This window comes from Salmo trutta, chromosome 19, assembly GCF_901001165.1.
Source record: "Salmo trutta chromosome 19, fSalTru1.1, whole genome shotgun sequence".
Classification (NCBI taxonomy): domain Eukaryota; kingdom Metazoa; phylum Chordata; class Actinopteri; order Salmoniformes; family Salmonidae; genus Salmo; species Salmo trutta.
The window spans coordinates 35,102,742-35,169,880 of NC_042975.1; the positions used below are offsets into that span (position 1 = coordinate 35,102,742).

At 43.8% G+C, this 67,139-nt stretch overlaps 1 protein-coding gene across 7 annotated transcripts; it reads right to left on the reverse strand.

Annotated features, from left to right (window-relative positions):
* Positions 1-4,442: 4,442 nt before the first annotated feature.
* On the reverse strand, positions 4,443-60,280 carry LOC115154434 (connector enhancer of kinase suppressor of ras 2). Of its 7 annotated transcripts, none has more exons than XM_029700635.1 (22): positions 59,757-60,280; positions 52,776-52,939; positions 43,164-43,366; positions 40,014-40,101; positions 39,132-39,173; positions 38,862-38,981; positions 36,587-36,646; positions 36,379-36,447; positions 34,837-34,983; positions 27,645-27,778; positions 24,889-25,127; positions 24,248-24,337; positions 22,931-23,106; positions 22,737-22,785; positions 22,429-22,607; positions 22,185-22,258; positions 13,661-13,732; positions 13,380-13,447; positions 13,120-13,223; positions 12,405-12,912; positions 7,023-7,222; positions 4,443-6,480 (listed from the first exon to the last, which is right to left on the reverse strand). In XM_029700635.1, exons 1-22 carry the CDS (start codon positions 59,818-59,820, stop codon positions 6,433-6,435), a joined length of 2,898 nt encoding a protein of 965 aa, XP_029556495.1. In that variant the 5' UTR covers positions 59,821-60,280; the 3' UTR covers positions 4,443-6,432. The 7 variants fall into 7 exon arrangements, with proteins under 7 accessions (XP_029556495.1, XP_029556494.1, XP_029556497.1 ...); XM_029700634.1 differs by having other exon boundaries at positions 40,014-40,119; XM_029700637.1 differs by having other exon boundaries at positions 24,889-25,094; positions 59,757-60,278.
* Positions 60,281-67,139: the final 6,859 nt, after the last annotated feature.

The window sequence follows — 67,139 nt, forward strand, 5'->3', positions numbered from 1 at the left end:
TGGTTGAGAACCAGGCACCTTACGGTGGTCTCCAGGTCTTGGTTGGCTAGCTCCGACTGACTGTTAGTTGGGCATGGAATCTGGATGACAGGCTGGCTGATGACCCAATAAGGGTGCAGAATGCCTTCCAGAACTGAGACGAGAACCCCGATCGGAGACCATGTTGTCACGTCCTGACCAGTAATAGGGGTTATTTGTATTGTAGTTTGGTCAGGACGTGGCAGGGGGTATTTGTTTTATGTGGTTTGGGGTGGTTGGTTGTTTAGAAGGGTGTTTGATTTATTTATTCCGGGTTTTGGGCAATGTTCTTGTTTATGTATTTCTAGGTTTAGTCTAGTCATTTGTGTTTCTATGTTTAGTTAATTGGGGGGTTGAACCCTCAATTGGAGGCAGGTGTTTTCTCGTTGCCTCTGATTGAGGGTTCTATATAATAGGTATGTGTTTGTTTTGGTAATTTGTGGGAGATTGTGCTAGGTATAGCCTTAATGCCTTACCGGCATGTTAGTTCGTCATTGTGTTTTGTGTACGTGTTTATTTTGGTTTCCCTTCTTTTCCTAAATAAAGAAGATGAGTGCACATGATCCCGCTGCGTTTTGGTCCGACAATGATTTTTCCTTATCCTCTGACGAAGAAGAATGTGAGCCCCCTTCAGGTCCAGGCTGAGAGCTTTGTGCCTTGCGGACCAGGTTCTCAATACCCCAATCCACAGCGGCAGCAAGGCATGAGGTAGGGAGAATGGTTTCAGAGGTCGAGGGTGTGGCAGAGGAACTGTATAGGTGGGAGAGGGCGTCAGGCTTCACATTCTTTGACCCTGGGCGGTAGGAGATGGTGAAGTTAAATCTGGTGAACATGAGGGCCCACCAGGCCTGCCTGGAGTTGAGGCGCTTGGCTGTACGGAGATATTCCAGGTTTTTATGGTCGGTCCAGACCAGGAATGGCTTTTCTGCTCCTTCCAGCCAGTGACTCCACTCTTCCAACGCCTTCTTCACAGCCAGGAGATCTCGGGTTCCAACATCATAGTTTGTTTCAGCAGGATTGAGATGATGGGACTGGAAGGCACAGGGATGAGGCTTCTGGTCCTGGGCAGGTCGCTGGGACAGGATGGCCCCCACTCCAACATCCGAAGCATCCACTTCCACCACAAATTGACACGAGGGGTCCGGCTGGATGAGGACGGGTGCTGTTGTGAACCGATGCTTCAGGTCTACAAAAGCTTTGTCGACAGCTGGAGACCATTTGAACGGTACCTTGGGAGAGGTGAGTACCGAGAGGGGTAGTGTAGTCCCAAATGAAACATCGGTAGAAGTTTGCAAACCCAAGAAACCATTGCAACTGCACCCTGGACGTTGGTTGAGGCCAATCCACCACTGTTTTCACCTTTCCAGGATCCATCTGAACATTGCCCTCAGCAATGACATATCCCAGAAAGGTGATTGTAGAGCAGTGGAACTCACACTTCTCGGCTTTCACGAACTGCTGGTTCTCCAGGAGGCGCTGAAGGACCTGTCTGACATGAAGATGTTCTTGTGCAGATTGGGGAAAAAAACAGGATGTCGTCAAGGTACACGAACACAAACCGGTTTAGCATGTCCCGAAAGAGCACATCATTGACCAAACCCTGGAAAACAGCGGGGGTGTTGGTGAGTCCAAATGGCATGACCTGGTACACATAATGTCCACTGGCTGTGTTGAAGGCTGTCTTCCACTCATCCCCCTCGCGTATCCAAACCAGGTGGTAGGCATTTCGAAGGTCCAACTTGGAAAATATGGTGGCCCCCTGGAGAAGTTCAAAAGCCGAGGAGAGGAGAGGTAGGGGGTAACGATTCTTGACAGTAATGCCATTAAGTCCCCTGTAGTCAATGCACGGACGCAGGGTCTTGTCCTTCTTCTCCACAAAGAAAAACCCTGCGCTGGCAGGAGATGCAGACGGACGGACGGCCCCAGTGGCCAGAGACTCCTCTATGTACTCCTCCATAGCTTTGGTCTCTGGTCCAGACAGAGAATACAATCGACCCCGAGGTGGTGTAGTGCCTGGGAGAAGATCAATGGCACAATCATAAGGATGGTGCGGGGGAAGGGAAGTAGCACGTGCCTTACTGAACACTTCCAGGAGGTCATGGTATTCCGTGGGGATAACAGAGACATCCACAGTCTTGCTAATATCCTGAGGAAGACGACTTGAGGAAGGCTGTGTTGCTTGAAGGCAGTGGGAATGGCAAAATGGGCTCCAAATATGTTCTCAAAATATTCAATATTAATGTTCTATACACGTTTCATTGTTCTATACACGTTTCAAGAATATTCAAGTGTCCAGTTTTCTGAGGGTTAGGAGAATATTCCTCAACGTCACACCAAACATAAACAGAACATGGTTGCCATGCTCTCAGAATATAAGAATATTCTAGACACGTCCCACAGCCCCAGAGCAGGTTAGCTCTGAAGGATTCCTTGTCATAGAAATGTACCTGGCTAAAAGGTGAGACACTTTTGTGGTACCGGTTATCCTGAGTTAAACTCAGAGTTGACAAAAATTACCTCATTATCTCATCAAACTGGATTCATAGTATAGTGCTCTGCTCATGTAAGTTAGCAAACACGTAATCAGATGGTTATTGGCTACATTAACATTGCAGTAGTCATTGGAGGGTTGATTACCTAGCAAGCCATTGAGGCATGGTAAAATAATCACAAACAGAGCTGGATAAAGCCAGAAGAATAATATACTTGTTGAGCATAGCTATAGCCATCAGTCTTGTGTGGTTTTGATGGTCATCACTCACTCACTTCTAAGTATGTCATTCTACAGGGCTTTTTGTTGCAAGCATGCGCACATCACTCAAACATGACGTTTGCTTGTAAACAAAAAAATGGGTCTATGAACCTAGCTAAGCTGTGGGGGTCACTAGAGGATGTTTTCTGTGCTGGTGCTTGTGCACATGTGTATTGTTTTGGAAATACAGTACATTGGGTTAGCGCCAGCCTAGTGCATCCAACTCCCATCAAAACAAAACACACTGAAAGTAGAGTAGTGAGCATTTTCACATTACAGCGTCCATTTAGATATGTTTGTACTGTCATATTAATATGACAGTTTTGGTTGCACAAAACAAAAAAGTGTTGAACCAAGAAAAAGTGGCAAGTGATCCAATACACAGTGCCGCTCAACATAATTACTCTTGGCTCAACAAACATAAGGTCGAATTGAACACATTCATGCTAACATGAATGGGAAAAGTCTTGTATTCATGTATGTGTGATTCAGTAGCTGCAGTAGGCCTAGCTAGTGCATAAAGGGAGGGCTGCCTACAGGATATTTCTATCATAGGGGTGGCTTTCTAAACCTTAATGAACAGAAAATACATTAGCATAGTTTGATAACAATAACAAGCTCATTAAACAGTGTTGGTCTCCAACGGGATTGTCTTGTAAGTTCACAGTGATCAGACATCGCTCTCCCCATAGATCTAAATAAATAGGGGACACCAGCTTCTTGTTCTGTCCGAAGCTGATTAGCATGTTAAACTCAAACCAAGTGCAGCCAAATTAAATTGACCAACAAAGGTACAAACGTCCAATGCATTTTTTTAAGAACTTTAACTTGACCAGCTGACTTCAAAACAAGTAATCTTAGATATTAACTGAATAACTTATATGCCCTAACCCTCATAAAAACCTAGGATTTTTTTCCCAATGGATGCAACTTCAGCCTCCTTGCTGTCGTCAGCCAATTGCTTCTTCCTTGCCACTCCTTCAATGCTGAGCAGCCACAGGGATCTCCAGAGTGATTGGCTTGCGAAGCCCCTGCAACTGACCTAAACTGGGGGCGTATTCATTACGCCGATTCTGTTGCAAAACATTTCTTAAACGGAAACATACGGAATGAAGCGGGGAGGGATCTACATTCATTTGTCCAATAGAAACTTTTGTGTTCATTGCAAAACGCAACTGTTTGCAACTGTTAGGACTAATGTTTTCACCCCTGGTAGATTCGAGGCTCTCCATCCATTCTGCTCAGAATGAGGGACTGGTATTTCTTGAGCTTCCAATCATGTGCCTCCTCTATCCTCTCCTCCCAGGACACTGTAAGCTTGATGGCGACCTGTACCTGCTTGGTGCCTCTAGACCAGAGAACGATATCTGGTTTGAGGCTTGTGCTGCCTAGCTCCTCTGTAAATCTGAGCTGCTTCTTCATCAACCTCCTGATAGGCTGACAGCCATGTTCAGAGACGGAATGTTCTGTTCTTTTCAATAGTGTATCAACATGACGGTTTACGAGTTAGAAGCACTTATTAATGCTTACTGCTGATACAGTATAAAGAAAAACCCAACATTGAGGGAGAACCTTTCAGAGGAAAATAGTCTTATCTTGTACAATCTGTGTTCCCCTCATCAGGAATAGAGAACCTAAGAAAATACTTGAAATGGAGGATTCACCATTCGGGGAGAGTTCAGGAGATGGACAAGCCATCGTTTATTATTGAATAAAAAAGTAAATTAGCCACGATACGCCAAACATGTGCGACTTCCATAGATTTCAAATGGCATGATATTCTGTTTAAGTAATACAAAGCATGCTCAAACAATGAACAGTTTATAAATACAGTTATTTACCTTTCTGCAGAGAACACTTCAAAAACTAACACTTTCTCCTGTTGCTTTCACTTCAAATGTAAAATAGTTCTTAGAAACACAAAGTGAATGATGGGTTCACACCAGCAGTCTTCAGATCACACACCTCGGAATACAAAACCATTTACAAACATTTGGATAGATAGCATGCATACAAAAATAGACACGTGTTTCTGATCAATGCGTCACAATTTACAGTACTGGTTTATTATTGCCAGTCCTCACCTGTCTGTCTGTCTGTCTCTGTGCACCAGTTTGGGTTGATTATAAGAGAGAGATTACGCCCTGCAGCCATTAACTATTTATGTTCACCCAGTTTTGGAGTGGTAATACTTTCAGAAATCTCTGAGGCACAACACTGAAGTTGAAATGATATCTCCTTACATTTTGTTCTGACATACCAGTTGTGCGATATCCAGTTTAGGAAATAAATATATATGATTAACATACTGTACACTCTCCTAACACACAGACATACATACTCATTTACCATTCACACATGCATAACATAAACATTGTAGACATCAAAAATACAATTGCTTATTATAGTTCATTTAAGATCAAGATTCATTGTAGTGTTACTGTACACAACCCTGGCATAGTCTTCAGAACAGACAGTACTGTACAGAAGCAGAAGGTTCTAACATGGCCATGCAGGTGAGCAGTCTTTCAGATGGAGGGAAATATCCAATATCATCAAACCAGAAAAGGCTGTGGATGTCTTATGTGCCTTCTACAAGTTTACTCTTAATAAGTCAAACAATACTGTCCTTCACAGACAATGTTCTGAGAGAATGAGAGAGATGGAGTGGGCAGCAACCCAGAGTGAGATGAATGTGTGTCCAAGAGCTGCTGAAATAGGTGGAGGGAGATGGGAATAAAGACATATAGGGCATCATTTTCCTCATGCAAAACAGCAATTAACTGTGCAAAAAAATACCATAAAACTCAGGCCCTGTTTCAATCAGATCAGCGCTAACAGACAAACTCATAGCTTAATATTGCTTTTATTTAGACGGTGTCGGAGGTGTAACTGCATTCGTGGACATCGCCATTGGATGCACTGAGTCACATTAGTAGAAATCCCATGCAGCCGTGTTACAAGTTTGAACACTGGAATGTGTGATATAATCTATACCTCGATTAGGCTGATATAAATCATTCTTATTTAGTTTAATGATTTTCAATTTGAGTGTCATTATTTCTATATAGCTTACACTTTCTCCTTCTGAACTTCTAACGCGGGTGGGACATAAGGGCGGGTGTGGTTCTCGTGACAATGACCACAAGCGCAGCCGCTCACCGACTCAACAGCTCCAACGCAGGTACACCTCCAACATCGCCTAAACAAAGTCAATATTAAGCTATGAGTTTGTTGATTACCGTGGGTTAAAGCTAATCTGATTCAATCCTGGCCTCACTATATTCTCCAGCGCAATTTATGTTATAACTTTCATTTAACAATGTCAATGAGAAGAAGACTACTATTGAACAAGAGTTGAAGTACTGTAATAGCGTGACCATGCATTGCACAATGCAACTATTGAATATGTTATGGTTATTTTGATCACTGAACAAACTATTTTGCATGAGGGAAGGTCCTTAGAGGTAGATGTGGGCATGCAGAGAGAGAGTGAGATTGAGTGAAAGAGAGAGGTAGAGGGGGGGTTTAACCCTGGTTGTTGTGGCTGTCTTCCAGGGATGTGGGGATGTCTGGGGTAGGGCAGTAAGGGCACGTCCCTTAGCAGGATGAATTGGGTGACTATGATGGTGCTGCTGTGTCCATGGTCTGTTCCATACAGGCTATCCTAAAAAACCCAACGACGGGTCAGAGTCCTGAAGAGGGACATTCTGTCAGGGGGAAGAAGAGTATGATTTAAGATGTGATACACTGTATACACTACATAAACAGTACACACACTGTACACACTATATTCTATAGGTCCTGTCATCGATCAATCAAATGTATTTTATAAAGCCCTTTTTACATCAGCAGATGTCACAAAGTGGTTATACAGAAGCCCAGCCTAAAACCCCAAAGAGCAAGCAATGCAGATGTAGGAGCACGGTGGTTAGGAAAACTAGGAACCTAGGAAGAAACCTAGAGAGGAACCAGGCTCTAAGGGGTGGCCAGTCCATTTCTGGCTGTGCAGGGTGGAGATTATAAGGGTATATGCAATTAAGGTCAGATCGTTCTTCAAAAAGATTTTCAAACGTTCATAGATGACCAGCAAGGTCAAATAATGATCACAGTGGTTATAGAGGGTGCAATGGGTTAGCACCTCAGGATTAAATGTCAGATGGCCGAGCATTCCACACAGCAGGTGCAGTAGAGAGAGAGCGAGAGAGAGAGGGAGATGGGGAGAGAGAAAAAGAGAGAGAGGGGGTCATACCTTGAGCGCACTCTGTAGGATGCGGAGACGGTGCAGCTTTTCGCTGAGCAGTGGGTCGTTGACGCGGCGGACGAAGGAGCGTTTGTACTCAAGGCGGGCGGAGGGCCGGTGGTCTCCCATGGAGGAGAGGTTGGCCCTCTCCAGGGCCCGGTACAGGTCCCCCAGAGAGTCAGCCTGGGGACGGCCCTCCCTCTCACGGCCTGAGGACAAGCAGAGTCACAATACATGGCATTCACTGGCTGGCACCACATACAACAACAAAAACAGCAATATGCATGAGCATCAAGATCTCTCACTCCTGGAAGTTCAGAACAATACTGCATTTCCTCATAGGCAGGCAGAACACGCACAGTAAGCTGCTACTGTGGAATGTCCCATGCTATCCTTTACATATACTGCCCTCTTATGGTGCTATTGCCACATAGCTCTTGTCTGGCACCCCTTTAAATGAGTGGATTCGGCTATTTCTGCCACACCCGTTAATGACAGCTGTATAAAATTGAGGACACACAGCCATGCAATCTCCGTAGACAAACATTGGTAGTAGAATGGCCCATACTGAAGAGCTCAGTGACTTTCAACGTGGCACCGTCATAGGATGCCACCTTTCCAACAAGTCAGATTGTCAAGTTTCCAGAGGTGTCAACTGTAAGTGCCATTATTGTGAAGTAGAAATGTCTATGAGCAACAACGGCTCATTCACAAAGTGGTAGACCACACAAGCTCACAGAACGGGACCGCTGAGTGCTGAAGCACGTAGCGCGTAAAAATCGTCTGTCCTCGGTTGCAACACTCACTACCGAGTTCTAAACTGCCTCTGGAAGCAACGTCAGCAAAATAACTGTTCGTCGGGAGCTTCATGAAATGGGTTTTCATGTCCGAGCAGCTGCACACAAGCCTAAGATCACCATGTGCAATGCCAAGCGTCAGCTGGAGTGCTGTAAAGCTCGCCGCCATTGGACTCTGGAGCAGTGAAAACGCGTTCTTTGGAGTGATGAATCACGCTTCACAATCTGGCAGTCCAACGGACAAATCTCGGTTTGGCGGATGCTAGGATAACGCTAGATGCCCCAATGCATAGTGACAACTGTAAAGTTTGGTGGAGGAGGAACAATGGTCTGGGCTGTTTTTTCATGATTCGGGCTAGGCCCCTTAGTTCCAGTGAAGGGAAATCTTAACACTACAGCATACAATGACATTCTAGACAATTATGTGCTTCAGTGGCAACAGTGCACCAAGCGAGGTCCATACAGAAATAGTTTGTCGAGATCGGTGTGGAAAAACTTGACTGGCCTGAACAGAGCCCTGACCTCAACCCCATCAAACACCTTTGGGATGAACTGGAACGCTGACTGGGAGCCAGACCTAATCACCCAACATCAGTGCCTGACCTCATTAACGCTCTTTTGGCTGAATGGAAGCAAGTCCCCACAGCAATGTTCCAACATCTAGTTGAATGCCTTCCCAGAAGAGTGGAGGCTGTTGTAGCAGAAAAGGGAGGACCAAGTCCATATTAGTGCCCATGATTCTGGAATGAGATGTTCAACGAGCAGGTGTCCACATACTTTTGACCATGTAGTTGACTCAAACAGAACCAGAGGTTTTGTGTCTGGTGGTTGTCATACTATGTTGTGCATTTGCAATACGTGTTGTGTGTTTTGGGGGTCAGTTGTGAAGCTGTGGGGCTGTGCCTCTTGAAGTGTATCATGCAGTATTTGCTGCGTGTTTTTGTGTTAGTCTATAGAGGGAGTAGTAGAGACAGTGAGTGATAGAGCGGCAGAGAAATTAGGACAGGAAAAAAGGCCCCTTGGGCATGTTTCTTTGTCCTCTTCAAAATTCAACGTTAACATGGGCTGAAAGGATTCTTACTCGCCCCACCTCCCCAAACACTGCGGTGGGGCACAGCGATGTCTCTATCATGGCTGTGTGTGTCTCTGTGTGTGTGTGTGTGTGTGTGTGTGTGTGTGTGTGTGTGTGTGTGTGTGTGTGTGTGTGTGTGTGTGTGTGCATGTGTGTGTGTGTGTGTGTGGGTGTCTGCATGTGTGGAAGACATCGAGGAGGGGGCCGGGCTGCCAGGATGAATTAGTGTCAATTAGGACACTAAGACTTCCCCTCACTTTAGAATAGTGTCCTGGAGATCTGTAGGGATGGGGGATGGGGCTGGTCTAAATCTCAGACATTCAGCAATGTCTGTGACACAGACTGTGTCTGAACAATGCCTATAATTAGCAACATCATTCACCATTGGATACCAGGTTATAACCCTATAAGTACTAATTTCCATGTAAGTATATAAAACTATTTTTACCCATCAAGTTATCCTAGAATGTAACAGGGAGAGAAAGGTTAATCTCTCTTGGGAAGGGGGCAGTATTTTGACGTCCGGATGAAAAGCATGCCCATAGTAAACTGCCTGCTACTCAGGCCCAGAAGGTAGGATAAGCATATTATTAGTAGATTTGGATAGCAAACACTCTGACGTTTCTAAAATTGTTTGAATGATGTCTCTGAGTATAACAGAACTCATATGGCAGGCAAAAACCTGAGAAGAAATCCAACCAGGAAGTGTGGAAATCTGAGGTTTGTAGTTTTTCAAGTGATTGCCTATCTAATACACAGTGTCTGTGGGGTCATTTTGCACTTCCTAAGGCTTCCACTAGATGTCAACAGTCTTTAGAACACTGTTTCATACTTCTACTGTGAATGGGGAGAGAATAAGAGCTTATGGAGTCAGATGACAGAGAAAATGACATGAGCTCAATCACGCGCACTCCCGTGAGGGTTAGGTGTGTTCCTTTTCATTTCTGAAGACAAAGGAATCGTCCGGTTGGAATATTATGGAAGATTTATGATAAAAACATCCTAAAGATTGATTCTATACATAGTTTGACATGTTTCTATGAACTGTAATATAACTTTTTGGACTTTTCGTCTGAATTTACTGCGCAAGCACAGTGCATTTGGATTACTCAACTGAGCGCGCAAACAAAATGGAGGAATTTGGACATAAAGATGAACTTTATCGAACAAAACAAACATTTATTCTGGAACTGGGATCCCTGTGAGTGCATTCCGATGAAGATCATCAAAGGTAAGTAAATATTTATAATGTTATTTGTGACTTCTGTTGACTCCAAAATGGCGGGTTTCTGTATGGCTTGTTTTGATGTCTGAGCGCTGCACTCAGATTATTGCAAAGTTTGCGTTCGCCGTAAAGCTTTTTTGAAATCTGACACAGCGGTTGCATTAACCTGTTTGGGATAGGGGGCAGTATTGAGAATTTTGGAAAAAATATGTGCCCATTTTTAACTGCCTCCTACACCAACTCAGAAGCTAGAATATGCATATTATTGTTCAGGTTTGGATAGAAAACACTCTGAATTTTCTAAAACTGTTTGAATGGTGTCTGTGAGTATAACAGAACTCCTATGGCAGGCAAAAACCTGACAAGGTTTCAAGCAGGAAGTACCCTGTCTGACAAGGAGTCGTGCGTCTTGCATCTGTTTATTGAAAAGTAAGGATCTTAGCTGTAACGTGACAATTCCCAGGGCTCCGATAAGCTCTCAGAACCCGGGAAATACCTGAAGGTTGACGAGGCAGCCTCAGGCTGAAACACATTATCGGCTTTGGTAAGTGGCGGCTCAGAGGACCTTTGAATGAGGCGCGTGCACTATTCGCTCCTGAGGAGAAATTTAATTCGGCTGTTTAGGCTCAATGCATATTCCCGGTCGGAATATTATCCCTTTTCTACGAGATAAATGGCATAAAAAATGGTTTTAAACAGCGGTTGACATGCTTCGAAGTACGGTAATGGAATATTTAGACATTTTTTGTCACGCCAATGCGCCATGCGCGAGACCGTGATGAAGCATTCTGATAGTGTCTAGAACTCATGAACAAAACGTCGCTGTTTGGATATAACGATGGATTATTTGGGACCAAACCAACATTTGTTATTGAAGTAGAAGTCCTGGCAGTGTATTCTGACGAAGAACAAGCAAGGTAAGAACATTTTTCTTATAGGAAATGTGATTTTGGTGGAGGCTGACCTAGGTGGGTGTCTAAATAGCTAGCCCTGTGATGCCGGGCTATGTACTTAGATTATTGCAAAATGTGCTTCATCCGAAAAGCTATTTGAAAATCGGACATATCGAGTGCATAGAGGAGTAATGTATCTATAATTCTTAAAATAATTGTTATGCTTTTTGTGAACGTTTATCGTGAGTAATTTAGCAAACTGTTAGTAAATTCCCCGGAAGTTTGCGGGGGTTATGCTAGTTCTGAACGTCACATGCTAATGTAAAAAGCTTTTTTTTATATATAAATATGAACTTGATTGAACAAACATGCATGTATTGTATAACACAATGTCCTAGGTGTGTCATCTGATGAAGATCATAAAAGGTTAGTGCTGCATTTAGCTGTGGTTTGGGTTTATGTGACATGATATGCTAGCTTGAAAAATGGGTGTCTGATTATTTCTGGCTGGGCACTCTGCTGACATAATCTAATGTTTTGCTTTCGTTGTAAAGCCTTTTTGAAATCGGACAGTGGGGTTAGATTAACGAGATTCTTGTCTTTAAATAGCTGTAAAATAGTCATATGTTTGAGAAATTGAAGTAATAGTATTTCTAACGATTCAAAAATCGCGCCACTGGATTTCAGTGGCTGTTACGTAGGTGGGACGAGTTCGTCCCACATGCGCCAGAGAGGTTAAGGAGAAGTGTATCTATAATTCTTTGAATAACAGTTGTATATTTTATCAACGTTTATGATGAGTATTTCTGTAAATTGATGTGCTCATTCACTGAAAGTTTTGGGAGGCAAAACATTTCTGAACATTACAGCCAATGTAAAATGGGGTTTTTGGATATAAATATGAACTTTATCGAGCAAAACATACATGTATTGTGTAACATGAAGTCCTATGAGTGCCATCTGATGAAGATCATCAAAGGTTAGTGATTCATTTTAGCTGTATTTCTGGTTTTTGTGATACCTCTCCTTGCTTGGAAAATGGCTGTGTGGTTTTTCTTGTCTAGGCGCTGTCCTAACATAATCTAATGTTATGCTTTCGCTGTAAAGCCTTTTTGAAATCGGACAGTGTGGTTGGATTAACGAGAAGTGTATCTTTAAAATGGGATATAATAGTTGTATGTTTGAGAAATTTGAATTATGAGATTTTTGTTGTTTTGAATTTGGCGCCCTGCTATTTCACTGGCTGTTGGCGAGTGTGTCCCGCAGGTGGGACGCTAGCGTCCCACATACCCCAGAGAAGTTATCTTTCTTCTCTGTCTCATGGTGCCATGTCTCTCTATCTCATGGTGTCATGGCTGTCATGTCTTTGTCCTGTGTCTCAGTCATGTCTCAGTAATGTCTCACCTGTGTCTCTGGCCAGCTTGTAGTGGTGGTGGTCCCTGTGGTCAGAGGCGCTGGCCGAGGCTGAGAGAATGGCATGGAGCCCACTGTCTCGGGGCAGGGTGAAGCTACGTGGTTTCCCCACAGCCTCTACAGGGACACTGGGGCTGAGGTGCAGGGGCAGTGGGCCATAGTGCTCCTGCAGCAGGCTGCGCTGGGCAGGGAGGGTTGACTGGCGGCGGTACTCCACAGACAGACCTCCTCCTCCAGGGGAACGCAGCAGGGCCTCCTCCAGGGGCATGGGCAGTGTCTGCAGGTAGTGGAGCCCCGTGCTGCCCAAGGGCGTCTCAATCAGGTCCTGCCACGAACGCCGTTGGCTGGAAGACTTCTGGCCAGGCGAGATGCCGCCTCCACTGCTGCTGCCCTCCTGTGGCTCGGGGTGGAACTCCTCATGAGAGGAGCGTGACTGGAACGTCTCAGAGGAGGAAAGGCGGCCGTGTTTGGGCTCCAGGTATGGACTCATCTGGGACACCTACAGAGAACCAGACAGAGAGGTGTCATGGCATAGCATTGGTAATTCATGTATATACCTGAATATTTTTTTGAAAAGGGAAGAGACTCAGCTAGAGAGGTATTTAATGGCATTGTAACAATAATGTAAATAACAGGAGGATTAGAAAAGAGGGAGTCCAGATTAAAACTATGCACAGAGTATCTTTTCACAGAAAGAGTGACTTACCGAGGGGGGCCTGGGGTAGGTATCGTAGGGGGGAGGAGGGCTGTCCTGTTTGGGCATGGTTGAAGGCATCTCCATGTCCTCATGGTCACTTTCACTCCAATAGTCTGGTCATGATGACAAGGATGAAGCAGAGAAGAGGACACATCACCATCAGAAAGAGACAATGTGGGGGGATTTTCTAAAGTAGACCTAGGGCAAATGAAGCAGCTCTTAGCCTCTATTATTGTCAACTATATTAATGTGTATTCACGTATTCTCACCCTGGTCCTGTCGGATCCTCTCCTGCTCCGAGTAACCTGCCACTGCCATCGTCAGACGACTCAGCCACCTGTGAGGGAACAACACTAATGACCCCATTCCAGATCTCACACACCACACACCATTCTGTTATCTCCTGCTGTTTTTGCATCAAAAATCAGCTCACATGGTCATCTGCCTAGCCCTATTTGTCAAAATCTCTCTGTTTTTTCTCACCTCCTTGTCTCTGCCTGTCTCCCCCTCCGTGTTAGCTACAGTAATAATGTCTGACAGTGACTCTCACCTGTTCATGTCATCCGCATTGTCTGCTGCAAAGTAGAAACTCTTGATCTTTGGATGGCAGGCCTTGAAAGCACTGGAACACAGAAACATGCGGTCAAGGACAGATTATACCATACGGTAAATAGTGCTGAGCGGTTAGTGCTTTTTGAGGTCGGTTAGGTTCGGTTTCGGTTTGGGTTTGATTATAACAAAAATAATCACGGTTTTTGGTTTCGATAATTTTTTAATACATTATGAAATACAGCTTTTTAATGGATATTCCAAAGCCAAAAATAGTGAGCATTTAATTGCCAAAACATTTTAAATATTGCATTGTCTCTGTCACGTCCACATTGGGTAGACATCAATAGAAAAATAGGAAATTATTATGAAATAATAAAATATTTCAGTTATGTGTATTACTTTGTTTATTTGATGACTTTATTATTTTTCATTTCTTCAAGTCATTTCATCTCTGCTCAGGCAGTAGCAGCCAAACCTAACTTTATCTGTGTGCCCATACTGTACTGTCTTTAGTCATCCTATTTAGCTAGCCAGCCTAAGCTGCAGGACTGTCTGACAAAATCATTTTACTAGTTCTTCAAAGTAGATAAGATATACTTTCACGAACTGTCTCTGTCCCTCTTGTCGTTGTGTTGTGAACATTCCTCTTTCATGTGGTCTGTGTTTATCTAACCCAGGGTTGCCAGGTCAAGCAAAACATTTCAAGCCCAATGACCACTCTAAACCCGCCCAAAAGACCTGAAAACTAGCCTCATTTTTCTATATACAATAAAGCCTTTTTCCATAACGTTATCGAGCCAGTTAAGAAGGAATATCATTGTATCTTGTAATGAAATTAGAAGCAAAATTTGCGTTTCCTCCAAATATTAATAATTTTAGTTTCCATACTATAGTTTCTATACTATGCGTTCTGCATGTAACATGATGAAAGTGTTTTTGTTTTGTGAGGGGTGTGATTTGAGAAGCTATAAGAGATAATTGTTTTCCATGAACTTTGCACAGTGAGTAGTCACCGCCTTGGACTCAGGTCAGGGAGCATGCCAGCCTGCCGGAACCACCCCTTTCCAGCAAAAGGTATAAATGATGGGTTAAAAAAAACACATTGGACCAGAAAAGCATGAAGCTGCAGCTGTGCATTTAAAGTGGTTTGAACTTTGAATCTCAACACGAGGTGGAGACGATAAACTCACCTCCCAGACAATCATTGGTATGGTTGATTAGCTGGTCTAAGTAAAGTATCTTTGAAAGCGAATTTAAGTAGGTCATCATCCTGTTACTCTGCTCAAACCATCGATACGGCTGGCTAGTATATCTTCAAAGAAGCCTCTTCAAGAGTGAATGGAAGGAAAGTCAACTCTGTAGTTCTGTTCAGGACTACACGACAAGTTACCGGATACTGAACAACTACAAAGAAGGACAACAGTAGAAGAGTTGTTGGAACCATTTCGGACAATCAGAGCCTTACAAGCGTGCTGCGAAAAGGCCCAACGCCCTTTCCAAGGCTGCCCAGTTTACCGAGAGATCCCCGGGCGAACCCAGGCATTTCACGTAAATACATTCATGATTTCTTACTCAAAGTGGGCAGCTGTTCGTGTGCAAAGTATTCGGTTACTGTGGGTGAGAGTAGTTTCTGAATGTACCAATGTTAAGTGCCTCTGTCCCTCTCTCTCTCCCTCTCCATCTCTTCTTTAACCTGTTGGGGCTAGGGGGCAGTATTTGCACGGCCGGATAAAAAATGTACCCGATTTAATCTGGTTACTACTCCTGCCCAGTAACTAGAATATGCATATAATTGTTTGATTTGGATAGAAAACACCCTAAAGTTTCTAAAACTGTTTGAATGGTGTCTGTGAGTATAACAGAATTCATTTGGCAGGCCTAAACCTGAGAAGATTCCAAACAGGAAGCGCTCTCTCTGACCATTTCATGGCCTTATTGATCATCTCTAACAAAAACAGGGGATCTCTGGCATGACGTGACATTTTCTAACGCTCCCATAGGCTCTCAGAAGGTGCCAGAAAGCTGAATCGTGGCTTTGCAGCCCATGGCTGAAAAACATTAGCGCATTTTGATAGTGGTCGATCTGAGGACAATGGGACGGGGCGCGCGTGCCCGAGTCGACTCCATGTTTACTTTCTCTCTCTTTGAACGAAAACCACCACTCCCGGTCGGAATATTATCGCTTTTTTACGAGAAAAATGGCATAAAAATGGATTTTAAACAGCGGTTGACATGCTTCGAAGTACGGTAATGGAATATTTAGAATTTTTTTGTCACGAAACGCGTCGGGCGCGTGACCCTTATTTACCCATCGGATAGTGTCTTGAACGCACGAACAAAACGCCGCTATTTGGATATAACTATGGATTATTTGGGACCAAACCAACATTTGTTATTGAAGTAGAAGTCCTGGGAGTGCATTCTGATGAAGAACACCAAAGGTAATCAAACTTTTCTAATAGTAAATCGGAGTTTGGTGAGTACCACACTTGGTTGGTGTCAAAATAGCTAGCCTGTGATGGCTGGGCTATCTACTTAGAATATTGCAAAATGTGCTTTCACCGAAAAGCTATTTTAAAATCGGACATAGCGAGTGCATAGAGAAGTTCTGTATCTATAATTCTTAAAATAATTGTTATGTTTTTTGTGAACGTTTATCGTGAGTAATTTAGTAAATTCACCGGAAGTGTTCGGTGGGAATGCTAGTTACATGCTAGTCACATGCTAATGTAAAAAGCTGGTTTTTGATATAAATATGAACTTGATTGAACAAAACATGCATGTATTGTATAACATAATGTCCTAAGATTGTCATCTGATGAAGATCATCAAAGGTTAGTGCTGCATTTAGCTGTGGTTTGGGTTTATGTGACATTATATGCTAGCTTGAAAAATGGGTGTCTGATTATTTCTGGCTGGGTACTCTGCTGACATAATCTAATGTTTTGCTTTCGTTGTAAAGCCTTTTTGAAATCGGACAGTGTGGTTAGATTAACGAGAGTCTTGTCTTTAAAATGCTGTAAAATAGTCATATGTTTGAGAAATTGAAGTAATAGCATTTCTAAGGTATTTGAATAACGCGCCACGGGATTCCACTGGCTGTTACGTAGCCAAGCAAGCGTCCCACCTAGCCCATAGAGGTTAACAAGCAGCCATGTTGTTGTCATTCCGCTAGAGACTGGTTTTCAGTGTATTACGTCTCCAGTCAATAACCGGTGCAGAGTGTGTATGTTTATCCTGTGTCCTATTTAAGTAGCTAATAAATAAATAATCAAATCTATTTGCATCCTATTTAAGTAGCTAATAAATAAATAATAAAATCAATTTGTGTTGTACTGAATCATAAGTAAGGCTCAGGTTTTTGCAGATTGTCACAGTTGTTGTAAGAGACAGACCAAGGCGCAGCGTGTGTTGAGGTCCACATATTTATTTAACGTGAAACTTCTTCAACAAAACAACAAACAAGCAACAAAACGTGACTACGTGGTGCAACAAGCACAAAACCAAACAATATCCCACAAAACACAGGTGGGAAAAAGGCTACCTAAATATGATCCCCAATTAGAGGCAACGATTACCAGCTGCCTCTAATTGGGAACCATACAAAACACCAACATAGAAATAATGAATTAGAACATCCCCTAGTCACGCCCCGACCTACTACACCATAGAGAACCAAGGGCTCTCTATGGTCAGGGCATGACAGTACCCCCCCCCCCCAAAGGTGCGGACTCTAGCCGCAAAACCTGAAACCAACTGGGGGGGTAGGGGGGGGGTGACTAGTGTCGGTGGCGACTCCGGTGCAGGACATAGCCCCCACCCAGACCCCGGATCCGGGCTGGACGCTGTGCCTGAGCATCGGCGCAGAGGAAGGCTCCGGCCTTGGAGCGGGACTGGACGCCGTGCCTGGACTGGGCACCGGCGCCGAGGAAGGCTCCTGCCATGGAGCGGGACTGAACGCCGTGCCTGGACTGGGCATCGGCGCAGGTTGCACCAGACTGATGACACACTCCTCAGGTCGAGTGCGTGGAGCCGGCACAGGACGCTCCGGGCTGGAGAGGTGCACTGGAGGCCTAGTGCGTGGAGCCGGCACAGGTGGCAACGGACTGGTGACACACACTTCAGGGCGAGTGCGAGGAGCTGGCACAGTACGTACCGGACTGGGGAGGCGCACTGGAGGCCTGGTGTGTGGAGCCGGTACAGGTGGCACTGGACAGGTGGCACGCACTTCAGGGCGAGTGCGGGGAGCTGGCACAGGACGTACCGGACTGGGGAGGCGCACTGGAGGCCTGGTGCGTGGAGCCGGTACAGGTGGCACCGGACTGGTGGCACGCACTTCAGGGCGAGTGCGGGGAGCTGGCACAGGACGTACCGGACTGGGGAGGCGCACTGGAGGCCTGGTGCGTGGAGCCGGTACAGGTGGCACCGGACTTGTGACACGCACTTCAGGGCGAGTGCGGGGAGCTGGCACAGGACGTACCGGACTGGGGAGGCGCACTGGAGGCCTGGTGCGTGGAGCTGGCACAGGACTCACCAGACTGTTGACAGGATCTTTAGGTCGAATGTTATGCAGAACACACCTGCACAACATCTCTCTCATCTCTCTCTCTCCCAACTTCTCCATCGCCTCCCTGACGGTCTCTGGCTGTTCAGGACGAGTGTGGAGAGCTGGCACAGATGGCACCGGACTGATGACCCGCTCTTCAGGGCGAGTGCTAGGAACTGGCACAGGACATACCGGGCTGGGGAGGCGCACTGGTGGCCTGGTGCGTGGAACCGGCACAGATGGAACTGGACTGATGACATGCTCTTCAGCACGCCTGCGCTGCAACCTACTCCTCGCCAACATCATTCTCCGATATCCCTCCTCACATTGTTCCATCGACTCCCAGGCGGGCTCTGGCTCTCTCCTTGGGTCGACCGACCACTTCTCTATCGCCTCCCTGACGGTCTCTGGCTCTTCCCTCTGCTCAGCCGCCAGCTCCATGTGCCCTCCCCCCCCAAAAAAAATATTGGGGTTTCTGTGGCCGCGGTCCCTGGCGTCATCGCTGTCCTTCCATGCTTCTTTGCGACTCCCGCCATGGAAGGGTCTCGTGTCCTCCATTGACTTCCTCCCATGTCCAAAACTCCTTTACCTCGTGCACACGCTGCTTGGTTCTTTTGTGGTGGGATATTCTGTCACGGTTGTTGTAAGTGACAGACCAAGGCGCAGCGTGTGTTGAGGTCCACATATTTATTTAACGTGAAACTTCTTCAACAAAACAACTAACAAGCACAAAATCAAACAATATCCCACAAAACACAGGTGGGAAAAAGGCTACCTAAATATGATCCCCAATTAGAGGCAACGATTACCAGCTGCCTCTAATTGGGAACCATACAAAACAACAACATAGAAATAATGAACTAGAACACCCCCTAGTCACGCCCACACCTACTACTGTCACAACGTCTACAGAAGGTGGCGCCTCTCCCCGTTCGGGCGACCTACTAGCTGCCACCGATCTCCTTTTCATTTTCATTTGGTGATGTCTGTTTTATGTTAGCACCTGTTTTGAGTTAGTTCATTAGTGGGGGTATTTAGTCTGTCTGTTTTGGTTTGGGATTGTGCAGGATTATTTGTGTCATTTTTTGTAGGTTGGGGATTTGGGTTTTGATCTGCCTTTCGGTTGTTTAGGCATACGGGTTTGCTGGGCTGCGTCCCGACTCGGTTTGAGGGTTCTTGCCTGTTGCTGGATTTATTGTACCCTGCCTTGTATTTACGGCACTTTTGGACTGGTGTTTATTAAACGTGTTTTTCCACGTACCTTAGTCTCCTGTGCCTGACTTCACCCCTCCTGCATGTTAGAGTTGCATGACAACTACACCATAGAGAACCAAGGGCTCTCTATGGTCAGGGCGTGTCACAGATGCAATGAGGTTACGACTGTTCAGAATGGTGATATGATACAAGGTTATGATTAATAAGTTAACTGTTTATGGATGTGATAGGTAAAGACCTTTTAGAGTTTCATTCAGGAGATGGTAACTAGTTAAAGAGCGCTCTCGTGGTGCCCCAGATCCTAATCAGTTAATTGTTACATGATTAATTTAAATCGGGTAACAATTAAAGATAATTAGTTAATTTGATAAATAACAGTCTTCAGATTAATATTAAAGTCAAGACACGACAATATGTACAGTAACAGTCAAAAGTCTGGACACACCTACTCATTCAAGGGTTTTTCTTTATATTTACTATTTTATACATTGCAGAATAATAGTGAAGACGTCAAAACCATGAAATAACACATGAAATCATGTAGTAAAAAAAAGTGTTAAACAAATCAAAATATATTTGGCCTTGAAGACAGCTTTGCACACTCTTGGCATTCTCTCAACCAGCTTCACCTGGAATGCTTTTCCAGCAGTCTTGAAGGAGTTCCCACATATGCTGGGCACTTGTTGGCTGCTTTTCCTTCACTCTGCGGTCCAACTCATCCCAAACCATCTCAACTGGGTTGAGGTCGGGTGATTGTGGAGGCCAGGTCATCTGATGCAGCACTTCATCACTCTTCTTCTTGGTCAAATAGCCCATACACAGTCTGGAGGTGTGTTGGGTCATTGTCCTGTTGAAAAACAAATGATAGTCCTACTAAGCGCAAACCAGATGGGATGGCATATCGCTGCAGAATGCTGTGGTAGCCATGTTGGTTAAGTGTTCCTTGCATTTTAAATTAATCACAGACATTGTCACCAGCAAAGCAACCCCACACCATCAAACCTCCTCCTCCATGCTTCACGGTTGGAACCACACATGCAGAGATCATCCTTTCACCTACACTGCGTCTCACAAAGACACAACCAAACATTTCAAATTTGGACTCATCAGATCAAAGGACAGATTTCCACTGGTCTAATGTCCATTGCTCATGTTTCTTGGCCCAAGCAAGTCTGTTCTTCTTATTTGTGTCCTTTAGTAGTGGTTTCTTTGCAGCAATTTGACCATAAAGGCCTGATTCACGCAGTCTCCTCTGAACAGTTGATGTTGAGATGTGTCTGTTACTTGAACTCTCTGAAGCATTCATTTGGGCTGCAATTTCTGAGACTGGTAACTCTAATGAACTTATCCTCTGCAGCAGAGGTAATTCTGGGTCTTCCTTTCTGTGGCGGTCGTCATTAGAGCCAGCTTCATCATAGCGCTTGATGGTTTTTGCGACTGCACTTGAAGAAACTTTCATAAGTTCTTGACATTTTCTGGATTGACTGACCTTCATGTTTGAAAGTAATGATAGACTGTCGTTTCTCTTTTCTTATTTGAGCTGTTCTTGCCATAATATGGACTTGGTCTTTTACCAAATAGGGCTATCTTCTGTATACCATCTTTACCTATGTTTTATGGAAAAAAGTTTGGAAATAGGTGTCTCCATAATGACAATCTAAATAGCCTACCTACAACTGGGAAAAAGTTGTCACAATGTGCACACGTGCTGCTCTCTCTCCTCTCGCTCACGTGACACAGCCAATAAATGTAGTGCTCTCTCAACACACACACGCACACCCCCCTCCGGCCCTCCACGCCACTCACTCGTTCAGCAACAGACTGCCTGACACAATTTTACTGGAAACCCGCGAACATGCAACACGGATCGAACCTTTCTTTTTTCTATCCAGTTAAATAAACACTCCGAACAGCCTACCGACCTCTCGGGGACGTCCGCAAAATCCTAAAGCACACCGTTGCCTCATTTTGTATCACATTCCAATGATAAAACTGGGGGGGATCAAAAATGCAATTTCAAAATGTGGGGGGACATGTCCCCTTCCCCGTCCCCCCCGTCCCTGTCCCCAGTGAAAGTTGCGCCCCTGCGTAAAAGTGTATCCATCCAGAGATCTGTATATAATGGCGAGATGCTATTATCTCCGTCCTAACCATGGGAGTCGTTGTCCCAAAGGCAGGAAGGCAGGCGACACGTTTAAATCCAAAATAAGCCCATTGAAAAGCATTGGGCTTATTTTGGACAGATTTTGGCGCGAGTAAAATCTCTCGCTTCGCCTCTTCCCCTCTGATCCATCTCTGTCCAAAAAAGAAAAAACTGGCGCAATGGATTATAGGATTATAGTTAATTACCACGTTTCTGAGCTAAACTAGGTTGAATATTTGCGAACTACAACTCCCTTTAGCCCAGCGTTCCACATAGTTCTTGACTTGATTTCTGTCTTGAAAGATTTCTCCAGAGAAACGTCACGCTGGGCTCAGAAAAAAAAAACGAACTAAATGGAATTCAAGTAATTGTACCGACGTCGGTCAACTAGTTGTTTAATAACAACAACAAAAAATGAAATGTTGGTTAATCGCTCAGCACTAACTGTAAGTATTCTGGGGCACAAACACAGGTTGCATATACTGAACATATATTGTATTTAAAGACTCACACACTACATCCTCAATAGATTCAAACAAATACATGCCAAGGTTCACACAGACAAACAGACTACAAGACTCACATATTAATTTATTGTATACAAACACAAATACTCACTACTTCCTACGGCACTCAGATGCACGATCAATCTTGAATTCTGGGAGACTAACAAAGCCCTCTGCCTTTTCATCCTGAGGGAGGAAAAAACAGAATATCATACACTGTTCTGAGTCCAACAAACATTACTTTTCTGAGTTACAAAAAATATAGAGGTTAACATTTTCACAAGATAACCAAGATGCAGAGAGGGAGTCACAGTACAACAAATTAGCGAGTTTGTCCGTATCACTCACACACTCACCTCCTCATTCATGTACCAGTATAGGCAGGTATCTTTCAGGATGAACCAGTATTTCTTCCACTTCTGGGAGAAGTAGCTTTTAGCATCCTTCTTTTTCCACAGCCAGCCCTCACAGTCCCCCCGCCCCAGGTCCTTACATGAGATACGCCTCTTACTGATGGAGGACAAAGAGTCACCAGCTGTAGGGAGGAGAGAGGAGTATCAATGAAACAACTGTATTGGGTGGTCTGCATCAGATTACATTTATGTATGTTGTGTATATTTGAAACTGTACATGCGTTGTGGACTGTAGGTTTTGAATAACTCACCTTTACTCTTCTTCCTAGACCTTGAGCGCAGCGAGGATCGTTCAAACATCTACAAAATAACACACAGGAAAATGAGAGATATCAAACCACATTGATCTGTCTCCACTGTGCTCAGACCTCTATATATCTAATCATAATCACAACAAAAAAACGCATCCGTGTTGTCTCAGGGCCCTGGGACCAATTAGACTTACATGGTAGAGGGAGGCGGATTCAGAGCCGGACGTGGAGACTTCCATCTGGAGGGCTGGGAGGAGGGCGTAGTGGGCGGGGCTGCCCTTGTCACTCTTCTTCCTGCTGCGTCCTGTCAGGTACTCCTCTGGCATGGCCTTGTCCTCACTCTGATTCACATAGCACAGCAGGGAGTTCTCTACGAGAGCAGGGGAGGCCAGCAATTAGATCACTTTGTCTAACGCCATTTAATTATATCGGCCTACTATGTGTACATAATTTCTACCTACTGAATATTCATTGTGCTGTCACTTTGTTACTACAAACTTTAAACAACAGCAAAAAACAAGCCAAAAGCCAATTCTAGAGATTGTGTAATGATTGCTTGGATGAAAAGGGACAGTTGTGGGACTTGTGGACTTAGTCATGTCATTAGGGCCTTGAGGATACAGCAAGGCCCCTGATGAACATCCATCTGACTCCTATAGGCTAGTTTTGGGAGCCATGTCATTGGGAAGTGTAATTTATGTTTTGTGTAATCCTGTGGTGTGTCCAGGCATTCGGCTTTAGGGCTCTGAGGCTTTACTCGGTCTTGTCATTCAGTCAAATGCCTAGGCTTCACTCAAACCCCATTACTGTACTGAACCAACAGAGCCATTTCTAAAGGATTGTCATTATGCTGATTGCAAGACATCTTCCAAAAAAATGTAAAGAAATGTTGCTTTTAGGCAATATGTCAAGATACTGCCTCTTGCCAAATATGCGGATAAATATAGCACCCTAACTGATGCTGAAAAGCCCAGGGGAAAAATAAATTGACTGCCATTGGGAATAAAAAACACAACATCACAGTGGCTGCCTCTCAGACTGAAGCAAGGCCATTCGCTCTCTTCCTACTCTGTTCACCACCAGGCCTGGCAGCAACCAATCAAACCAAGCAAATCTTGGGAAGAGCCTGGTTACAGTTGCCAAGGCAACGACATACCTTCAAGACCCAAAAGCAAAGAGAGAGAGAGAGGCAGAGAGTCACTGAGACAAATGGGTGAGATTGAAAGAGAAAGAGAGTAGGAGGTACTAACAAAGATACACAGAAAGAAGAGACTGGAAAAGAGGGACAGATAGAGAGGAGGATAGCTAATTCAGCATCATATCTATTATGCACTGAGCCCTGCCTGGCTGCTCAGCTTCCTAGTCCCTTGGCTAAGACATCTGAGATGGGGAGGCAGAAAACCCAATTATGAGAGATATCCACCCACTCACCTCTGCTGCTATAGCTCTCTCTTTCTGTCTCCCCTCTCTTTTTATCTCTCCCTTTCTCTCCATCCCGGCCTCCCACTCACCTCTCCTGCTCTCTCTCTTCAGCTTGGCCGGGTCTTCATAGTCTCCCACCCAGTTATATTCCACTGGCATGGAGATGGGCCTAAGCCTGCCTGGAGCACGCAGCACAGATAACACACAACATTACAGACCTACCCAGGAAAATCTAAGAGCTACAAACAGCCTATATTAACAATACAGTGACACAAACATCACAAACACAGCAGACATTGCATACAGATGTAGGATCTTCATTTTGCTACAGCAGGAAAATAATCCTGCAGCAACAGGAAATGTGAATTATTATGTGTATTATAATTAATGGGGATTTTTGTAGGGGTTGATACACTTTTTGTTAGGGCAAATCAAGTCTGAAATGTTCAAAGTGGAAATTACAAACTTCAGAAGCATTTTTTAAACAGAAATACACTACAAGTTTGCATTTCCTGCTTCGCAGGAACATTTTCGCAGCAAGAAAAGAGTGATCAAATCTGTAGGAAGTGCACCACATGCATCTCTCATACAAACACACAGCCTTGGACTGGGTCGTAACATATGTGGGGGATAGACATCCCACAAACAAACAGGCTTGGACTACCATACCATACAGTATATGGGGGACTGACATCACTCATACAAATATGCGGTTTGGACTGGGTCATACCATAAGTGGGGGTGCAGTCCCTGCGGACAGGTGGAGGCCCGTGGTTCTGGTCGTATTCGTAGCAGTACAGAACGGCATCCTCCTCCACCAGAGGGAAACGTCGGCGACACTCCTGGTCCAGGAAGGAGTTGGGGGACTCAGAGCCCTTGGCCACCGGGATGTCAGTTTGGAGGTCGTCGTCACCTGATAGATTTCCCTTGTCGTCTCTGCAGCACAGATCATGGAGAGAGTCTGTTCGCCTATGGAGCATCGACTGCATGGGTAAACTTCAACAAAGTCATAAACTACAAGGCACATAAATCCCCCCACAAAAGGGAACAAACTGACTAAATTCACAGTGAAGTAATTACACAGGTAAACCACTACAGTATTACACTGCAGTTAATAACATAAAACATAATCAAAGTACAACATACAGTGACTACACTGTGTAATCCCTCTAGTAAGGCATACAGTATGAACAGTGACTACACTGTGTAATCCCTCTGGTAAGGCATACAGTATGAACAGTGACTACACTGTGTAATCCCTCTAGTAAGGCATACAGTATGAACAGTGACTACACTGTGTAATCCCTCTGGTAAGGCATACAGTATGAACAGTGACTACACTGTGTAATCCCTCTGGTAAGGCATACAGTATGAACAGTGACTACACTGTGTAATCCCTCTGGTAAGGCATACAGTATGAACAGTGACTACACTGTGTAATCCCTCTGGTAAGGCATACAGTATGAACAGTGACTACACTGTGTAATCCCTCTGGTAAGACATACAGTATGAACAGTGACTACACTGTGTAATCCCTCTGGTAAGGCTGGTAAGGCATACAGTATAAACAGTGACTACACTGTGTAATCCCTAAGGTAAAGCATACAGTATAAACAGTGACTACACTGTGTAATCCCTAAAGTAAGGCATACAGTATGAACAGTGACTATACTGTGTAATCCCTAAAGTAAGCATACAGTATAAACAGTGACTACACTGTGTAATCCCTCTGGTAAGGCATACAGAATAAACAGTGACTACACTGTGTAATCCCTCTGGTAAGGCATACAGTATAAACAGTGACTACACTGTGTAATCCCTAAGGTAAGGCATACTGTATAAACAGTGACTACACTGTGTAAACCCTAAGGTAAAGCATACAGTATAAACAGTGACTACACTGTGTAATCCCTAAAGTAAAGCATACAGTATGAACAGTGACTACACTGTGTAATCCCTAAGGTAAGGCATACTGTATAAACAGTGACTACACTGTGTAAACCCTAAAGTAAAGCATACAGTATGAACAGTGACTACACTGTGTAATCCCTCTGGTAAGGCATACTGTATAAACAGTGACTACACTGTGTAATCCCTAAGGTAAGGCATACAGTATAAACAGTGACTACACTGTGTAATCCCTAAGGTAAGGCATACTGTATAAACAGTGACTACACTGTGTAAACCCTAAAGTAAAGCATACAGTATGAACAGTGACTACACTGTGTAATCCCTCTGGTAAGGCATACTGTATAAACAGTGATTGCACTGTGTAATCCCTAAGGTAAGGCATACTGTATAAACAGTGACTACACTGTGTAAACCCTCTAGTAAGGCATACAGTATGAACAGTGACTACACTGTGTAATCCCTCTGGTAAGGCATACAGTATGAACAGTGACTACACTGTGTAATCCCTCTGGTAAGGCATACAGTATGAACAGTGACTACACTGTGTAATCCCTCTAGTAAGGCATACAGTATGAACAGTGACTACACTGTGTAATCCCTCTGGTAAGACATACAGTATGAACAGTGACTACACTGTGTAATCCCTCTGGTAAGGCTGGTAAGGCATACAGTATAAACAGTGACTACACTGTGTAATCCCTAAGGTAAAGCATACAGTATAAACAGTGACTACACTGTGTAATCCCTAAAGTAAGGCATACAGTATGAACAGTGACTATACTGTGTAATCCCTAAAGTAAGCATACAGTATAAACAGTGACTACACTGTGTAATCCCTCTGGTAAGGCATACAGAATAAACAGTGACTACACTGTGTAATCCCTCTGGTAAGGCATACAGAATAAACAGTGACTACACTGTGTAATCCCTCTGGTAAGGCATACAGTATAAACAGTGACTACACTGTGTAATCCCTAAGGTAAGGCATACTGTATAAACAGTGACTACACTGTGTAAACCCTAAGGTAAAGCATACAGTATAAACAGTGACTACACTGTGTAATCCCTAAAGTAAAGCATACAGTATGAACAGTGACTACACTGTGTAATCCCTAAGGTAAGGCATACTGTATAAACAGTGACTACACTGTGTAAACCCTAAAGTAAAGCATACAGTATGAACAGTGACTACACTGTGTAATCCCTCTGGTAAGGCATACTGTATAAACAGTGACTACACTGTGTAATCCCTAAGGTAAGGCATACAGTATAAACAGTGACTACACTGTGTAATCCCTAAGGTAAGGCATACTGTATAAACAGTGACTACACTGTGTAAACCCTAAAGTAAAGCATACAGTATGAACAGTGACTACACTGTGTAATCCCTCTGGTAAGGCATACTGTATAAACAGTGACTACACTGTGTAATCCCTAAGGTAAGGCATACTGTATAAACAGTGACTACACTGTGTAAACCCTAAAGTAAAGCATACAGTATGAACAGTGACTACACTGTGTAATCCCTAAAGTAAGGCATACAGTATGTCAAAGTGAGGCAGCTTGTGTGTGTACCTGGGGGTGTATGGTTCCTCAGGGGGCGGGGGGATGAAAAGGTCCTGCAGGGCACAGCTGTCCCTCCTGGAAGGGGTGCTCAGGGTACTGGTGGGTGTGGCCACACTGCTGCTGGGGCTCTGAGGGATGATGGGCTGTGAGGAGAGAGATACCTAGTCAGTTACACAACTGAATGCATTCAACTGAAATGTGTCTTCCTCATGTAACCCAACCCCTATGAATCAGAGAGGTGCGGAGGGCTGCCTTAATCGAAATCCACGTCTTCGGCGCCTGGGGAACAGTGGGTTAACTGCCTTGCTCAGGGGCAGAATGACAGATTTTTACATTGTCGGCTCTGGGATTCGATAACCTTTCGATTACTGGCCCAACGCTCCTACCCGCCAGGCTACCTGCCGCGGGGGAGAGAGGGTGAATTTTCTGACATACTGCTGTGATGTGTAGTTTCATAATAGATTACGATCAATCAAACCATTAAAGCTTCAATATGTAGGAAATGCTAGTCTTGTTTCTCGATTGGAGAATGGCTAGAGGCAGGGTTAGGGAAGGGAACATTGATTTGATCCTTTGCATTTGATGAATTATAAATCATAAATCAATAACTGAATCTGGATGTATGATGAAACGAGGAGGAGGAGGGTACAGAGAGGAGAAGAGAGGTAGCAGAAAAGAGGTAAAGGAGAAGGGGGGAGGAGATGAGCGGGGGATTAGGAGGCGGCAGAGCTCTGACGCGCTCCAGTTGGTCAGGGCCCCAGGGGGAGGGAGGGAAACAGCACTTAGCCCAGCGTGGGACTCAGAGGGGGACAGGGATAGAGTCACATATGCCCGTCTCATCTCCACACATACGCTTCCCTCCACGCACTAGTTCAGATACAACACCGATATTAAATAATTGTTTGGGGGTAAAATATGACAGACACAGAGACAGACACATTCACAAAAAGTCACTGCTTTAACGAGACCCACAAACAAGGAATGCACTCTCCTGCTTGCATACTCACCATGCACAATCAGGCACATACTATGCACATACAGAAGTTCACATACCCTCTCAGTCATTAACCCACTGAAAAGATAGTGGTATACAGTACATAAATCACCTCTCGCTAACACACAGGGCTCTATTTTAAAAAACCTAACGCAATGGTAAATCGTATCACTGGTGGTAGCGCTATAGGTCCTGGGTGTGTCAGAAATACTTTTGCTATTTTCACAGCAGCAATTTATGAGCGCATAGGCTGGCGGTGGTGTGAAAGGGCTAGGTTTAGATTAATAAACAAGTTGTAGGTGTAATGAGAGCTTGGCCACTCACTGGTCAATCAATGTGTTCCATGGCTTAATAGTTTTTTGATTTCACCTTTATTTAACCAGGTAGGCCAGTTGAGAACAAGTTCTCATTTACAACTGCGACCTGGCCAAGATAAAGCAAAGCAGTGTGACACAAACAACACAGAGTTACACATGGGATAAACAAACATAGTCAATAACACAATAGAAAAATCTATATACAGTGTGTGCAAATGTAGTAAGATTAGGGAGGTAAGGCAATAAACAGGCCATAGTGGCGAAATAATTACAATTTAGCAATTAACACTGGAGTGACAGATGTGCAGAAGATGATATGCAAGTAGAGATACTGGGGTGCAAAGGAGCAAAAATATAAATAACAATATGGGGATGAGGTAATTGGGTGGGCTATTTACAGATGGGCTATGTACAGGTGCAATGATCGGTAAGCTGCTCTGACAGCTGATGCTTAAAGTTAGTGAGGGAGTGTCAAGGTTGTGCGCTACTGGTACGAAGTCAGGTTCAGGAGAGCAGTGAGTTGTGATCAGGTGCACTTTATTTGGCAGAGGCATAAAAAACAGACGCAACTGCGTCCAAAACCTCCAGCCACAGGTAAAAGTAAACAGGCGCGAAAACACTCACAAATATACAAATGTATGACAAATACATACAATGGGTCAAAATACGATACCTGGGGGAAAACCAGTCTAGCGCATCACACTAAACACGTAACAACAATTCCACACAAAGACATGGGGGAGAACAGAGGAATAAATACATGCAGTGTGATTAGGGAATGTAAACCAGGTGTGCAGGGAACAAGACAAAACAAATGGAACAATGAAAAGTGGAGCGGCGATGGCTAGAAAGCCAGTGATGTCGACTGCCGAACGCTGCCTGAACAAGGAGAGGAGCCGACTTCGGCGGAAGTCGTGACAGGGAGATATATCTCCAACTTTAGTGATTTTTGCAATTCGTTCCAGAGAACTGGAAGGAAAGGCGGCCAAAGGAAGAGTTGGCTTTGGGGATGACCAGTGAAATATACCTGCTGGAGCGCATGCTACGTGGGTGTTGCTATGGTGACCAGTGAGCTGAGAAATGGCGGGGCTTTACCTAGCAAAGACTTATAGATGACCTGGAGCCAGTGGGTTTGGCGACGAATATTAAGCGAGGGCCAGCCAATGAGAGCATACAGGTCGCAGTGGTGGGTAGTATATGTGCTTTGGTGTCAAAACGGATGGCACTGTGATAGACTGCATCCAATTTGCTGAGTAGAGTGTTGGAGGCTATTTGTAAATGACATCGCCGAAGTCAAGGATTGGTAGGATAGTCAGGGGGTATGTTTAGCAGCATAAGTGAAGGAGGCTTTGTTGCAAAATAGGAAGCCAAGTCTAGATTTAATTTTGGATTGGAGATGCTTAATGTGAGTCTGGAAGGAGAGTTTACAGTCTAACCAGAAACCTAGGTATTTGTAGTTGTCCACATATTCTAAGTCAGAACCGTCCAGAGTAGTGATGCTAGACGGGCAGGTGGGTGCGGGCAGCGATCGGTTGAAGAGCATGCATTTAGTTTTACTTGCATTTAAGAGCAGTTGGAGGCCACGGAAGGAGTGTTGTATGGCATTGAAGCTCGTCTGGAGGTTTGTTAACACAGTGTCCAAAGAAGGGCCAGAAGTATACAGAATGGTGTCGTCTGCGTAGAGGTGGATCAGAGAATCTCCAGCAGCAAGAGCGACATCATTGATATATACAGAGAAAAGAGTCGGCCTGAGAATTGAACCCTGTGGCACCCCCATAATACCGCATGAGGTTGTCTCAAGTTGTGTAGGTTATTGAAGGTCTTTGAGTTGCTGGGGGCACGGAATATTCTCGTCCTAGTCCACTTTGGAATGATAACAACTACGGTTTATTAAATAGCATAAGCTACAGTAACGAGTAAAAAAAACATCCAGTGTTTGCTCAATATGTTTAGAGTGTTAGCAGTCAACATTGTTGTAATTACCTTAAATATTTACACGCCTCAAATATTGCCACTCCTCCCATCTCAGCGCAAGTGAAATGCCACCCTATTCCATATTTACTATTAAGTAACCACTAAAAAGGAGGACCTTCTTGATGCAATTAAAGCCTTTAAGTCTGGGAAAACTCCAGGGCTGGGTGACATACCAGTTAAGGTAGAATATCAAACCTTTTTTGATGTACTCGGAGGACCGTTATTAGCATGCTTTAATCACTCTTATAAAAATGGTTGATTATCCGATACTCAACAATAAGGTCTGATTTCACTATTACTGAAACAGGACCCAGGTGGCAAATATAAAGATCCAGTCCATTTAAAAAATTGGAGGTCCTTTACACTTCAGTATTTTGATGCAAAAATTCTAGAAAAATGCATAGCGCATAGAATTAAAAAGGTACTGTCAGATATTATTACTCCTATTTATCCAGTTTTCTTTTACATGGACAATACATTGGAGATAATATACAGTGCTTCTTCCATTTAAGAATGATGGAGGCCACTGTGTTCCTGGGGACCATCAAATGCTGCAGAAATATTTTGGTACCCTTCCCCAGATCTGTGCCTCGACACAATCCTGTCTCTAAGCTCTACGGAAAATTCCTTCGACCTCATGGCTTGGTTTTTGCTCTGACATGTACTATCAACTGTGGGACCTTATATAGACAGGTGTGTGCCTTTCCAAATCATGTCCAATCAATTGAATTTACCACAGGTGGACTCCAATCAAGTTTTAGAAACATCTCAACGATTATCAATGGAAACTAGATGCAGAGGTTCTGAATACTTATGTAAGTAAGGTATTTCCTTTTTTAATTATTATTATACATTTGTCATTATGGGGTATTGTGTGTAGATTGATGTGACTACAATTTACTGTAATCCATTTTAGAATAAGGCTATAACGTAACAAAATGTGGAAAAGGGGAAGGGTTCTGAATACTTTCCGAATGAACTGTAAGTACTGGAAACAATAGAACACTATGACAAATCTGGGAAACCAGGCCTGGTATTCATAGCTGACTTTGAAAAGGCTTTTGATAAAGTGTACTATATTACATATATGATCTAAAAAAAAAATTTACTTTTACATTACCGTGTCGTTTACCAATAAAATGGTCTGACGGGGAAGTGGAAATACTCTGTATTCATATCCCAAAAGAAAGAAATGTTCTTACTACAATACATTTTAATAGAAAGTTAGCAAAAATACATAAGATATTGCTACCATGGAAAGGAAAATATCTGTCTATTTGTAGAAAAATCACCCCGAGTCATATCCCAGTTAACCTATTTGCTTATGGCCCTGCCTACACTTAACGACTTGTTTTAAATTATATGAGCAAAACATATTCAATTTTATTTGGAACGGCAAGTCAGACAAAATTAAACGGGCCTATTTATATAATTAATCTGAATTCGGAGGACAGAAATGATTAAATATTAAAGCATTAGACCTCTCACTAAAGGCTTCAGTCATGCAAAAGCTATACTTAAATCCGAACTGGTTCACTAGCAGATTAGTAAGAAAGGCTCACCCCGTGTTCAAGAATGGCCTTTTCCCCTTTATTCAGATTACAACCTCTCACTTTCACGTTATTTGAAAATGAAATAATCTCCTAAATATTGCTATTTTTAAAACAAACCAAAGAAAGTTGGTTGCAATTTCAGTTTAATCCACCAGAAAAGACAGAACAAATATTATAACAAATATTATGGTTAAACTCAAATACACTAATTGATAAAAAAGCATTATTTTTGGAGGAACATTTTTTTAAACGGTATAATCTTTGTAAATTATATCATAAATAGGACTATTCAAGTATGTCACACATGCAGCTAACAGAAATAAATGGAAATGTCTGCTCTATCCAAAATTACAACCAACTAATTGCAGCAATACCGCAAAAAGAGGCAAGATGAAGGGGGAGAAAGTAAGGAACTTGTCTGTCAGCCCTGCATTAAAGGCCAAAATTGGTTAAAGAAAATTGTGATGAATAAAAAAGTATAAGAATCAAAACATTTACAGCTGTGCCATACAGATTAAAAAATAGTTGGGAAGAGATTTTCGATGTACCGATTCCATGGCACTGATACACAAAATAATGCCAGATTGAAAACATAGAGGTTTTTTTCTTTAAATGATTATTCAAAATTCTTGAAACCAATGGTATGTTAAATACAGTGCATTCGGAAAGTATTCAGACCCTTTGACTTTTTCTATGTTGTTACGTTACAGCCTTATTCTAGAATGGATTAAAAAATATATATATATATATATATATATATATTTTTTTATCTATCTACACACAATACCCCATAATGACAAAGTGAAAACAGGTTTTTAGACATGTTTGCAAATGTATTAAAAATAAAAAACAGAAATACCTTATTTAATTAAGTATTTAGACCCTTTGCTATGAGACTCAAAATTGAGCTCAGGTGCATCCTGTTACCATTGATCATCCTTGAGATGTTTTGAACAATTTGATTGGAATCCACCTGTGGTAAATTCAATTGATTGGACAAGATTTGGAAAGAAACACACCTGTCTATATAAGGTCCCACAGCTGACAGTGCATGTCAGAGAAAAAAACAAGCCATTAGGTCGGAGGAAATTGTCCGTAGAGCTCCAAGACAGGATTGTGTTGAGGCACAGATCTGGGGAAGGGTACCAAAACATTTATGCAGCGTTGAAGGTCCCCAAGAACACAGTGGCCTCCATCATTCTTAAATGGAAGAAGTTTGAAACCACTAAGACTCTTCCTAGAGCTGGCCGCCCAGCCAAACTGAGCAATCTGGGGAGATGGGCCTTGGTCAAAGAGGTGACCAAGAACCCGATGGTCACTCTGGCAGAGCTCCAGAATTCCTCTGTGGAGATGGGAGAACCTTCCAGAAGGACAACCATCTCTGCAGCACTCCACCAATCAGGACTTTATGGTAGAGTGGCCAGACGGAAGCCACTCTTCAGTAAAAGGCACATGATAGCCCGCTTGGAGTTTGCCAAAAGGCACCTAAAGTACACTCAGACCATGAGAAACATGATTCTCTGGACTGATGAAAACAAAACTCTTTGGCCTGAATGCCAAGTGTCACGTCTGGAGGAAACCTGGCACAATCCCTACGGTGAAGCATGGTGGTGGCAGCATCATTCTGGGGGGGATGTTTTTCAGCAGCAGGGACTATTCAGGATCAAGGGATAGATGAACGGAGCAAAGTACAGAGAGATCTTTGATGAAAACCTGCTCCAGAGCGCTCAGGACCTCAGGCTGGGGCGAAGGTTCACCTTCCAACAGGACAACAACCCTAAGAACACAGCCAACACAACGCAGGAGTAGCTTCCGGTCTCTGAATGTCCTTGAGTGGCCCAGCCAGAGCTGGAACCCGATCGAAAATCTCTGGAGAGACCTGAAAATAGCTGTGCAACGACACTCTGCATACAACCTGACAGAGCTTGAGAGGATCTGCAGACAATAATGGGAGAAACTCCACAAATACCCAAGAAGACTCCAGGCTGTAAACGCTGCCATATGTGCTTCAACAAAGTACTGAGTAAAGGGTCTGAATACTTATGTAAATGTTATATTTAATTATTTTTTTATAATATTTTTGGGGGCAAAAATTTCTAAGGAACAGTTTTTCATCATTATTGGGTATTGTGTGTAGATCGATGAGGGGAAAAATATATGGGAGATTGGAAATGATTGGAAATGATGCAGACAATTACATTGATAGAAGCCACAATCTATCTGCAATATTAAAGCTGATCTAATTTAAAAAATAATAATAATAAAGAACCACTATTAAGGGAATAGTTTGTGATTTCAGATTCGGCCAAATGTACACCCATTCATCAGTTGTGTGGAGGTTGAAAGTGAATGTGTTGTCATACTTGCAGGGCTAAGGGTTTCCATCTCATGTTCTTCAGTAGTGCTGGGGTGGATGTCAGCGTGCTCTGTGGGCGCTTCTTCAGAGTCAGCATAACACCCCCGGGGTCCCCGCGCAAAGAATTCACCAAGTTCTTCAACTGCCAGCCCACCTAGCGCCACACACACACACACACACACACACACACACACACACACACACACACACACACACACACACACACACACATACAATGAAAAACACATAGGGCAACATTTCGCACGAGCATAGTAGTAATCATAGGGTTGTCCTATAACAGTATGTAAACGTAAGATAAATGTGGATGGACAGGGAGATCATATTTTTTTTTAAATGAAATTAATGACCTTCACCAGAGCATGCTCTCAGCAACAGAAGGTTAGCATTTTTTAAATGTTTTCTGTAGGGTGTTACAAAATCAATGACAAAATGTAGTTTTCTTTGACCTATGTCATTATCAATTACATAGAATGAATCATTAGATTGTTCTTTACAATATTATAACCTTAATATACTTGTATTTGACAGTGTTGATGAAATAAGAATGTTAATTTGCTGTGACCGTTGCTAGTTTAGACTGTGCAACTCTTGGTTGTATCTCTTCCATATTTGGCGTTGTGAGGTGGTACCATTTGAAGGTGTTTCCAAATGGTTGGACCAATCAAAATCAACTTGATATCTTCGTCATTTTCACCTCCAGATCCTTGGCTTTCATTGCCTATAATGGCGATCACTCTAAGTTGAGAGGGGCCGTTTCTATGCCGATTTAAAGGGAAAGACTCAGAAATACACTACGAAAACAGGAACAGATTGTCTTCGCAAAGGGTGGATATTGAAATTCAATCTCTTAGCTTTGTAAATAAATATATATTTAGTCTCATTTTAAGTATTGTATTCAGCAGATTTCATTTAGAAAAAGCCCATGTTTTCACTCCTGAACCTGCAGCCACTAGTTAGCTTGTCAGTTGAGTTTCGAAGTTAGCGCCATTCTGCCACGGAGCAGCGCCACAGAATTCTATTGAGCAGTGACCACTTTTTTATCATACTGTGATGACATTCCATTCACTCTAAACATGCTAAATTCTCAGAGTAAATTGTCTGTAAGGTTTGAACCATATATAGTAGAGACATGGGGTTTGGACTATTGTTTTTCTGATGAAATTCTATATTGACTGGACTTTTTTTTTTTATGCAGTCAGATGAACACTCCAAACAGCCTACCCCGACCGCTCGGAGGCATCCGCATGGTCCTAAAGCACACCGTCACATTCCAATGATAAAACTGGAGTTGACAAAAAAGCAATTTCAGAATGTGGGGGGGATGTCCCAACCGTCCCCAGTGAAAGTTGCAACCGTTTGTATTAACCTTGAATGAATGAATCCTTTCATGGGTGAACATCTTAAATGTTGCATTGACTACTACTGCTATCTTGGCCAGGTCACCCTGGGAAAAAAGATCCTGCTTCTCAATGGGTTTCTTCCTGGTTAAATAAAGGTAAAATAAAGGTTAGAAAATAGAGAGACGCACCACTGTCTGATGATTGACCTGGATGACTTCATCGCCTGCATGAATTTTCTTACAGCGGTCAGCCAGAGACTGATGGAGAGGAAGAGACACATCACACAGCTATAAAAACACTGATGGGCCTGATGCTGTTCAGTGTCATTAAGGAGATTCACTGTGACACTGCCTTGAGTGACACATCTCCCTCTGACTGAGCATGATAGATACTCACTCCCTCTGTAGTTCCAGTGATGACATGCAGGCCATCATATGTCGATTTGATGTACATGCCCTATAGAGAGACAGAGAGAGGTAGCTTAGAGCCATAGCCTGATAATAGTTTGCACATCCATATACAGAACATTACAAACACAAACACATAAATGCATACAGTACAAAGTTACAAAAAACATCCATAAATCCATACTGTACATATTCAATCGGACACTGTCACTCAGAGAGACAAACAGACAAACATACTCAAATGTTCAAGCCTTTCCTCAGAGGGCCTGTAAGTGCATAACAAACAGACACACAGAAACGCACACACGCGCGCGCGCATACACGCATACACACACACACACACACACACACACACACACACACACACACACACACACACACACACACACACACACACACACACACTCAGTGCATCTCAGTCTGAGTGAGAAGAGAGTAAGAGGTTTATTTTTGCCCCACTCTGCCCACTCCTCTGTTCAGGTTCTATTGACAGTCCTGTATATAAAAAGCTCTGTTGCCTTCTGTGTGCTCTGTGGCCCTCTGTGTGCGTTTGTGTGTGTGGGGGGGGGGGGGGGGGGTGGAAGTTTACAGCCCCAAGCAGGACAGTCATATCAACAGTTGAAGTCAGAAGTTTACATACACCTTAGCCAAATACATTTAAACTCAGTTTTTCTCAATTCCTGACATTTAATACAAGTAAAAATTCCCTGTCTTAGGTCAGTTAGGATCACCACTTTATTTTAAGAATGTGAAATGTCAGAATAATAGTAGAGAGAATGATTTATTTCAGCTTTTATTTCTTTCATCACATTCCCAGTGGGTCAGAAGTTTAGATACACTCAATTAGTATTTGCTTGCATTGCCTTTAAATTGTTTAACTTGGGTCAAACGTTTCGGGTAGCCTTCCACAAGCTTCCCACAAAAAGTTGGGTGAATTTTGGCCCATTCCTCCTGACAGAGCTGCTGTAACTGAATTAGGTTTGTAGGCCTCCTTGCTCGTACATGCTTTTTCAGTTCTGGCCACAAATTTTCTATGGGATTGAGGTCAGGGCTTTGCGATGGTCACTCCAATGCCTCGACTTTGTTGTCCTTAAGCCATTTTGCCACAACTTTGGAAATATGCATGGGGTCATTGTCATGGTCATTATGACCAAACAGTTCTATTTTTGTTTCATCAGACCAGAGGACATTTCTCCAAAAAGTACGAACTTTGTCCCCATGTGCCGTTGCAAACCATAGTCTGGCTTTTTTATGGCAGTTTAGGAGCAGTGGCTTCTTCCTTGCAGGGCGGCCTTTCAGGTTATATCGATATAGGACTCGTTTTACTGTGGATATAGATACTTTTGTACCTGTTTCCTCCAGCATCTTCACAAGGTCCTTTGTTGTTGTTCTGGGATTGATTTGCACTTTTCTCACCAAAGTACGTTCATCTCTAGGAGACAGAATGCGTCTCCTTACTGAGCGGTATGGCGGCTGCGTGGTCCCATGGTGTTTATACTTGCGTACTATTGTTTGTACAGATGAAAGTGGTACCTTCAGGCGTTTGGAAATTGCTCCCAAGGATGAACCAGATTTGTGGGAGTCTACAATTATTTTCTGAGGTCTTGGCTGATTTCTTTAGATTTTCCCATGACATCAAGCAAAGAGGCAGTGAGTTTGAAGGTAGGCCTTGAAATACATCCACAGGTACACCTCCAATTGACTCAAATGATGTCAATTAGCCTATCAGAAGCTTCTAAAGCCATGACATCATTTTCTGGAATTTTCCAAGCTGTTTAAAGGCACAGTCAACTTAGTGTATGTAAACTTCTGACCCACTGGAATTGTGATACAGTGAATTATAAGTGAACTAATCTGTCTGTAAACAATCGTTGGAAAAATGACTTGTGCCATGTACAAAGTAGATGTCCTAACCGACTTGCCAAACTATATTCTGTTGACAAGAAATTTGTGGAGTGGTTGAAAAACAAGTTTTAATGACTCCAACCTAAGTGTATGTAAACTTCCGACTTCAACTGTAAGTGCAAGTTAGGGCAAACATGCAGGTTTTAGATAACGGTTTATATCCACATACTGTACTGTACAGGACAAATATACTAAGTAAATACATAGTAGTTACTCTAAAAAATCTATTACCCAGAAGAGTGATCTGTCACCCAGAAGGAGTGCATGTTTTGTAGTTGTGTTAGAGAAAGAAAGAGAGAAGGTAAGTAAAAGGTACAAGACCTTCTAGTCTGTACGTCTGAGTATCTGGGGAGTCTTACCAGTCCCTCAGTGGACTTGATGTTGGCCAGCTGAACCACCTCCAAATGGGCTGACTGGGACACCATCGGGTCAGAGGACAGAGAGATGATGTGATCACACACTCCAGATAGAGTCTTACACTGTAGACAGAAAGGATGGAGAGTAGGGAAAGAGAGAAAACAGGGATTTTAGATGGATTAAGGATGAGTCGCCAGACAGTAACTGAGTTATGGGGATTCTAATTATGTTTGGATGCATTGAAAGGAATGGAAATAAGTGGGCCCACTCACCACATGCAGAATCTTATTTTCTGTCTCATACACAGAACAGTCCTGAGAAACAGAGGGAGATGGAGAGGCAGAGGTTACCACAGGACGTGTCAGAGAAGTCATTATTCCAGTTATAACAAGGTGGCAATATGCAAAGAACAGAGAAGTTCAGCACTGATGCCCCCCTCCCACACAAACACACACAAACAGTCCGCTACGAGTCACCCTGCCTTGTCGGGGGCATGCATCCCTCTCTCCGCTCCTTCTCTCTCTCTACAGACGATATCACCTGGCCATCAGATAGACTCCACAGACAGCCACACGTGGATGAAACCTCCGCTGCTCTACCTGCTGCTCTTTGTAAACACCTCTGCAGCCTTGGACCAGGCCCTCTCGTAGAGCCTGTACCCGAGCCAATCCCTGCAGGACCAGGCCTGAACTCACCCTTCCTCCCTCCTCCTACAGCCCTCCTCCTACAGCCCTCCTCCTACAGCCCTCGTCCTACAGTACGTTGTCCTGCTCTAGTGAAGATGGATGCCTCTATACAGTCACAGCCTTCCCCTATTTATATCTATTGGAACAGTTCAGTTCTGCTCCCGCAGTAGGAATTAGAGCAACACAGAGAAACCCATCCACATCCTCCCAGCGTACACACATACTGTATGATAGGCAGGCAGGCTGTCATGCTCTTTACAAAAGGAAAGGCTCCATTTGAGTAGCCAGAGGCTGTCTTTGCTCAGTTGGCATGATGACACATACAGTTATTTCCAATAGCAGAGCAGAGAACACAGGTCCTGTGTTGACTAACTCAATTTAAAAAGGCCTTTGAGACATGTTTGTTATAACAGTGGTTAATGCTAGCTAGTGGTACAGCTGTATATGGGACTGTGTTTGATGGCTTGCCTGCTGTACAATCGTGGTGAGCTCTAGACACAGCTGAATCACATTGTTTCTTGTCATGGAGTAGTCTGCCACTGCTGCGAACGGAGACCTGAAAAAGAAGTAGCACCTGGAATGAACCATTAGATCATTCTTCATTCTGATCCCTTTGAGTGGACAATGCATGTGGGTGAATATGATGTGTGTATCGTGTGTCATATTATATATGACAATGACAGTTATCTATGAAGCTGGTATTGTTCAGTTCTTAAGCTAGAGTGCAAGTCTAGGGAATCAAACTAATAATGCAGCTTTCATACAAGTTGTCTACTGCATATGATAGTCTTAATACACCCACCCACACGCCAGTCCACACGCACACACAACACACACACACACACACACACACACACACACACACACACACACACACACACACACACACACACACACACACACACACACACACACACACACACACACACACACACACTGTCTGGCAGCAACTCACAGAGGACCTGAGGAGGATACACAGCAGCTCTTAACAGCTCTCATCGCCAACCTCTCAAAAACAACCCTTACATAAAAGCTTTACTCATCCTTTGTTCGTCAGCTGATTGCTCATGGAGATTATGTAAGGACATAGACTTTGAGTGGTCGAAAACAGACCCTGTCTGTCTGCTACCCAGTGAGCCATCTCTGACCCTTGACCTCTGAATTAATTATGGGTAAATGTTCATATGACACCCTATAGGTCTGGACCAGTGGCGACTCGTCATTCAGGTCAGGTGGGGCAACAACAACAAAAATGTGGGGGGGGGCTTCCCTGTTTTGCTTGTTATTTTGGCATTTACATGTCACATATCAGTTTGCAAACAATGTAAATAAACAAAAATTGAACTGAGTTAATAAAAGTGCATACAAACATGGTCTCTTTTCTGTTTTCTTGAGTAAGGCAGCTCCAAAATGCAGGTGTTTCAGCCTAGCTCAGTGCTTTCTGTGGTGGTGGGGGTAGCCAGCATGATTGGCTCAGTTTTCTGTCACTCATGGGACAGTACGTCACCCCCAATTCTAAGGTTAGAGCACGAAAATGTTTGCCCCTTGGGTTCTGCTATAGAGTTATATTAGAAGTGCCCATCCAAGAAGGCTCAAGATCATTGGCCACAGACAGAATGACATCAAATCACGTTATATCTACAGTAGCTTTCCTACCATAAATCCAGAGAATGCCAGACTATGATGACAAAGTTTGATGACAAAACCGCTGCGTCACCTTCATGTTTAAGTGAGCAAATCACAAGCCAAGATGAATCCAAAAATGTATTGTATGCTGCTGCATAAATGATGTAATATGCAATGGAGATATGTATACTGTAGCTGAGACAGTAATACTAAACGTATGTTGTGTGGTAAGCTGTTAGTAGCACATGTGCCTCACCCTAATAATTTGGTCCATTTTCACCGAGCTTTCATTGACTGTTTATATGTAAGAACGGCCTATGTTCTGAATTCTGTCACTGTACATTTCAGAAATGCTGAACAAATAGTTTTATTTACTACGTGGCGGCAGGTTGCCTAGATCGTTGGGCCAGTAACCAAACGGTTGCTGGATCGAATCCCCGAGCTGACAAGGTAAAAATCTGTCGTTTTGCCCCTGAACAAGGCGCTTAACCCGCGGTTCCCCGGGTGACGAAGACGTGGGTGTCGATTAAGGCAGCCCCCCGCACCTCTCTTATTCAGATTTCAGATGAATGCATTCAGTTGTACAACTGACTAGGTATCCCCCTTTCCTTTAAGTCCGTTGTCTCTCACTCATTATTGTCTTAATCGAAATTACGGATTGCCTCTTATCCGCTTGTCGTCCTCTTTTGCCATAGTTTCTACATCTCAATTGTCATTAGAAACCACATTTGTTTAAGCAAGTCAGCCATATCAGCTATGTTTTTTTTTAAAGGCAGTAAATGAGGCTGAATGAACTGTAGCAGTGGTAAGGTGTTGAGACTGTTGTTGGGAGAGCATTATGCAGGCCCTAACAGTTTGTGGCCACCGTTTGAGTGCAATTAATGTATTGTTTAGTGTTGTGGCTTTGCTGGCATGCATCCCACATCTTTTTGTTTGCCCCACCAAGACTCACATGCTAAAACCGCCACTGGCCTGGAAAAAAGTAGTGCATTACATAGGGGACTGTGTGATTTGAAAAACAACCTATGAGAGTAGTCTGTGTATGACAGTGTGTCTCTGAGCATGTACAGTGTGTACAGATGCAGTCAAATATATTACTGCACTTTACAATGAAGTGCAATGGAGCAGAATGTTCTGTTTCCTCTTTTCAAAACTGGTGGAATGGCTTTTCTACCCTGTAGGCACCTGAAACTTACCACAGGTCAGATAAATTACACAGTAAAGAGAATCATCTGAAAATTACCACAGGTCAGATAAATTACACAGTAAAGAGAATCATCTGAAACTTACCACAGGTCAGATAAATTACACAGTAAAGAGAATCACCTGAAACTTACCACAGGTCAGATACATTACACAGTAAAGAGAATCACCTGAAACTTATCACAGGTCAGATACATTACACAGTAAAGAGAATCATCTGAAACTTACCACAGGTCAGATACATTACACAATAAAGAGAATCACCTGAAACTTACCACAGGTCAGATACATTACACAGTAAAGAGAATCATCTGAAACTTACCACAGGTCAGATACATTACACAGTAAAGAGAATCATCTGAAACTTACCACCGGTCAGATAAATTACACAGTAAAGAGAATCACCTGAAACTTACCACAGGTCAGATACATTACACAGTAAAGAGAATCACCTGAAACATACCACAGGTCAGATACATTACACAGTAAAGAGAATCACCTGAAACTTACCACAGGTCAGATACATTACACAATAAAGAGAATCACCTGAAACTTACCACAGGTCAGATACATTACACAATAAAGAGAATCACTTGCCACCAACAACATTCATTTGAATGATTTACTTGTTTTACTTAGAAGTGAAAAATGATGTATGCGATTACGTGTGTGTGTGTGTGTGTGTGTGTGTGTGTGTGTGTGTGTGTGTGTGTGTGTGTGTGTGTGTGTGTGTGTGTGTGTGTGTGTGTGGTTATGTGTGTGTGTACTGTTGCTCTTTGCAAATCTCACCTATCCAGCCATGCCAGCAGGCTCTTGGCTGCAGCGATGAGGTCCACCACAGAGGTGAGGAAGTCGTTGGGCAGCTTGTGGGTGGCGCGGCCGTCATAGTGACCACTGCGACGCCTCCCTGTGATGAAGTTCTGCAGGTTCTTGGCTGAGGCATTCAGCTTGTGGGATAGAGTCTTCAGATTCTCTGTCTCCAGACCGTAGTTCTGAGAGAGAGAAAGAGAGAGAGAGAGAGAGAGAGACAGAGAGAGAGAGAGACAGAGAGAGGAGATAGAGAGAGAGATAGAGAGAGGAGACAGAGACAGAGACAGAGACAGAGAGAGAGAGGAGCCAGAGACAGAGACAGAGAGAGAGGAGACAGAGAGAGGAGATAGAGAGAGAGAGAGAGAGAGAGAGAGAGAGGAGACAGAGACAGAGAGAGAGGAGACAGAGAGAGGAGATAGAGAGAGAGAGAGGAGACAGAGACAGAGAGAGAGAGGAGATAGAGGAGACAGAAAGAGAGACAGAGAGAGAGAGAGACAGAGAGAGACAGAGAGAGAGGAGACAGAGACAGAGAGAGAGAGAGGAGACAGAGACAGAGAGAGAGAGAGAGAGAGAGAGAGAGAGATAGAGAGAGAGAGAGAGAGAGAGAGAGAGAGAGAGAGAGGAGACAGAGAGAGGAGACAGAGAGAGGAGACAGAGAGAGAGGATTTGGTTGACTCTCGTTGTGATTATCACCGGGAAACTACAGAAACTTCAGAGCCAATATAATACACAATTACAGAAAGTTCACTGCCATGGAGTGCATTTTGCCAAAGAAGATAGTGTGTGTAGAAGATAGTGTGTGTAGACTCTAGTGTGTGTAGAACAAAGTGCACACTAACCAGTAAGTCACATCCATTACATGTGAAGGCAACTAAAGGAGAAAATTAAAGGTTACTAACTTTCCCAAAAGCTGTAAATATACTGTATGACAATGTTGTTTAGATAATCAAGTCAACAGTAATCATAAAAATGCTCCCTAAACTCCCTTTCACGTTAACATTGTTCACCCTCATTCAAAGGAAGGGAATGTGGCATAAACACACAATTCACTGTAACATGTTTCTTTCCATACAGGCAGAGAAAGTAAGGGATTAAAAGTGTGTTAAATAAAAAGCCAGTCGTACTGACAGGGGCTCACAGGGAGTCTAGCCTGCCTGCATATGCCTGCCTCTGTGTGACAAACATGCGAGGATCTAACAGAACCAGTGACCCATCAGACCCGCCCCCCACTCCCCCTCCAGCTGTCACCTCGCATGTGTGGGGAAACCAGAATACTCATTACCCGCTACCCACAATGCCCCGCTGCACGTGGGGGCCTGTGGGCGTCTGTCATGAGAGGGTTTCTTGGAGGGGGGCTGGCCGATGAGTAATCATATTTAATACAGTGCCTGACTGTGCCTGACTGACTGACTTAACCAAATCCCAGTTACATAAGGGGCTTTGGGAGTGAAGGCGAGCTTACCCGTACGGCTAGGGAGGATGAGTGGGCTTCAGATAACATCTGTGACCTCTGACTGCTGACTCTCTATCCCTTCCTCTCTCTATCCCTTCCTCTCTCTATCCCTTCCTCTCTCTATCCCTTCCTCTCTCTATCCCCTCCTCTCTCTATCCCCTCCTCTCTCTATCCCTTCCTCTCTCTATCCCCTCCTCTCTCTATCCCCTCCTCTCTCTATCCCCTCCTCTCTCTATCCCCTCCTCTCTCTATCCCCTCCTCTCTCTATCCCCTCCTCTCTCTATCCCTTCCTCTCTCTATCCCTCCCCTCTCTCTATCCCTCCCCTCTCTATCCCCTCCTCTCTCTATCCCTTCCTCTCTCTATCCCTTCCTCTCTCTATCCCCTCCTCTCTCTATCCCCTCCTCTCTCTATCCCCTCCTCTCTCTATCCCCTCCTCTCTCTCTATTCCATCTTCTCTCTCTCTCTCTATCCCTGCCTCTCTCTATCCCCTCCTCTCTCTATCCCTTCCTCTCTCTATCCCTCCCCTCTCTATCCCCTCCTCTCTCTATCCCCTCCTCTCTCTATCCCCTCCTCTCTCTATCCCCTCCTCTCTCTATCCCCTCCTCTCTCTATCCCTCCCCTCTCTCTATCCCTTCCTCTCTCTATCCCTCGCCTCTCTATCCCCTCCTCTCTCTATCCCCTCCTCTCTCTATCCCTTCCTCTCTCTATCCCCTCCTCTCTCTATCCCTTCCTCTCTCTATCCCCTCCTCTCTCTATCCCCTCCTCTCTCTATCCCTTCCTCTCTCTATCCCTCCCCTCTCTATCCCCTCCTCTCTCTATCCCTTCCTCTCTCTATCCCCTCCTCTCTCTATCCCTTCCTCTCTCTATCCCTTCCTCTCTCTATCCCCCTCCTCTCTCTATCCCCTCCTCTCTCTATCCCTTCCTCTCTCTATCCCTCCCCTCTCTATCCCCTCCTCTCTCTATCCCCTCCTCTCTCTATCCCTTCCTCTCTCTATCACCTCCTCTCTCTATCCCCTCCTCTCTCTATCCCCTCCTCTCTCTATCCCTTCCTCTCTCTATCCCCTCCTCTCTCTATCCCTTCCTCTCTCTATCCCTCCCCTCTCTATCCCCTCCTCTCTCTATCCCCTCCTCTCTCTATCCCTTCCTCTCTCTATCACCTCCTCTCTCTATCCCCTCCTCTCTCTATCCCCTCCTCTCTCTATCACCTCCTCTCTCTATCCCTTCCTCTCTCTATCCCCTCCTCTCTCTATCCCCTCCTCTCTCTATCCCTTCCTCTCTCTATCCCCTCCTCTCTCTATCCCCTCCTCTCTATCCCCTCATCTCTCTATCCCCTCCTCTCTATCCCCTCCTCTCTCTATCCCCTCCTCTCTCTATCCCCTCCTCTCTCTATCCCCTCCTCTCTCTATCCCCTCCTCTCTCTATCCCCTCCTCTCTCTATCCCTTCCTCTCTCTATCCCCTCCTCTCTCTCTATTCCATCTTCTCTCTCTCTCTCTATCCCTGCCTCTCTCTATCACCTCCTCTCTCTATCCCCTCCTCTCTCTATCCCCTCCTCTCTCTATCCCCTCCTCTCTCTATCCCTTCCTCTCTCTATCCCTCGCCTCTCTATCCCCTCCTCTCTCTATCCCCTCCTCTCTCTATCCCTTCCTCTCTCTATCCCTCCCCTCTCTATCCCCTCCTCTCTCTATCCCTTCCTCTCTCTATCCCTTCCTCTCTCTATCCCCTCCTCTCTCTCTATTTCCCCTCCCCCCACTCTCTCTCTATCCCCTCCTCTCTCTATCCCCTCATCCTCTCTCTATCCCCTCCCCTCCTCTCTCTATCCCTTCCTCTTTCTATCCCCTCCTCTCTCTCTATTCCATCTTCTCTCTCTCTCTCTCTCTCTCTCTATCCCTTCCTCTCTCTATCCCCTCCTCTCTCTATCCCTTCCTCTCTCTCTATTTCCCCTCCCCCCCACTCTCTCTCTATCCCCTCCTCTCTCTATCCCCTCATCCTCTCTCTATCCCCTCCCCTCCTCTCTCTATCCCTTCCTCTTTCTATCCCCTCCTCTCTCTCTATTCCATCTTCTCTCTCTCTCTCTATCCCTGCCTCTCTCTATCCCCTCCTCTCTCTATCCCTTCCTCTCTCTATCCCCTCCTCTCTCTATCCCTTCCTCTCTCTATCCCTTCCTCTCTCTATCCCTTCCTCTCTCTATCCCCTCCTCTCTCTCTATTTCCCCTCCCCCCCACTCTCTCTCTATCCCCTCCTCTCTCTATCCCCTCATCCTCTCTCTATCCCCTCCCCTCCTCTCTCTATCCCTTCCTCTTTCTATCCCCTCCTCTCTCTCTATTCCATCTTCTCTCTCTCTCTCTCTCTCTCTATCCCTTCCTCTCTCTATCCCCTCCTCCTCTCTCTATCCCCTCCCCCCCTCTCTCTCTCTATCCCCTCCTCTCTCTCTATCCCCTCCCCCTCTCTCTCTATCCTTTCCTCTCTCTATCCCCTCCACCTCTCTCTATCCCCTCCCCCCCTCTCTCTGTCTATCCCCTCCTCTCTCTATCCCCACCTCCTCTCTCTATCCCCTCCTCTCTCTCTATCCCCTCCCTCTCTCTCTATTCCCTCCTCTCCCTCTCTATCCCCTCCCTCTCTCTAGCCCCTCCTCTCTCTCTATTCCCTCCTCTCTCTCTCTATCCCCTCTCTCTCTCTCTATCCCCTCCCTCTCTCTCTATTCCCTCCTCTCCCTCTCTATCCCCTCCCTCTCTCTAGCCCCTCCTCTCTCTCTATTCCCTCCTCTCTCTCTCTAGCCCCTCCTCTCTCTCTCTCTCCCTCTCTCTCTATTCTCTCCTCTCTTTCTATCCCCTCCTCTCCCTCTCTATCCCCTCCCTCTCTCTAGCCCCTCCTCTCTCTCTATTCCCTCCTCTCTCTCTCTATCCCCTCCTCTCTCTATCCCCTCCTCTCTCTCTATCCCTTCCTCTCTCTAGCCCCTCCTCTCTCTCTCTCTCCCTCTCTCTCTATTCTCTCCTCTCTTTCTATCCCCTCCTCTCCCTCTCTATCCCCTCCCTCTCTCTAGCCCCTCCTCTCTCTCTATTCCCTCCTCTCTCTCTCTATCCCCTCCTCTCTCTATCCCCTCCTCTCTCTATCCCCTCCTCTCTCTATCCCCTCCCTCTCTCTAGCCCCTCCTCTCTTTCTCTATTCCCTCCTCTCTCTCTCTATCCCCTCCCTCTCTCTAGCCCCTCCTCTCTCTCTATTCCCTCCTCTCTCTCTCTATCCCCTCTCTCTCTCTCTAGCCCCTCCTCTCTTTCTCTATTCCCTCCTCTCTCTCTCCCTCTCTCTCTATTCTCTCCTCTCTTTCTATCCCCTCCTCTCCCTCTCTATCCCCTCCCTCTCTATATCCCCTCCTCTCTCTATATATCCCCTCCTCTCTCTCTATCCCCTCCTCGCTCTATCCCCTCCTCTCTCTCTCATCACTCCTTCCCTCTCACCATCAAATAAAATAATATTTTATTTGTCACATGCTTTGTAAACAACAGGTGATAACTAACAGTGAAATGCTTATTTACGGGCCCTTCCCAACAATGCAGAGACAAAAATAATTATAAAAAAATAATAATAAATAATAATAAAAAAGAAAATAATAACACAAGGAATAACTACACAATGAGTAAGGATAACTTGGCTATATACACAGGGTACCAGTACCGAGTCGATGTGCAGGGGTACGAGGTAATTGAGGTAGATATGTACATATAGGTAGGGACAAAGTGACTAAGTAACAGGATATACACTGAGTATACCAAACATTAGGAACCTTCCTAATATTGAATTGAACCCCTCTCTTTTTCCCTCAGAAAAGCCTCAATTCATTGGGGCATGGACTCTACAAGGTGTCGAAAGCGTTCCACATGGATGCTGGCCCATGTTGACTCCAATGCTTCTCACAGATGTGTCAAGTTGGTTGGATGTCCTTTGGGTGGTGGACATTCTTGATACACACAGGAAATTGTTGAGTGTGAAAAACACAGCAGTGTTGCAATTCTTGACACAAACCGGGGTGCCTGGCACCTACTACAGTACCATACCCCGATCAAAGGCATTTAAATATTTTGTCTTGCCCATTCACCCTCTGAATGGCACACAATTCATGTCTCAAGGCTTAAAAATCCTTCTTTAACCTGTCTCCTCCCCTTCATCTAAACTGATTGAAGTGGATTTAACATGGATCTATGAAGTGGATCATAGATTTCACCTGAATTCACCTGGTCTTAATGTTTTGTACACTAAGTGCATAATAAACAGTAACAGCAGTGTATGTGATGAGCCAGAAGAGTTTGTGCAAAAAGGGTCAATGCAAATAGCCCGGGTAACTAGAGTTGACGTTGGAAGTTTACATACACTTAGGTTTGAGTCATTAAAACTTGTTTTTCAACCACTCCACACATTTCATGTTAACAAACTATAGTTTTGGCAAGCCGGTTAGGACATCTACTTTGTGCATGACACAAGTACTTTTTCCAACAATTGTTTACAGACAGATTATTTCACTTATAATTCACTGTATCACAATTCCAGTGGGTCAGAAGTTTACATACACTAAGTTGACTGTGCCTTTAAACAGCTTGGAAAATTCCAGAAAAGTATGTCATGGCTTTAGAAGCTTCTGATAGGCTAATTGGCATAATTTGAGTCAATTGGAGGTGTACCTGTGGATCTATTTCAAGGCCTAACTTCAAACTCACTGCCTCTTTGCTTGATGTCATGGGAAAATCTAAAGAAATCAGCCAAGACCTCAGAAAATAAATTGTAGACCTCCACAAGTCTGGTTCATCCTTGGGAGCAATTTCCAAACGCCTGAAGGTACCACGTTATTCTGTACAAACAATAGTACGCAAGTATAAACACCATGGGACCACGCAGCCGTCATACCGCTCAGGAAGGAGACGTGTTCTGTCTCCTAGAGATTAATGTACTATGGTGCGAATAGTGCAAATCAATACGAGAACAACAGTAAAGGACCTTGTGAAGATGCTGGAGGAAACAGGTACAAAAGTATCTATATCCACAGTAAAACGAGTCCTATATCGACATAACCTAAAAGGCCGCTCAGCAAGGAAGAAGCCACTGCTCCAAAACCGCCATAAAAAAGCCAGACTACGGTTTGCAACTGCACATGGGGACAAAAATCGTACTTTTTGGAGAAATGTCCTCTGGTCTGATGAAACAAAAATAGAACTGTTTGGTCATAATGACCATCGTTATGTGTGGAGGAAAAAGGGGGAGCTTGCAAGCTGAAGAACACCATCCCAACCGTGAAACACGGGGGTGGCAGTATCATGTTGTGGGGGTGCTTTGCTGCAGGAGGGACTGGTGCACTTCACAAAATAGATGGCAACATGAGGAAGGGAAATTATGTGGATATATTGAAGCAACATCTCAAGACATCAGTCAGGAAGTTAAAGCTTGATCGCAAATGGGTCTTCCAAATGGACAATGACCACAAGCATACTTCAATAGTTGTGGCAAAATGGCTTAAGGACAACAAAGTCAAGGAATTGGAGTGGCCTTCATAAAGCCCTGACCTCCCTCCTATAGAAAATGTGTGGGCAGAACTGAAAAAGAGTGTGCGAGCAAGGAGGCCTACAAACCTGACCCAGTGACACCAGCTCTGTCAGGAGGAATCGGCCAAAATTCACCCAACTTATTGTGGGAAGCTTGTGGAAGGCTATCCGAAACGTTTGACCCAAGTTAAACAATTTAAAGGAAATGCTACCAAATACTAATTGAGTGTAAGTAAGCTTCTGACCCACTGGGAATGTGATGAAAGAAATAAAAGGTTAAATAAATCATTCTCTCCACTATTATTCTGACATTTCACATTCTTAAAATAAAATGGTGATCCTAACTGACCTAAGACAGGGAATTTTTACTAGGATTAAAAGTCAGGAATTGTGAAAAACTGAGTTTAAATGTATTTGGCTAAGGTGTATGTAAACTTCCGACTTCAACTGTATTTGTTATCTATTTAACTAACTATTTAACAGTCTTATGGCTTGGGAGTAGAAGCTGTCCAGAGTCCTGTTGGTTCCAGATTTGGTGCATCTGTACCGCTTGCCATGTGGTAGCAGAGAGAACTGTCTATGAGACAGCCTACAGGGAGTTCAGAGACCTGGCAGTGTGGTGTCAGGACAACAACCTCTCCCTCAACATCAGCAAGACAAAAGAGCTGATAGTGGACTACAAGAAACAGAGGACCGAACACACTCTCATGCACATTGATGGGGCTGTAGTGGAGCCGGTTGAGAGGTTCAAGTTCCTCTGTGTCCACATCACTAAGGAATTATCATGGTCCACTCACCAACACAGTCGTGAAGAGGGCATGACAATGCCTCATCTCCCTCAGGAGGCTGAAAAGGTTCAGCATGGGCCCTCAGATCCTCAAAGAGTTCTACAACTGCATCATTGAGAGCATCTTGACTGGCTGCATCACTGCTTGGTATGGCAACTGCTTGGCATCCGACCGCAAGGCGCTACAGAGAGAGTTCGTACGGCCCACTACATCACTAGGGCCGAGCTCCCTGTCATCCAGGACCTCTATACCAGGCGGTGTCAGAGGAAGGCCCTAAAAATTGTCAAAGACTCCAGCCACCCAAGTCATAGACTGTTCTCTCTACTACCGCTTGGCAAATGGTACCAAGTCACCAAGTCTGGAACCAACAGGAACCTGAACAGCTTCTACCCCCAAGCCATAAGACTGCTAAATAGTTTGTTAAATAGATATCCCGCCTCACTCGTTTCCCTTTATTCCCATCAATCTCACCCACTCAATCTTTACTCGGATCCTCTCTCTTCTCTCTCATCCTCTACCTCCCCTTTTTCTCTATATCTATTATTTTCTGTTGGTCATCGTTCTTTATCATGCATGTGTCACACCCACCCAAACCACCCTAGAAGCTGGTATGATTGTGTTGTGTGTTTGGGGTGGTGTGATTGTGTTGTGTGTTTGGAGTGGTATGATTGTGTTGTGTGTTTGGGGTGGTGTCATTGTGTTGTGTGTTTGGGGTGGTGTGATTGTGTTGTGTGTTTGGGGTGGTGTGATTGTGTCTGTACAGTATGTGTGGGGTGGCAGAGAGAATAGAAAATTAGTCCAGGGGATTATCAGAGATTATCAATGTTTATTTTCTGTGAGTGACTATCCCTCCAGCATACAGATGGAACAAGGGAAATTAACTGACAAACAGGGCAATTACCTGATCTGTCACAACACTGTCAGCCTAAAACAGATATTAGCCAACCGTGAATATGTCAACAACTAATTATCAATAATCAGAAAGAAAATCCAACCTAAAGGGAATACTGAATGATAGAATGTCCTAAAATGGACACAGACGTCAGACAAACAAAACATACAAGATGGAACAAGAGTCTGAAATGCTGTCAGCGCAGAAATGCTTTAACATATCCCAGCACTTCACTCCTAAACTGTAAAGACTCTTACAGTTAAGCCCTACGCCAGCTGCCTGTCTGACCTCTCTAAAAGGGGTCTTCACTATGGCCAAAAAACAAGGGCTTGGTTTCCCGGACACAGATTAAGCCTAGACCTAGACTTTTTGAGTTGGTCTCTGGATGGTTCTCTGACTTCCTGACTTGAGTCACACTCTTTGGTGGGTTCATCGGTCCTCAATGATTCTCAACTCCTAATATTGAGCAAATTACAATCACTGGAGTATATGACATAGACTTTGAAAAAGCCCCCGTGAATAGGCTACTAGTGTGGCAAGTTCTACTGGTTGGTGGTAAGCTTTCTTGACTTGGTAAATCATTTTTGCAAAAACATGGCTAACCTTTGTTTAACCAGTTAAACAGCTGCTATTTTAGTGCAAATGTGTTTGGAGTTAACTTTCTAGCTAATAGGCAGTTGAGAGTTTACACTTTATCTTCCAATTATAATGTGGGGAGGTCAAAATAGTGAAAAACGATCTACCATATCTATTAATTTTTTAAATAAAAGCTGATTACTTCGCCTTGCCATTATCATTCACCTGATGATAAGACAAGACGTGAAAAAAAAAGTTTGGTAACATATGATGGGAGTCCCTGGGCAAGAAAAGGTTGAAGACCCCTGCTCTGGAGGGGAATGAAATGACTGAGTGAAAGGGATGGAGGACTCACCAGGGCACAGAGTAGGTCCACAGCCTCCAGGATGAGCTCCTGGTGTCCGATGCGGGACACTCCCAGGTCCTCCAGCTCCTGGTGGGTGATACGAAGCAGCTGGTCTCCTCCCACCTTCTCTCTCTCAAACGTCTTAATGTACTGCAGCAGACAGTCATCCAGCCCTGGAGGGAGAGGAGGAAATGACACGGTGAAAACTCTCATTACATAGGGATATATTCAGGTAAACAGATTTGTATTGGCTTACTCCTCTCTGCTGCTATCTGCTACTACTTTATACACAAGTATTGATTCATGTATAATTGAAATAAATAAATAGCATATATAGCATATTATTTTGAGAGACAACATTTAAGTAACAATAATCTTGGTATCAACTCCATCTATCCAGATTATTACCAAGACCAATGCAGGCAGTGTGTTTCAGATGTAAGCTCCAATAACCTGTCTCTCACAGGCATCAGTCTAAATATTGTGTGTGAAGATGTTATGTTATCTGGTCAGGGCTGTGTGAAGAAACTCACTCTTATCAGTTCAGCTCTGGAGTCCTGAGGGGTTTACAGTGACTCTATCGCTCCACCTTGTCTCCCCCCCACTCTCTCTCTCTATCTCTGACTGTGTGTGTGTGTGAGTGTGTGTGTGTGTGTGTGTTTGTGTCTCTCATTTCTGGGCTTTGAAACTGCAGCCTGTGAGTGTGTGCCAGTGCTTGGTTTAACGAAAATGGACAAACAGAGATCTCAGATATGAACATAGTGCCTTTCTGGGCATCGCTGAACAGATATACACACACAGACTCACCAAGCTTTAATCAACCACGTCACACAGACCTCCACACATGTCCAACAAATCACAGTGGTATGTACAACCCACAAACAACCAACCCTTTCCACATACCATTACATACGCATAACCCCTACGCATACCATTACATACAACCGTCCTAATATTATTTGTGTAGTTCTTTCCACACAAAGAACTAAACAAAAAGTATAATATCTTTATTAAGACCATGACACATTCAAACACTCTCACATTTACCGCACACTTACAGTCCACTCATAACCAACAGTTGACACAGGTCTTTCATGAGCAAACATTTAGCCCCACACTAAACCCACTTGAAACACAGAACCATCTTTCCATCCTTCCCTCCTTCCATCCTTCCCTCCTTCCATCCTTCCATCCTTCCCTCCTTCCATCCTTCCCTCCTTCCATCCTTCCATCCTTCCCTCCTTCCATCCTTCCCTCCTTCCCTCCTTCCCTCCTTCCATCCTTCCATCCTTCCCTCCTTCCATCCTTCCCTCTCCAGTTTGAACAGAGGAGCTGTTCAAACGGATCCTCCTATCCCACTGGCATACAAACACAGCGATAGCACCATCTCTGTCATTATCTCTGAAAGCTTTCATTCACAGCTGTACAAACGCTATCTGTCACTGTCTGACTAAATCTGGACTCAACACTCACACAGACACACACATTCGCTCCAGCACTGACACAGACTGCTGTCTCACACACACACACACACACACACACACACACACACACACACACACACACACACACACACACACACACACACACACACACACACACACACACACACACACACACACCATGGATCTCATCTCAAGGACTGTTGTCTCAAATAGTAGCAGACCTACTTGGCAGAGCTTTGTGTTGTCATGGAAACGCCCCCCCCCCCCCGCTCTTCATGGATGGTGACATTGTCCTCACATTGGCTAAGATACCGATACACATATAAACACACACACACACACACACAAACACATGTAAACACACATATACATGTGGAGAGAAAGCAGAACCAGTCAGGTTGTGTGTTTTGGTCCAGAGCACAGCAGCTCAATTTTCCTCATCTCTCTGTCTCAGTGTTTCTCAATCTCTCCCTCATCCACTCTCATCCACTCTCCCACACTCGTTCTCTCCTTTCTCCTCCCTCAGTCAGCCTCCCACAAAGAAGGCTGTGGAGCCCTCATCTCCTCCTTTTGATTCAATCTCAGTGTGTTCTCGGGCCTGGACCTAATGAAGCATTCGGCTCAAGTTCAACTGGCAGAGAAATTATGGAGAAGCAGAAAGAGGAGAGTTCCATGGCTTTGCATACAATTTAAGGGCTTAACAAATCAGCCTCTTTACCCAGTTAATCAAGACGCATTTGTCAATGGAGAAATCCCCATGTTGCTATAGAAACCATGCAGTGGGGTTTGGAGTAGTGGCTCCTGCAAGACAACAAGACAACAATACTGTAACTAAACATGTAAGTGAAAAGGTAGAGACATAGAAAAGACCCTTCTAACGTCTTCCCACCAAAACAAGCAGGGACATTGTCTAAAGTATGAATGCTCTGCCTCTCCAGATAACAGAGCTATCTCCCTACATAAACACAGTAATCTGTTCTAAAGGACAAATAGGTATTTGTCCTTTAAACACCTATATTACACCTCAATTCAGAGATGGGCTTTGTCATTCTAAATGGGCACAGCAACCCTTCTATAACAAACTAGCCTAGCTTCCCCCCACTTTGCAGAGACATTCCCCCTTAATCAACTGGCCTGGCCTCCTTAAACAAACAGAGCTATTCTTTGTGATGAGACCAATGGATGAGACAGACAGCCACCCTGACTGGGAAGAGCACCCAGAGAGACACAGAGAGAGATGAGACATCTGATTAAGAGACTATTAATCCGCTAGTAATTGAGGCTGCGGTGAGTAAGTTGTGTTTAGTGCTGTGGTACATTATTGTGTTGGCTTTGTAGGGGAGGGGCACTATGCTAATCTACATCATTGATCAATGTCAAGAGACATGGGCAGGGTGCCAGCCAGTCAGATCAAAACACACACACACACACACACACACACACTCAAAGTGTAAGACGATAAACACACTTTAACCAGAGAAACATGCTGTAAATGTGCACACACATACTCTATAGTCTATACATACACACACTCACATACCCATCATATGGCACATAATAATATTCAATAAACTATCAAAATAAAGAAAGTCGCACACACCATGTACTAACCAGCAATTGAATGGGTATTTACAAACGTTTCGATATCACTGTGCCTTCCTCAGGGCCAGTGTGTGACTTTCTTTATTTTGATAGTTTGAAGTTTATTCGCCGTTAGTCAGCACCTCCACACAAACTCATTTTTCTGGGTGTGCGCCAGCTCATGTTTTTTAATCACATAATAATATTCAAACATCAAATGCATGCAATGTTATGCAACACAAGTGAGGAAATTGGTCTAATTTTCGACATGATTCTGCTAGGGCAGTGCATTACAGCTTAGATAGCTTGACAATCATCTCAGTAATTGCCTTTAGCACAAATGTATGGCAGGTGTTGTGTGTGAAAATAACAAATTTAAGATAAAAAAAAACTATTTTCATAAAACCCTTAGCTTGAACATTAGCCAAGTATTTGCAGCTTTCTAAACCAGGGGTTGGAACCGGTTCAGGGAACAGAACCGAAAGCTGGAAAAGAACAACATTTTTCAAGGAACAGAAACGGAACCTGGAACAAAAGTTATCCATACTGTTCTAGAACAGAAACATTATTTTAAAAGCATGGGAACCAGTTAATAACATTATTTTACATTCCAGGCATTTTTCAGTGGCATCTTGTGCCATAGGCTACACTTGTCTGTCCATCACGCATGTAATCAACTAGCTTGCCTGCTCTATGTGCACTGGTTGGTGAAGTAATTTAATGAGCTAATTGAAAATATATATATATTTCACATGTTAAAAAAGGAACAGAAAGGAACAATATAAACCGGTACTTTTTGAGGGTTAAAAACGGTTCAGAACTTTATTTGCTGGTCGGAACAGTGGAACGAAACAAAAACAATTGTGGTTCTGTTCAGAACGTTCCAACCCCTGGTTTAAAATGCAATACATTTGCAATTAAATTATATGTGCAAAATACACAGTTCACCCTTCATTTAAAATACTATTTTCCATAAGTGGAGGGGTTTCTCAGGTCTTTGTCGGTGCTTAGAGAGTAGAGCGCTTGGACAGCGCCAGGAGGATGCAGAGTGGCATTATGGGAAGGTCACTAGGTGCTCCTATTTGGCCTCAGGTGACATCACTGAACCCTATGCTAATAACGGAACCTCTGAATGGTAATGATGAGGTGGAGATGCTGTGGGCCCTTGCGACAGGGAGTATAAGAATGGATCCGAGACAAGATCACACAAACTCCATTTCCTTTCCTTTGTGACTGTGGCGTCTTCCTCCATCCCTCACTTCACATCCCCATTACTAGGCTCTGGGCCTAGAACTTGTCTCAGCTCCACTCATCAGATGTGGCTGGGCCACTGTAGGGCTCTCTGAGATCCAAGCTCAGTTTCTTCCAGTCCTCATCTCCTCTCCATCTCTTCCAGTATGCAATATCTTCTCTCCATCAGCTCTGAATATCATCATTATTATCCTTTTACTCTCTCTTCTGCCATTCCCTTTTACTCTTCCATTACATCCCTCTAATCCTCCTATTCCTCTTGTCTTTCCAGGCAAATGCACATACATGCCTATCCACACACACACACACACACACACACACACACACACACACACACACACACACACACACACACACACACACACACCTTGACTACTATGTACTCTTGTACTGAACTCATGAACTACTTTGTGTCTGATCCCAGCAGTCAGGCACGAGTGTGTCTGTCTCAGTCAGCCAGCTGAGCTGTTGTGTATGTTTGGAGATTGACTGAATCTTTGAGTGAGTGTGTTTTGAGGCAGTGGAGGCGTGAATAAGTAAATGAACAAGTGGTTGGAGCATCACTGCGAGGTTAAAATCCTCCACATGAGTACTCTGCTCAGCAGAGACAAACAACACATTACACAGTAATACCGACATATATGAAAACAGACATACACAGGCATGTGATACACACAAAACACATGACAGTAACACACAATTAATTTAAACAATAACATAGAATGGACAGAAAACATACCCTCTCTCAAATGAATATGCATGCCCCCCCATGAATATGCATGCCTTTTGGCCTACATTATCTAAACACGTCTGAGAAATGTATTAAGTGTTACCGCTAAACTTAATTCTAAACTGGAGTCAGTAGTTCATACAATTCCTATTGGAAGAAGAGGATGGGAGGTGAAAAACATCTATTTGAGGTGGTGTGTGTGTGTGTGTGTGTGTGTGTGTGTGTGTGTGTGTGTGTGTGTGTGTGTGTGTGTGTGTGTGTGTGTGTGTGTGTGTGTGTGTGTGTGTGTTTTTTTGCTTGGAAAGACAAGAGGAATAGGAGGATTAAAGGGATGTAATGGAAGAGTAAAAGGGAATGGCAGAAGAGAGAGTAAAAGGGAATGGCAGAAGAGAGAGTAAAAGGGAATGGCAGAAGAGAGAGTAAAAGGGAATGGCAGAAGAGAGAGTAAAAGGGAATGGCAGAAGAGAGAGTAAAAGGGAATGGCAGAAGCGAGAGTAAAAGGGAATGGCAGAAGAGAGAGTAAAAGGGAATGGCAGAAGAGAGAGTAAAAGGGAATGGCAGAAGAGAGAGTAAAAGGGAATGGCAGAAGAGAGAGTAAAAGGGAATGGCAGAAGAGAGAGTAAAAGGGAATGGCAGAAGAGAGAGTAAAAGGGAATGGCAGAAGAGAGAGTAAAAGGGAATGGCAGAAGAGAGAGTAAAAGGACAATAATGATGATATTCAGAGCTGTTGGAGAGAAGAGAAAGAGATTGCATATTGGAAGAGATGGTGACCCACCGGGCACAGAAGTCCATTCAACGTCTATTCCACATTGGTACAACTTAATTTTATTGAAATGACGTGGAAACAACGTTGATTCAACCAGCGTGTTCCCAGTGGGAAGGTGATGAGGACTGAAAGAAATTGAGCTTGGATCTCCGAGAGCTGGCCCAGCCACAACTTCTGGGCCCAGGGAGCCTAGTGAGTGTTAAAGATAGGCTTACCAACTGCAGTTACCGCAGGCCACAGTGGCTCAAAAGCACATAGGGCACTACCACCATCTGGTTGAGCATCTCTCCAAAGCAACATGGGCCTACCGCCAACCTTCATCCATTGCCTCGCACACAATACATCTCTCATATGAATCACCCGAAGTAGCACCACATCCATCTTATTATCTTCATCCAAGATATAACTATTACTGCATTATTACCACCACCTGTGTTGCAGATCTGAAATAGTATTTTTGGATGTAGTTAATATTTGGTATAATATAATATTTAGTAATATATTCTCTCATCTTTGACTTTCACTTAGATGGGACTCAGAGAATCAAACAACTATCTCAGCTCCACATCCACAGAAATTAAATAAGGTATTTTAGATACATTAGTGTCTCTCTTATTGACATTTCGGTTTGTTCCATTAATTATATTCTGCATATTCGGAACCATCAAATGCTTAATTTCAAATACCTACAGGTTTTACTGTAAATACTTTTTTCCCTTCAGTGTCATTCATCCCAATGCCTTCATTTCAGTGGATAATTTCTCCCATAATGGCAATATTCAGACCGATCTGAAATGCCATTTAAAAGGCAAAGACTGCCTCCATACAGAACTCTTTCAATTACCAATAAACCAACTCATCCACCAGTGCTTTGAAATGTTCTCAGGTCCAAGTCTATATCACTGCCAATTCCACAGCCCACATTTAAATTGAAATTTGAATTCCATTAGTGGTATAGAGAGCCCACATAGTAAATAATATAATATAATAGATTATCAATTTGTTGCCATTATAATTTAATATGTTATTTCTGAGGTCCAGCAGGTGTTTTTGTTTCACCTAGTCGCCAGTGATGGCACTAGCCTCGCACTGTTTATTGATCGGAGTTAGGCGCATTTGGTGCCGTTATACTTGAGTCCAGAGAATATATATTTCCCAGCATTTTGTGTGCAGGTTGATTGGCAACATCTAATGCACATCTTGAAACCGTGGCGTACCTTTCATCCAGTCCACCACTTGACTCGAACTCCACTTGCTCACAGGCTCCATGACCAGAGCCATTGTAGAAGTTTTTCAGGTCTCGCCTGACAAAAGAAACGCTCCAACAAGCACAAAATTCTCAAATGTTTGGTTCTGTAATCCGTTTTCCTGTTTTATAAGAACGACGAAGGAGGTCCAACGGATCCGAGACTACGTTATTTTCTGGGTGGCTTGATTCGAGTCGGATAGAGTTATACACATTCCTCTGCGGTTGGTGCTTGTTGTGTTGTGCGCTCGAATAGCTCCCTTGTTTGTCATTAATGCCAGGCTGCTGCACGATTCTGGTGGCACCGTCCGCGACCCTCTCACCAATTCATCTCATACTATCCTAAAGAGAAGGCATGTAGTGGCGTCTGTGGGTTTATTTCCCAGTCGCACCGTGCGGTCCACGCATTTTCCTTCTAGACTGCTACCACCCCATCTGTGAGTCACACAAGCGCTTGAAAGCTCCCCCCTCCCTCTCCCCCTCCCCCTCATCAGACGAACGTTCACTTTATCTCCCTCCTCTTTCTCTCCCTCTCGCCCATGTTTCCCTCGCGTCTTTGTCGTTGCTCACGCCTCCATCATACAAGCAAGCGCAGCCTAGTGGAAACGACGCTCGTAACTGAAGCGAGCATACTGTAATATCTCCTTCTCTTATTCTAATCCTCTGGGAAGACAGATTTAGGCATTCAATAAAACATTAATTGATCTGGTTAATTAACATTATGAAAGAGAAGAACGAGACTATTGCAATTTATTTGTATTTTTATTTGAAATAATAGATAATCAATTTAATAGCACAAGATGTATAATAATATGGAATACTTGCACCTCTATATTTTATGAGTTTTTATTGAAAGCTTCTGATAAAAGCCTATTAATTATTAATGGTGCAATCTGCAATTGCGGCTACATTCATTTTTGGACTTAGGTAGGGTATGGGTTACCCTATTATAAGATAATAATGAAAGTATGGGCGTTTATTTTAATTGATTATTAACATGAACTAATAGTCCTTGCTTAAAGGGAAAATCTGTAATTGATACATTGATTTTTAGACTTTAAATTAATGATACACTAACTACCAAATATATGTGGACACCTGCTCACCGAACATCCTATTCCAAAATCATGGGCATTAATATGGAGTTAACCCCCCCTTTGCATCTATAACAGCCTCCACTCTTCTGGGAAGGCTTTCCACTAGATGTTGGAACATTGCTGCGGGAACTTGCTTCCATTCAGCCACAAGAGCATTAGTGAGGTCAGGCACTGATGTTGGGCGATTAGGCCTGGCTCGCAGTCGGCGTTCCAGTTCATCTAAAAAATAGCCTCCAACACTCTACTCAACAAACTGGATGCAGTCTATCACAGTGCCATATGTTTTGTCACCAAAGCCCCATACACTACCCACCATTGCGACCTGTACGCTCTCGTTGGTTGGCCCTCGCTTCATACTCGTTGCCAAACCCACTGGCTACAGGTCATCTACAAGTCTCTGCTAGGTAAAGTCCCCCCTTATCTCAGCTCGCTGGTCACCATAGCAGCACCCACATAGTAGCACATAGTAGCACGCACTTCAGCAGGTATATCTCACTGGTCACCCCCAAAGCCAATTCCTCCTTTGGTCGTCTTTCCTTCCAGTTCTCTGCTGCCAATGACTGGAACGAACTGCAAAAATCTCTGAAGCTGGAGACTCATATCTCCCTCATTAGCTTTAAGCACCAGCTGTCAGAGCAGCTCACAGATCACTGCACCTGTACATAGCCCATCTGTAAACAGCCCATCTATCTACCTACCTCATCCCCATAATGTATTTATTTATTTATCTTGCTCCTTTGCACCCCAGTATCTCTACTTGCACATTCATCTTCTGCACATCTTCCATTCCAGTGTTTAATTGCTATATTGTAATTACTTCGCCACCATGGCCTATTTATTGCCTTAACTTACCTCATTTGCACTCACTGTATATAGACGTTTTGTTTTCTTTTGTTCGACTGTATTATTGGCTGTATGTTTTGTTTATTCCATGTGTAACTCTGTGTTGTTGTATGTGTCGAATTGCTATGCTTTATCTTGGCCAGGTCACAGTTGCAAATGAGAACTTGTTCTCAACTAGCCTACCTGGTTAAATAAAGGTGAAATAAAAATATTATTTTTTTAAATCCCATAACTGTTCGATGAGGTTGAGGTCAGGGCTCTGTGCAGGACAGTCAAGTTCTGCCACAGTGATCCTGACAAACCATTTCTGTATGGACCTCGCTTTGTGCATGGGGGCATTGTCATGCTGAAACAGGAAAGAGCCTTCCCCAAACTGTTGCCACATAGTTGGAAGCACGCTGTAGCATTAAGATTTCCCTTCACTGGAACTAATGAAAAACGGCCCCAGACCATTATTTCTCCTCCACCAAACTTTACAGTCAGCACTATGCACTCGGGCAGGTAGCGTTCTCCTGGCATCCACCAAACCCAGATTTGTCCGGCAGACTTCCAGATGGTGAAGCGTGATTCATCACTACAGAGAAAGTGTTTCCACTGCTCCAGAGTCCAATGGCGGTGAGCTTTACACCACTCCAGCCGATGCTTGGTATTGCGCATGGTGATTTTAGGCTTGTGTGCGGCTGCTCGGCCATGGTAACCTATTTCATGATGCTCCCGACGAACAGTTCTCGTGCTGACTTTGCTACCAGAGGCAGTTTGGAACTTGGTGGTGAGTGTTGCAACAGAGAACAGACGATTTTTATGTGCTGTGCGCATCAGCACTCGGCGGTCCTGTTCTGTGAGCTTGTGTAGCCTACCACTTATTGGCTGAGCCGTTGTTGCTCTTAGAAGTTTCCTCTTCACAATAACAGCACTTACAGTTGACTGGGGCAGCTCTAGCAGGGCAGAAATTTGACGAACTGACTTATTGGAAAAGTGGCATCGAATGACGATACCATGTTGAATGTCACTGAGCTCTTCAGTAAGGCCATTCTACTGCCAATGTTTGTCTATGGCGATTGCACGGCTGTGTGCTTGATTTTATACACCTGTCAGCAACGGTGTGGCTGAAATAGCCAAATCTACTAATTTAACAGGGTGCCCACATACTTTTGTAAACCCATTAATTCTTGAAGAATATAACTTGTAGATGCTCATGAGCTAAGTTCATCTGTTGTAACCCATCAGAGCCTGGGTCTTGCAAGGCACGCCCAGTTCGCTGAGAATTGAGAGCACTGGGGGCTGACACATCACATAGATTACACTCCCTATTTAACATATCCACCAACAGACTCAAGACTCAGTCGAGACTACAATGAATCTCTTTGACATAACAAAGACATCCCACTCACTCAGGTGGAAGCCATAGAAGACTGCCATGAATGCATCCCACTACCACAATATGAATAGGCTTACCCTAGGTTGAGATGCTGCCTCATGAAGTAGGCCTATAGAAACAACAAACTCAGATTACTTTGAAGGGGTTTTGCTTTACTGGTGGTTTGGTATAATGTGCATACTGTATGTATGTGGCTTTCATGGCCTTGGCAAGATGTGATGTAATACACCTGTGCACTGAACAATTCTAAATCATATGAATTCCTTAATTAATAATCTAGTCTAAAGCAGGGACACAGCCACTTCAGAATCCTCAGTATTGGTAGTTAGGCTGTTGTGAGGAAGTTTCTACTCAGAGAGCTGAGCCTCACTCACAGCCTTAGCCAGCACACTAGCCCCAAATGCACAATACCTCTGTCAGAGAGCCTATAGAGCGTAGATAGAGAGAGAGACTATGGAGCATAGAGAGAGACGTGTCATCAGAACAAAGAGCAACTCTTTTCCCATAACCCCTGACCTGGGCACAATATCACAGGCTGTTCAGGCTTTGCTCAGTCTTTTTTTCAGTCTATGCTCCGGTCTGGTTAAATTTGAGGTGAAGTTAGACACTATCATGTTATTCATGTAACAGGAATGTTTGTTCCGTTCAGAATCATGGCACAACAAAGAGTCTAGGTTTCTAAAATGCCTTGAAGACTAATTCTCAGTGATATCCATCAAGATGTATATAAAAAAAGTTGTGTTTGAAGTCTGAGGATATACAGCAAACAAGAGACAAGACATAAGATATTAAATAGGCCTCTCTTAGGACAAGCTGTTAACCAAGTCTTGCTATGTTAAATCAAAGCATCTTGGCTTGTTCTTTGTTTGGTTTATGTAAGTTTAGCGATGGTTCCTGTCCCTCTGCCACACCCTCATGGGTATGTGAACACATTTGCTCTGTGTGGGGGTATCGTTGTCAGCATCACTGACAAATTTAATCCAAAGAATGTGTAATCTGCATTGCAAGGCGGGCATGTGAAATACCATAGCCTTACAGCTGTTCAGTCCATTTTGTCCTTGTAAGTTAAGAATGGATGGGCTTTTATGTCGCTATTATTTTCCCCATTATCTGTGAATAATTTATATCCTTGGGGAAGGAAGCTCTCTCCTCTCTCCAGCTATTATTACTCTGCCCTCGTAGACTCGTACCTGTCCCTGTCCTCTGAGTGGGTGTGAGTCGAAATGGGTCAGAGTCTACATCCAAAAGGTTTCTTTTAATGATTTGTGAACTAAGTTGTAATTCATAATATTACTGGTATTTGGGGAAATACTGTATGTCCCAAAACAGTTGTATACAATTTCATAGAGCAGATGAAGAGCCACTTTTAAAACACATTAGGCTAATTCAGCCCAATTCTGATCTTTTTCCACTAATTGGTATTTTGACGAATCACATCAGATCTTTTTCGGAGCTGATCTGATTGGTCAAAAGAGAAATTAGCGAAAAAAAGATCATAATTGAGATGCCTGTCTAAATGCAGCCTTTGAGTCATAGAGAAATTAGTGAGCACATATTTCACAGTAGGTTAAATCTTTGTTTCGGTTAATCAAACATGACAGTACATTTTCAGCTGAGAGACGTGTAGTTCTCTTATTATAGTCCTCCTAATGAAAACAGTTAATAGGATATCATTGTATATCATTTTAATCAGCCCACATCCATTAATGTTTACACGTATGAATCCATTTTAAATGTTTGAAGATTAAATATTGCAATTAAGGATCAAAACATAATCAGAAATCACAGCTTTTTGGGCACATTTTTTAAAATATTATAACATATTTATATATCTGGCACACCTGGCTCATTTGGTTGTGTATTCTACATCACTACGAACCTTTCAAGATATTATTGGGCATACTACAATTATATTTCATACATGAATGGTCATGCGAAACTGATCCAATAAGACCCCATTGAGTTGTTTGGAGGCCATATTGGAAAATGGCTTCTGTGGGATTAATTTGTGAATCCTGTGATGGCCCTGTATCTACAAATCCAGGTTCTAGCTGTGAGTGTGCAATTTGGTGCCTTTATCTGCTAACAATCTGATGTCAATGGCACAATATGGGCGATTTTTAAACAATAGTTGTAGTTAGTGCTTTCAAAGTTGGTTATATTAGCTATAATTTGAAAGGTAATTTCATGACCTTTCAGACCACTTGTCAGGCAAAGTTTAAAATGTATCAGGGTTCCCTTTTTAAAGAAACTTATAAAGGTAATTCTCATACCCTAGGGGTCAAAGGTCATACAGTGCCTTCACAAAGTATTCCGAAAGTGTTTTTCCACATTTTGTTAGGTTACAGCCTTATTCTACAATTGATGAAATAGTTTTTTTCCTCATCAATCTAAACACAATACCCCATAATGACAAAGCAAAAACTGTTTTTTAATAAATGCAAATATCACATTTTCATAATTATTCAGACCCTTTACTCAGTACTTAGTTCAAAAATCAAATCAAACTTTATTTGTGACATGCGCTGAATACAACAAGTGTAGACCTTACCGTGAAATTATTACTTACAAGCCCTTAACCAACAGTGCAGTTCAAGAAGAGTTAAGAAAATATTTCCCAAATAAACTAAGGTAAAAAAATAATAAAAAGTAACACAATAACGTAACAATAATGAGGCTATATACAGGTACAGGTCAGTGTGCGGGGGTACAGGTTAGAGTTAATTTGTACATGAAGGTAGGGGTGAAGTGACTATGCATAGATAACAAACAGCGAGTAGCAGTAGTGTACAAAACAAAGGGGGGTGTGGGGGGGGGGGGTCAATGTAATAGTCACGTGGCCATTTGATTAGTTGTTCAGCAGTCTTATGGCTTGGGGGTAAAGCTGTTAAGGAGCCTTTTGATCCTAGACTTGGTGCTCCGGTACCGCTTGCCGTGTGGTAGCAGAGAAAACAGTCTATGACTTGGGTGACTGGAGTCTCTGACAATTTTATGGGCTTTCCTCTGACACCGCTTATTTTATAGGTCCTGGAATGCAGGAAGCTTGGCCCCAGTGATGTACTGGGCCGTGCGCACTAACCTCTGTAGCGCATTAGGGTCAGATGCCGAGCAGTTTCCATACCAGGCGGTGAAGCAACCGGTCAGGATGCTCTCGATGGTGCAGCTGTAGAACTTTTTGAGGATCTGGGGACCCATGCCAAATCTTTTCAGTCTCCTGAGGGGGAAAAGGTTTTGTTGTGCCCTCGTCACGACTGTCTTGGTGTGTTTGGACCATGATAGATCGCTGGTGATGTTGACACCAAGGAACTTGAAACTCTTGACACGCTCCACTACAGCCCCTTTGATGTTAATGGGGACCTGTTCGGCCAATCTTTTCCTGTAGTCCACGATCAGCTCCTTTGTCTTGCTCACGTTGAGGGAGAGGTTGTTGTTCTGGTACCACACTGCCAGTTCTCTGACCTCCTCTCTATAGGCTGTCTCATCATTGACGGTGTTCAGGCATACCACTGTTCGTTGTTGGAGTCGTGTTTGGCCACGCAGTCGTGGGTGAACAGGGAGTACAGGAGGGGACTAAGTACACACCCCTGAGGGGCCCCAGTGTTAAGATCAGCGTGGCAGACGTATTGTTGCCTACCCTTACCACCTGGGGGTGGCCCGTCAGGAAGTCCAGGGTCCAGTTGCAGAGTTGCTAAGTCCCAGGGTCCTTAGCTTAGTGATAAGCTTCATGGGCACTATGGTGTTGAACGTTGAGCTGTCGTCAATGAACAGCATTCTCACATAGGTGTTCCTTTTGTCCAGGTGGGAAAGGGCAGTGTGGAGTGTGATTGAGATTGTGTCATCTGTGGATTTGTTGGGGCGGTATGCAAATTGGAGTGGGTCTAGGGTATCCAAGAGGATGCTGTTGATGTGAGCCATGACCAGCCTTTCAAAGCACTTCATGGCTACCGACGTGAGTGCTACGGGGAGGTAATCATTTAGGCAGGTTACCTTCGCTTCCTTGGGTACAGGGACCATGGTGGTCTGCTTGAAACGGGTA

What these genes read in the sequence shown, in the direction of transcription:
- LOC115154434 (XM_029700634.1), bottom strand. Translation starts at nt 59,820, where the DNA reads ATGGCTCTGGTCATGGAGCCTGTGAGCAAGTGGAGTTCGAGTCAAGTG. An exon ending in AGGTCAATCATCAGACAGTG is followed by an intron (nt 34,984 to 36,378) that starts GTGCGTCTCTCT and finishes GTGTGGCGCTAG; the next exon opens with GTGGGCTGGCAGTTGAAGAA. An exon ending in AATCCGCCTCCCTCTACCAT is followed by an intron (nt 22,786 to 22,930) that starts GTAAGTCTAATT and finishes GTTATTTTGTAG; the next exon opens with ATGTTTGAACGATCCTCGCT.